At 38.3% G+C, this 72,089-nt stretch overlaps 1 protein-coding gene and 1 long non-coding RNA gene across 2 annotated transcripts in view; one reads left to right on the top strand and one right to left on the bottom strand.

Annotated features, from left to right (window-relative positions):
- The window catches only part of LOC131627590 (uncharacterized), a 788-nt gene extending 592 nt beyond the window's left edge, over positions 1-196 (bottom strand). Inside the window, exon 1 of the long non-coding RNA XR_009291521.1 lies at positions 137-196. This is a non-coding gene — a long non-coding RNA (uncharacterized LOC131627590). The remainder of the gene's footprint in view (positions 1-136) is intronic.
- A 15,374-nt stretch (positions 197-15,570) lies between these two features.
- LOC131627598 (uncharacterized) lies at positions 15,571-34,043 on the top strand. Its single transcript, XM_058898439.1, has 3 exons — positions 15,571-15,720; positions 15,797-16,018; positions 33,975-34,043. Exons 1-3 carry the CDS (start codon positions 15,634-15,636, stop codon positions 34,041-34,043), a joined length of 378 nt encoding a protein of 125 aa, XP_058754422.1. The 5' UTR covers positions 15,571-15,633.
- The last annotated feature ends 38,046 nt before the right edge of the window (positions 34,044-72,089 follow it).

Below are 72,089 nucleotides of genomic sequence, written 5' to 3' on the forward strand. Positions count from 1 at the left end.
TGTCCTAACCGATTCTCATAACTACCCTAACCACTTTGCAAACAGCATAACCGATTCAGTTATTCCCCAACAGAATCCATAACTAAACACTAACAGATAACAGAAATTCAGAAGAGAAATCAGAGATTGAACTAACCTTCAGAATCGATTTTCTCCACCTATATATTCTCTTCTCCACCTTCATTCAAGGAGCTCCCTTCACTTCCATTCATTAACCACTTCTCAGCTCTCTTCACTCCACCATTTTCACACTTCATCTCCCTTCACTTTCACTCTCCCTTCGATTCCCTTCACCATTTCACACACAATTCACCTTCACTTCTCACCTTTAATCACTCTCCGTCAATCTCACTCTCCTCCACCATTTTTCAGATTCAGAGCAAGACAATCTTCACGGCAACTCAATATCAACCTTCACCTTCCATCTTCATCTCCCTCAACACCATTTCACCAAAAGCTTCAGTCTTCACACTCTCTGCAAACAACCAACAACAAGAACCACTCTCATCAACATCATCATCATCATCATTTCTAACCCTTCACCCTATTCCATCAATCTCTCTGCACCTCTTCAGCATTTCTGCAACTTTCGAATACTCTCTCAATCAGAATTCACAAGACAGAGGCATAGAATTAAGAAGAAGAAGAATCAAGAACAAAAAGAGTGAGAAGAACGAAGCTCAATTCAAGAAGGGACGTTACCTGAGGCTGAGGTCCTCTCCTTCTTCGCCGCGTTTACTTCATGAGAGTCATCGTCTTCATCTCACCGCGGGACTTCCTTCTCTTAAACTCTGGTCTTCGCCGCAGGGTGTGTAATCATGTCTAAGGCTGAATCAAGATGGAGAGTTGGATTGGGAGACGGAGAGGTGATGATCGAAGCAAGAAAGTTCACGGCGGCGCTGTAATGTTTTGGATCGGAGAGGAGAGCGGAACTCACCGCGCCTTTGAATTCGTTGAGAGAGGAAGAAGAAACGAGAGAAGTCAAGAACTCACCACAACCTCTATCTCAGATTCAACCTGATTTACATTCTTCTTCATCAATCGTCGTCTTCGTACGTCTTCAATAACAACACCACTGCACATTCAATCTTCAACGTCCTCGTCATCACAAACAACAACGCTCGCTCCAAATCTCGCATGGTAGACACAATCACGACACTGAACTTGAAACGAGAGCTACAAAGAATTTGATTCGGAAAAGTGAGCGAGGAGATTGAGTCGGAGACGAAGAGAGTGAGACGAACTCAGAACGGAGAAAGACGGAGGAGGTTCGTCAGAGAGAACCAAGAGTGAAAACGAGAAAAGAGCTCTGATCGGAGAAGAAAGCTTGCTGCCGCGTTTAAGTCTGAAAGAGAAGCCACCTCCATCGCCGCCGGCTACCGCCGTTCACGTTGAAGAAGAGAGGGAAAGCTCTTCAGAAGCTCGAGAGTCACAAAAACAAGTAACCCTAAATTCCCCTTTCTTCTTTTCTAATTAATTTCAGGATTAATCTCACTTAGTTGATGTTAATTAGTCTCAGTAGAGTTAATCGATATAATTGGATATTAACATAATGTTTAAAGTCTTGATTAAGTGCTAATTAAAACATTATTCAAATTTCTGAAAATAAATGTGGATCATAAAAAACTCCTTGGGCCATTCGCTGCATACGCCCCCATGTGACCCATACCATGTTTTTGGTATTCTGTACAAAAAATAAGATCTTTGGGCCAATCTATTGCTATACCTCCTTCTGGGCCCATTCACCCCTTTTTTCTGAATAATAAAAACAACACTCTGGGCCCAGCGCCTACTATGTGCAACACCATATTCATTTTACACCCCTGCTTCTATTTTCTCAATTATTAGAACTTAGATTTTAATTAGATTTTTACCAGTTTCTCTTGATAATAAAATCACCATTTTTCTACTATCATTTTTAAGACCTTTAACACCATTTTTGACACATAAAAAATAATCATAAAAAAATATTAGTTTTTAGGCTATTTGTTTTAGTCTTTTTGCTTGACTTGTAATTCAATTTCCTTCATAAAAACCATATAAAAATAACAGTATTTTAATTCGATTTTTGTACTATATTTTGCATCTTTTGCTTCCATGCTTTGTACTATATTTCAAGTCATCTTTAAATCATTTTGTACTATTTTGTATCATTTGTTTACATTGATTCTTTTGACTTATAATTTTGTGACTTCACTTTTATGTTTCCTTTAAGATTTAGGACCTATAATCTTCATAATATTAGGCTTAGTCTTTTCCCTTAAAATCCTAACACTTAGGTATAATCATAACATTTAGGCTAGTTATTCATGTTAGGCTAGTTTTCTTTCCCTTTTTCTTTTCAACTTTAAAACATTTAATAAAGGAAGAGGCGAATCACATTTCACTAAAAGTGGGAGAGAAATGAGTGGGATCCATTCCCTAATCTGTTTCTCAATCACTTAGTGGGAGAGAAATGAGTGGGATTCATTCCCTAATCTGTTTCTCGATCACCATATAGAGAAATGAGTGGGATTCATTCCCTAATCTGTTTCTCGATTTCTATGTAGAGAAATGAGTGGGATTCATTCCCTAATCTGTTTCTCGATCATTATGTAGAGAAATGAGTGGGATTCATTCCCTAATCTGTTTCTCTACCATTTTATGTGATTCTACTCGCAGATTAATTCCCCTTAAAAATCACCAATCAAAAACATCTAAAACATCTAATAAAGGCTCAGACCTAAACAAAGTGATGAAGTGGTGCGAAGCCTTGTATTGGGTTTTGTTCATCATGAAGTTACATAAAAAACACAAACCAATCTTCTCTCTTTTCTCTGTTGCCTCCGAGGCATTCTTTCTCTTGCCTTCAGGGCATTCTTTCTCCTAATCGGACACGTTATTTCCGCTCCATTCCCAGCTTAAGACTCAAGAGGTCGAGCAGCGGAGTGCGAATGTAACTGTTCAACTAAAAAACACAAAAACAAACAAAAACTAAAGAGCCGAACTACGGCGCTCTGATTCCTGAAAAGGATACGTAGGCATTGGGTCGCGGGGCCTAAGCGAGCACAACTATTTATAAACCTTATTTTCCCCGTATTTCTTTTTCTTTCATTTGCATGCATTCCCTTAGTAATTAAGCTTTAGATTTATACACCCTTTAGATAGAAACAAACATAGGTGGATACCATCGAGTACGATGGGCGTGAGGGGTGCTAGCACCTTCCCCTCGCGTAACCGACTCCCGTACCTTGATTCTCTGGTCGAAAGACCTTTTCTTATCCTTTCTTTATTCTAGGTTTTCCGATATTCCTTTCCCTCCTTGGGATAAATATATTGGTGGCGACTCTGTTCATCATTTCGCGAGCGTGCGACAGCTGGCGACTCTGCTGGGGACCTAGCTTAGTCGATCCTAGCTTGTGTTTGTTTTCTTTTCTTTGGGTGTTTATTTATTGCTTTATTGCTTTATTGCTTTATTTCTTTATGTATCGCATTTTATTTTCATATACTATGATTATTATGTTGTTCTGTTGGGATGGGATGTTACTGATTTGAGGTAAAAGGCCCAATACCCAGGCCAGAGTGTTACTTAGGCTACCTAGGATAGAGTGGATAGTCATGACGCCAACAGAATGTCAGGTTCTGTTGATTGCGATCATGAGACCCACGACCAGTTGAGGTTCAAATGGGATACCATTGTTGGCATGTATTTGCAACAATGATGGTGTCTCAAGAGAACTGTTAACGCTGGAGACCTTTTAACCTACCTTATACTAGACCATACCTGTGAGAGGGGTTGGGAAATTTTGTTTTGCAGGAAAACATGCCTCCATCCTACCCTATGCCATTCAGACTATCTATCATAATCAACGTCGAACCTCTGAATCTGGAGGGTTCGACCATCTTTGACTTATGCACGAGCTATTTATTCAGAAAGCAACGTCGAACCTCTGAATCTGGAGGGTTCGACCATATCTTATTTGACCATGAGAAGCTGTTATCCAAGAGGCCTTGATCTTTGATCCTGATTTATGATACATTTGCATCTTCATTAACACTTTGCATTCATGCATATGCATCCATGGTTACCAAGACATTTACCTTCTTCTTCTCCATCAGATCATACAAGACGATCCCTCCACACCGATATCTGACAAAAGCTCACAGAACAAAGAATCATGGGGGATTACAAATAAGATCAAGCTACCATCAGAAAACTCCATGCCCCCTAAAAGGGGCACCTTCCACCAAAAGATCCTGGAGATTTTGTGTTTGTCAGGGAACATCTCATTTGCATTAGAATAAGGCCAAGCTTGCCATTGTATAGATTTCTCTAGTATTTTCAATTGTACTATTTTCGTTGTTATCAATTACTTCTCACTGTAAGAAACTCATTCTGTTTGAATAAATAAAAATAATGCAATATACATGTTTTTCTCAAATCATTTCATCTTTGTCATTATGTTCATTGATACTTCACTCATTTGTCTTAAGCAACTAAAAAAGGAGAATGATGAAAATCAAAAACACATGAACTACTAACTGTATGCTTTTGGAACAAAGATCCTGCTGACGATGTACAGGCATTGTTTCAATTCCTAAACACCGGAGTTATAAGGGAGTGAAACCTTCGTAAACCCCTTTGAGCCTAAGGAGTAGTAGTTTCTTTTCAAAAAGTATACAAAACCCTCAATCTTAACCAGGGGCAGGGTAGTCTTCAGTTAGTACGACCGAGCGCTCAACTTTCAGGTATTCCATCAGAGGATCAATCATATCTCATATCTCACAACAAAGTAGAAGAGCACGATCCACAATGGATGTCTCTCACTCACTGAGAATAAGGCAGTCACAACCTTTTCATTAAGTCAATCACAAAAGTCATACAACTTGCTCCCGAACGAGACAAAAAAGAATGAAAAGAAAGTTATGAATCATGATAAAAAAAAAGAAACAATAGCCCGCTAAGTCAAAAGAAAAAAAGAAAAAGCTTTGAAGCAATTGACTTAGGCAAAAATTAGGGCATATCCCGCTGGACAACAAAAACCAAAATCAAAAGAAACTTTCTGTCCAGGCAAAAATTAGGGAAAGCAAAAGACAAAGCAAAAGAAAAATCCTCTAAGGGACAAGTTGTTATGACCATCAACAAAAGCACTAAAGGGTGGTTGCCACCTCCATCAAAGTCGCAAAGGATCCTCATCCATTACAATCCTTCCTGAAAGATGAACACTCGTGTCAAACTAACTGAACGTAGGACTGGAGAACATCACGAAGAGGGGTGGGTTAAGTAGAACTTGAGCCTTTATCCTTTGTTTCTTAAACCGTGAACCCGGCCACGTTACAACCCTCAAAAGTCCTAATTGAAGCAGGGTTCGTTCCGAAAGCATACAAACTGTGAAATCATGTCAAACTGACTCCTAATGTTGCTGTGTCACTTGTGTTAGTATCAGTATAACATTTTGACAAATAAAACTCTTTTCTTTGAGATTAACATGTGCATTGCATTCTCATTATCTTTTTCAAAACAGAATTGTCTCTAATCAGAAAGTAAGTACTTGATACCAAGGAAAGTTCAACATTGAAATCCCATTGAGTAGTCTTACAAAGGCAAAGGTTGGTCATCCACCGAGCAAATATCTCTAACATCCATTTGGTGGAAGAGTTCCTTTCAATCTGGGGCATTCATTCCATGATCTACACTGGGGCAGACCATTACAAATCTCCATGATTCAGGCATCATCAGAATTCTATTTCAAAGAGATCTTACAAGTTGGGATAAGCTAGTAACAATTCATCTCTTCATCTCCAATCAAGTGTCAGATATCGAGACAAATGTTGAGGGGTCAAGCCAAACACCTCACCTTCACCAACAATTTCACAAGCAATGACTTTTCCGCAAGGGCACACTCCATTCACTCCTTGTATCCATATCTTGGAAACAACCATTGCACTCATAATCATACAATCATCATGCATATCATTGCATTCTCATTATCATTTTTCCCACATGATCCAATCATCAATAAAACAAGGGCATCCACCTTCACCTTGAATCAAGCAAAGTCCAGAACTCCACCTGATTTATTCCACATCAAAGCAGAAACCCTGAAAAATCAATCAGTACACCTCATATAGAATCATTGCATTGCATCTCCAGAAGTGCACTAAATAAATCAAACATTGCATATGAAGCATAAGCCAAGTTACTCATCAGATGAGGTCCCTATAAAGCAATCAATTGATATTCCACTGGATCACTCAGAGTTACCATTGTGGTGTCATCTCCTAAAGTCAATCATGTTCTTCTTTCTTCAACCCAGAGTTGATGTTTTTGAGTTCAACCCAGAGTTGATTTTCCCTTCATCTTTTAACTCCGAGTTAATTATCTCTTCCCTCTCACCCAGAGTTGATGGATGTCTTTTTCTTAGTTCCTCTCTCAACCCAGAGTTGAAGATTACCTTTTCTTTCATTCAACCCAGAGTTGATCTTTTTTCTTATTCCCCTCTCAACTCAGAGTTGAAGGTTATCTTTTCTTTTATTCAACCCAGAGTTGATCTTTTTCCTCTTTCCCCTCTCAACCCAGAGTTGATGATTATTCTTTATCTCTTATTTCCCTCTCACCCAGAGTTGATGGATATCTTTTTCTTCTTCTATTCAACCCAGAGTTGATCTTCTTTTCTTCTTCCCACTCAACCCAGAGTTGATGGTTAATTGTTCATCTTTTCCTCTTTCAACCCAGAGTTGAATTACTTTCTCTCAACCCATGGTTGATCTTCTTTCTTTCTCTCAACCCAGAGTTGATCTCCTTTCTTTCTTTCTCGACCCAGAGTTGACTTCCCTTTCTTCTTCAACCCAGAGTTGATTCCCTTGCTCAACCCAGAGTTGATGCCTATATCTCATCCCATTAACATTGATTTCATTTTCCATCCTCAATCCAGAATTGATGTTTACCTCTTATTCAACCCAGAGTTGATATATATCTCTTGTTTTCAACCCAGAGTTGATTTTCTTTCTTTCTTTCTCAACCCAGAGTTGACACTCATATCTTGTCCCATTAATACCGATTTCCCTTTCTACTCTCAATCCAGAATTGACATTTACCTCTTATCCAACCCAGAGTTGACTTCCCTTTATTCCTCAACCCAGAGTTGACCCACTTTCCTTTTTCAACCCAGAGTTGATGTTTATTTCATTTCTAACCCAGAGTTAATTTGTTCAATCTAGAGTTGATCTTCCTTAGTGGAGTTGACACCATATTTTCCACAAGGGGATCCTATCTCTCATCAGGAAAATTTTCAGGTTCACTTGGTATTTAATCTTCTTCTACCTTGATTGCTCGAAAGGCTAACGCCAATCTCACTCTCAGGCTTAAGATGATTAAATAGGGGCAGCTGTTGCACCCCAAAATTTGCCCATCTAATTATTCTTAATTAGCTTACATATCTCATTCATTCGCATCTATTAGGTCATTAACACATCATGCATTCATTAAGAATAATGTTGGTTCATTAAATTAGTAGTGGTGGATCAAAGGCATCGACTGGATCAGTGTTTATTCCCCTATGATTGCATTTGTCAAAGTTTTTATGGAGATCAACTGGATCAAGTTTACTTCACTATCCATTTATTAATTAAAGGGATCTTTCGTATGGAACTTGGGTATAATTGTCTGGTTCACTGTTTGAGTTATAAATCACGGTACAGTATTGAATGAATTCACTGAGATAAAGATGTCGATTTATGACAAGCTTTTTGGATTGAGTTTCTTTTGATGCTTGCTTAAGGAACGATTTATCTTGGGCCATAGTTTGGAAAGGAAGTTATTCAAATTTTATTTGAATGTAAAGAGAAAAGCCCAAATTATATTTCAAGCTCAAAATATCCATAAAATTTATACAAGCAACATTACATAAAGAATCCAAGGATCACCATTCTCAAGTATCTAATTATACAATTATTTGAAGATCCATTTATGAATCACAATCCAACACATTCAAGGAGCATTCAATTACAAAGAACTGGAAATCCATGTGATTGAATGATGTATGGTAGCAAAAGCTAGCATTGGTTCACTGCATGCACATTTTAAAGAAGCAGTTGCATTTTCTACATCTTATTCAAATCACTCTTCTCATTGTGTCACATTCAACATCATATCAGCTCACAAATGCCGGCCTGTCAATCAGAAAGTACTCGTCCCGAGGTTGTTTCAAAGTCATAGCAGACTTTTGGTTCATACCGTACAATTCAGTCTTTCGAGCCAAAACGTGACGAAGCCAGACTCCATTCAATAAACTTTCCTAGCCTGCACCTGTTCCAAACGAAAAGAATTCAGTTCCAATCATAAAACCATACATACATATCCCTTTTTTAAACTTCTAACAACCTAGTATAACCATATCCCTGCATAACTAACTTCAAACAGAATTTTCTAACCATTTACAACAGAAACTTCCTAACTGTCAGCTAACATACCAGTTTGTAACAAACTCATAACTGTCCTAACCGATTCTCATAACTACCCTAACCACTTTGCAAACAGCATAACCGATTCAGTTATTCCCCAACAGAATCCATAACTAAACACTAACAGATAACAGAAATTCAGAAGAGAAATCAGAGATTGAACTAACCTTCAGAATCGATTTTCTCCACCTATATATTCTCTTCTCCACCTTCATTCAAGGAGCTCCCTTCACTTCCATTCATTAACCACTTCTCAGCTCTCTTCACTCCACCATTTTCACACTTCATCTCCCTTCACTTTCACTCTCCCTTCGATTCCCTTCACCATTTCACACACAATTCACCTTCACTTCTCACCTTTAATCACTCTCCGTCAATCTCACTCTCCTCCACCATTTTTCAGATTCAGAGCAAGACAATCTTCACGGCAACTCAATATCAACCTTCACCTTCCATCTTCATCTCCCTCAACACCATTTCACCAAAAGCTTCAGTCTTCACACTCTCTGCAAACAACCAACAACAAGAACCACTCTCATCAACATCATCATCATCATCATTTCTAACCCTTCACCCTATTCCATCAATCTCTCTGCACCTCTTCAGCATTTCTGCAACTTTCGAATACTCTCTCAATCAGAATTCACAAGACAGAGGCATAGAATTAAGAAGAAGAAGAATCAAGAACAAAAAGAGTGAGAAGAACGAAGCTCAATTCAAGAAGGGACGTTACCTGAGGCTGAGGTCCTCTCCTTCTTCGCCGCGTTTACTTCATGAGAGTCATCGTCTTCATCTCACCGCGGGACTTCCTTCTCTTAAACTCTGGTCTTCGCCGCAGGGTGTGTAATCATGTCTAAGGCTGAATCAAGATGGAGAGTTGGATTGGGAGACGGAGAGGTGATGATCGAAGCAAGAAAGTTCACGGCGGCGCTGTAATGTTTTGGATCGGAGAGGAGAGCGGAACTCACCGCGCCTTTGAATTCGTTGAGAGAGGAAGAAGAAACGAGAGAAGTCAAGAACTCACCACAACCTCTATCTCAGATTCAACCTGATTTACATTCTTCTTCATCAATCGTCGTCTTCGTACGTCTTCAATAACAACACCACTGCACATTCAATCTTCAACGTCCTCGTCATCACAAACAACAACGCTCGCTCCAAATCTCGCATGGTAGACACAATCACGACACTGAACTTGAAACGAGAGCTACAAAGAATTTGATTCGGAAAAGTGAGCGAGGAGATTGAGTCGGAGACGAAGAGAGTGAGACGAACTCAGAACGGAGAAAGACGGAGGAGGTTCGTCAGAGAGAACCAAGAGTGAAAACGAGAAAAGAGCTCTGATCGGAGAAGAAAGCTTGCTGCCGCGTTTAAGTCTGAAAGAGAAGCCACCTCCATCGCCGCCGGCTACCGCCGTTCACGTTGAAGAAGAGAGGGAAAGCTCTTCAGAAGCTCGAGAGTCACAAAAACAAGTAACCCTAAATTCCCCTTTCTTCTTTTCTAATTAATTTCAGGATTAATCTCACTTAGTTGATGTTAATTAGTCTCAGTAGAGTTAATCGATATAATTGGATATTAACATAATGTTTAAAGTCTTGATTAAGTGCTAATTAAAACATTATTCAAATTTCTGAAAATAAATGTGGATCATAAAAAACTCCTTGGGCCATTCGCTGCATACGCCCCCATGTGACCCATACCATGTTTTTGGTATTCTGTACAAAAAATAAGATCTTTGGGCCAATCTATTGCTATACCTCCTTCTGGGCCCATTCACCCCTTTTTTCTGAATAATAAAAACAACACTCTGGGCCCAGCGCCTACTATGTGCAACACCATATTCATTTTACACCCCTGCTTCTATTTTCTCAATTATTAGAACTTAGATTTTAATTAGATTTTTACCAGTTTCTCTTGATAATAAAATCACCATTTTTCTACTATCATTTTTAAGACCTTTAACACCATTTTTGACACATAAAAAATAATCATAAAAAAATATTAGTTTTTAGGCTATTTGTTTTAGTCTTTTTGCTTGACTTGTAATTCAATTTCCTTCATAAAAACCATATAAAAATAACAGTATTTTAATTCGATTTTTGTACTATATTTTGCATCTTTTGCTTCCATGCTTTGTACTATATTTCAAGTCATCTTTAAATCATTTTGTACTATTTTGTATCATTTGTTTACATTGATTCTTTTGACTTATAATTTTGTGACTTCACTTTTATGTTTCCTTTAAGATTTAGGACCTATAATCTTCATAATATTAGGCTTAGTCTTTTCCCTTAAAATCCTAACACTTAGGTATAATCATAACATTTAGGCTAGTTATTCATGTTAGGCTAGTTTTCTTTCCCTTTTTCTTTTCAACTTTAAAACATTTAATAAAGGAAGAGGCGAATCACATTTCACTAAAAGTGGGAGAGAAATGAGTGGGATCCATTCCCTAATCTGTTTCTCAATCACTTAGTGGGAGAGAAATGAGTGGGATTCATTCCCTAATCTGTTTCTCGATCACCATATAGAGAAATGAGTGGGATTCATTCCCTAATCTGTTTCTCGATTTCTATGTAGAGAAATGAGTGGGATTCATTCCCTAATCTGTTTCTCGATCATTATGTAGAGAAATGAGTGGGATTCATTCCCTAATCTGTTTCTCTACCATTTTATGTGATTCTACTCGCAGATTAATTCCCCTTAAAAATCACCAATCAAAAACATCTAAAACATCTAATAAAGGCTCAGACCTAAACAAAGTGATGAAGTGGTGCGAAGCCTTGTATTGGGTTTTGTTCATCATGAAGTTACATAAAAAACACAAACCAATCTTCTCTCTTTTCTCTCTTGCCTCCGAGGCATTCTTTCTCTTGCCTTCAGGGCATTCTTTCTCCTAATCGGACACGTTATTTCCGCTCCATTCCCAGCTTAAGACTCCAGAGGTCGAGCAGCGGAGTGCGAATGTAACTGTTCAACTAAAAAACACAAAAACAAACAAAAACTAAAGAGCCGAACTACGGCGCTCTGATTCCTGAAAAGGATACGTAGGCATTGGGTCGCGGGGCCTAAGCGAGCACAACTATTTATAAACCTTATTTTCCCCGTATTTCTTTTTCTTTCATTTGCATGCATTCCCTTAGTAATTAAGCTTTAGATTTATACACCCTTTAGATAGAAACAAACATAGGTGGATACCATCGAGTACGATGGGCGTGAGGGGTGCTAGCACCTTCCCCTCGCGTAACCGACTCCCGTACCTTGATTCTCTGGTCGAAAGACCTTTTCTTATCCTTTCTTTATTCTAGGTTTTCCGATATTCCTTTCCCTCCTTGGGATAAATATATTGGTGGCGACTCTGTTCATCATTTCGCGAGCGTGCGACAGCTGGCGACTCTGCTGGGGACCTAGCTTAGTCGATCCTAGCTTGTGTTTGTTTTCTTTTCTTTGGGTGTTTATTTATTGCTTTATTGCTTTATTGCTTTATTTCTTTATGTATCGCATTTTATTTTCATATACTATGATTATTATGTTGTTCTGTTGGGATGGGATGTTACTGATTTGAGGTAAAAGGCCCAATACCCAGGCCAGAGTGTTACTTAGGCTACCTAGGATAGAGTGGATAGTCATGACGCCAACAGAATGTCAGGTTCTGTTGATTGCGATCATGAGACCCACGACCAGTTGAGGTTCAAATGGGATACCATTGTTGGCATGTATTTGCAACAATGATGGTGTCTCAAGAGAACTGTTAACGCTGGAGACCTTTTAACCTACCTTATACTAGACCATACCTGTGAGAGGGGTTGGGAAATTTTGTTTTGCAGGAAAACATGCCTCCATCCTACCCTATGCCATTCAGACTATCTATCATAATCAACGTCGAACCTCTGAATCTGGAGGGTTCGACCATCTTTGACTTATGCACGAGCTATTTATTCAGAAAGCAACGTCGAACCTCTGAATCTGGAGGGTTCGACCATATCTTATTTGACCATGAGAAGCTGTTATCCAAGAGGCCTTGATCTTTGATCCTGATTTATGATACATTTGCATCTTCATTAACACTTTGCATTCATGCATATGCATCCATGGTTACCAAGACATTTACCTTCTTCTTCTCCATCAGATCATACAAGACGATCCCTCCACACCGATATCTGACAAAAGCTCACAGAACAAAGAATCATGGGGGATTACAAATAAGATCAAGCTACCATCAGAAAACTCCATGCCCCCTAAAAGGGGCACCTTCCACCAAAAGATCCTGGAGATTTTGTGTTTGTCAGGGAACATCTCATTTGCATTAGAATAAGGCCAAGCTTGCCATTGTATAGATTTCTCTAGTATTTTCAATTGTACTATTTTCGTTGTTATCAATTACTTCTCACTGTAAGAAACTCATTCTGTTTGAATAAATAAAAATAATGCAATATACATGTTTTTCTCAAATCATTTCATCTTTGTCATTATGTTCATTGATACTTCACTCATTTGTCTTAAGCAACTAAAAAAGGAGAATGATGAAAATCAAAAACACATGAACTACTAACTGTATGCTTTTGGAACAAAGATCCTGCTGACGATGTACAGGCATTGTTTCAATTCCTAAACACCGGAGTTTCAAGCGCACTTGTATGTTCTGCACAATGAGATTGAGGTTGAGCCGTATGTTGAAATGCACAAGGTTGTTCTCCGAGATTTAAATCCAAATAGAAATGAGAACTGGATAGTACGAGAGCACAATCGAAGTTTCATACCGTGGTTTAGGGATCATATTTATTCAAATTATCGTTCAGATCCTGCTTCAGTGACAAAAAGGTTGAGATGTTTAGCCTATGGTCCAAGTGTAATTGTGCTTTCTTATAGCACATACGCAATTAATGGATACACATTTTATACCAAAGAACAGGATGATAAAAGTACTATGCAAAATAGTGGTGTTACCTTGATAGCTGAAGCAATGCACATATCAAGTGCGAATGACTTAAATCCGAAATTTGCAAATTTGTCATATTTTGGGGTTATCGAGCGCATTTTGGTGTTTGATTACGCGAAGTTTCAGATTCCTGTATTTGGTTGCAAGTGGGTTGAAAATAATAGTGGCATACGAATGGATAAGTCAGGATTTTTGCAAGTGGATCTCAATAGGGTAGGGTACAAAGATGAGCCTTTCATTCTAGCCTCCCAAGCTAAACAAGTGTTCTATGTCAATGATCCGACAAGTACGAAATGGTCTATAGTGCTTTTATCTAACAAAATAGTTGATGAAAACATTGAAGATCAAGGTGATATTGGTGTTGGCATTGAATCTTGTACAAGAAACAATCAAAATGAGAATGAATCTTGTACTAGAAATGATCATAATGAGGGTATTTGGATCAATCCAACCGTCCGCGTTGTTAAGAGACGCGTAGAACACAATCCTACCAAGAAAAGAAAGAGACGTTAGTGATAAAGGTAATAGTATACATATTCCGACTAATTTGCTTTATTCAAATAGTACCGATTGTTTAATTCAATAGTATAGTACTTATTCAATTTTGGTGCATATTCTCGTTTTGTACATAACTTTTGAACCATGTATCCGTTTGTTGACTTCTTTACATGTAACTATACTATTTTGATGATTCCGGAGCTGCTCATGCACTTATCTTTACATTTCGGGACTGTTTTTTATCGGTTTTGCTTCTGCCCGTAATCAAAAGTCGGGCTTAGGGTCTGAATTTCAGAAAACCGACTTTTTTTTTGAGTCCGTGGGGACGTTTTACCATAGCCATGTAAATTTCGTTCAATTCCGACAACTTTCTTTTTTGACGCTTATTTTGATTTGTACCGATTTCGTTTCCGATTTACTTGTATAGATTGTTAGCTTATTAATAGTGTACTAATGTGCTTTAGTTTGTTTGATACAGGTTCAATGGCTCCGGATAGAGATGCTCCACGTGAAAACTCACAAGGAAACTCACAAGAAAGAGATGCTCAAGAAAGAGATGCTCCGGATACAAATGCTCCACCTGATACTGAAGCAAAAGAAGTTGCACGAGGCATCACCATTATGAAGGGAATCATTCGACATAGAGACCAAGGATTAGTATACCGATTGGAATGGAATTCTGAGAATCAAGGAATTGGTCCTAATTCTGCAAAGTTGACAAGTTATATTGGTACACTTGTTCGTATGCATATTCCGGTCTCCGTAGCTAAATGGAATCTGAAAAGTTTAGAGTTGGATGCGAAAAAAAAAGCGATTTGGGACGAGCTTCAGGTATATATCATATATGGGTAATTGTTGTTATTATCTTGACGATAAATTGTTTAAATTACTTATACTAACACACTATGCGTATGTTTTTTTGCAAAGGACTTTTGAGATACCAGATGATCGTAGACGCTACATACTTAGTTTGGCCGGCAAAAGATATAGAGGGTGGAAAGCTTTTTTGACAAACACCTATCTTAAGGATAAAGATGGAAACCTTCTTGAAGAGGCACCGGGACGGCCAAAAAAGTATGAGATCTTCATTGGTGAAAAAGATTGGGCTGAGTTTGTAAAGCAAAGAGATGAAGATTTTCGGAAAAGGAGTGTCACGAAAAGTGCGAGAGCATCCAAACCCGCGTATCCATACAAAAAAGGGCGTTTGGGATATGCACGCTTAGAGGATAAAATTGTAAGTAAATAGAAATGCGTTTTAATTAATTGTCTAAATGTGCATGTTTTATTTGACGATTTTATCATTTGTGTCAATGCATAGTTAGAGGAGACTAAAAGTGAGGAAACTTCACTTCCTGTACATGTGTTGTGGAAGGAAGCTCGTGTGGGCAAGAATCAAGCTGTCGATCCCGATGTTCAGAGAGTTTATACTAAATGTGTAAGTATAATACTGTGTCTTTAATTAAATCAAATGTTTTTTAATATATAAATGATTTTTTATCTCCACTAATAATTATTGAAATGTAAATGAATTACAGGAGACCTTGTCGCAATCGGCATCCACCAGTGAGGGGATCGTACTTAGTAGAGCACTAGATGCTCCTGAGTATCCCGGTCGGGTGAGGGGTAAAGGTCATGGTGTGACTCCAACCTCTTTTTACAAGCATTCTAGGAGAAGAAATCCTACCAATGAAGAAGTGTTGCAAAAGTTGCAGGAATTGCAAGCACAAGTCTCTGAATTGCAAAGAGATAAAGAGATGTATATGAGAGAAAAGTGCAACACTTCATCGGTGAAAGAAACTAGTGATAAGGCTAGTATCAACTGTCAAAGGAAATTTCCCGAGGTAATTATAAAGGTTTTTCCTTACAAATTGTTCTATTTTATTAATGATAATGAATTTATATTTACTATTGGTTTAGGGCATTTCATCTTGCCAACTATACTTATCGGCACCGAATTATCGACTAGTTGGCAAGGGAAAAGTGCACAACACTTTGGGAGATTTACTTCACCATAGACCGCTCCCGGATGGACACCTGAAAGTATCAGTGGATGTTGTAGTAGATCATGATGCGATGCTACCGGTACCTGACATGGTCTCAGAGACGACATTGCTGCGAGATGCAATAGGATCATTTGTTGCATGGCCCTCGGAGCTCATTACCATTAGTGATGAGGTATATTGAAAACGATTATGAATCATTTAGTTTTCGAATGTCAATTCTAAACCGTTTATTAATTATTTTTTACATTTTAATTTTAGACTGCTCCTATAAAACCCGCAATTAAGGGTAAAGGGATTTTACAGGAGGAGGAGTCTGTTGCATCACTAAAAGAGGTACATTTAAAGTGTTAATATATAATCTGAATCTAAATCTGCATGATTTTATATTTTACCTAACTTATATGATTTTTAGGCATCCGCTCGGGAGTCACAACAAGTGACGCAGCAAGTTCGTAGTGTACCACCCACTGGTCCTCCGAAGCCAGCAGCAAAAAAAGGCGGTGCTTTTGTGCCTCGATACCGGTCGACGCTCGCAACAATGGTTGATATGTCCGATTTGAAGGATGGTGCTTTACGTGAAATCAATATGGATGAAAGTGTCTTCGGTATTGAATTCAAGTCACTTATTACAATTGATGACTTGGAAGAGATTTTTAGGCATGATCAACTAGGCGTCAGTAATATGCACTCATACATCCGGTAATATTCACTCATCCGATATATTATTTAATTAGTCCCACAATATAATTTATTTACACATTTCAATGAAAATAATCTAATGTTTATTATGTTTTTATTTAAGGTTGTTGTATGACAGAGTGTTGCGCGGGACTCCATTGTCTAACAGACTCCGTTTCGTGTCTTCCGCCCATTGCAGCGGAATGGTAATTGCTTCGGAACCGGAATCAGTTAGACAGCGCTTAGTCAATAGATTCATGTCCACCGGCAATACAGAAAGTCTGCATCTTTGGGCGTATAATACCCGACCAGTAGGGTTAGTTTCTCATTCTTTGTTCATCTAATCTCTGTTTCTTTTGTGTATAGCAAAATTTTCATATAACCTATTGTTTTAATTTATAGAGCACACTGGTTGCTGCTTGCTATCAACCCTATAAGGGAAGTCGTGTATTATCTGAATTCGGTAAATGGTGAATGGACCAATTATCCGGCTATGAAGGACATCTTTGATTTGTAAGTGGGATCGTTCTAAATATATATTCGTGTATATTTATATATTTACTTATTTGTGGGATTGATCTAAACATATGCTTTTATATATTTGTTAATTAGATCAATACAAGTGTTCCGAAGTCAACAGGACGTACAGGTATCCCGGACTAAATCAAACAACATTACTTGGATCCAAGTGCAGGTACATTATTTTTCACAATTTTGCTTATAATATTTATGCTACTTGATAAAACAAGACAACTATAGAATCTTATTTGTTTTTCTATGTAGTGTCCGCAACAGCGAAACAGTTACGATTGCGGATACTTTGTTTTGAGGTTTATGAAAGAAATCCTTCAGGCGAATCAATTAGAGATTCCGCTCACGGTATGAATTTATAACTTAAGATAATTTCATATAATTTATTACATTTAACTAAATATATCATTCATATTATGTTTTTGTTTTGTAGTATCTTGACGAATTCCGTGCTGCTGGGTACCCGAGACTTAAGTTGGAAGAAATCAAAGAGGATTTGTGTCAATTTTATGTTAAGCAATTTTTCATGTAGGATTTGTGTCGATTTGAACTATAATATTATTGATTTTGTAATGATGTATATATATAATTTTGGATATTATAATGGTATTATATTAGAATATATATTGTCTTACTGATGGCTGAAATAATATCGTCGAAAATAAATTACAGGTCGAAAATATTACAGGTTGAAAACATATTACAGGTCGAAAATATTACAGGTCGACTGGGAGGATTAAATTACAGGCTGCACATTAAAATACCTTATTTAGCAACGACAGCGCTTTTAAAAAGCGCTCTTAAAGGTCCACCTACTAAAGCGCTTCTTAGTAAAAGCGCTGCCAAAGATTAATAAAAAAGCATAAAAAATAAAAAAAAACCCAACATACGAAAGCGCTTTTGGAAAAGCGCTCTTATAGGTGGGGCTATCAGAGCGTTTTTTCCAGAAAAAGCGCTCTCATAGGGGGGGCTATCAGAGCGCTTTGCTGGAAAAAGCGCTCTTAAAAGGGGGTCTACCAGAGCGCTTTTTCCAGGAAAGTGCTCTTATAGGGGGGGCCTACCAGAGCGCTTTTTCCAGAAAAGCGCTCTTATAGGGGGGGTCTACCAGAGCGCTTTCAGAAGCGCTTTTGTTACCTACGCCAGCGCCAGCTTTTACAGCGCTTTTAAGCACTTTAAAAGCCCAAAATAAGCGCTTTTAAAGCCCCAGCATGTTGTAGTGAAGGAAGTGGTCACGCCACAAACTTGTTTCCCAACTGCTATTCCAACTATGATGACAAGGAAGTGGCCTGCACCACAAACTTGTTTCCCAACTGCTATTCCAAAACTGATGACAAGGAAGTGGTCTTTACCACATAACTTGTTTCCCAACTGCTATTCCAAAATTGATGACAAGGAGGTGGTCCATACCACAAACTTGTTTCCCAACTGCTATTCCAAAACTGATGACAAGGAAGTGGTCATTACCACAGAACTTGTTTCCCAACTGCTATTCCGAAATTGATGACAAGGAGGTGGTCCACACCACAAACTCGTTTCTAGACTTCTATTCCAAAATTGATGACAAGGAGGTAGTCCACACCACAAACTTGTTTCCCAACTGCTATTCCCATATTTTGACGACAAGGAGGTGGTCCACACCACAAACTTGTTTCCCAACTACAAACTGCAAACCTTTGCTAATACCATAGCAAGGTAATTCCCATCTAGAAAAATGCAAGTCCTTGCTATGTAAGTCTTTGGCGTTAGCAAGGCAATTCCCTTCTCCAACACGGGGTACGAGGCAAATTCAAGGGGTCTTCCATTATTTAATACTCTTCGATCCGAAAAACGTGATGATTGCGTATCCTCACATCTTTCAAATCCAAGATAATTAAATAGGGGCAGCTGTCATACCCCAAAATTTGCCTTCCACATCTCATCCATAAAAGTACAAGGTTCACAGGTTCCATCGGGGTATGCTCCTAGTCAAGAACCTCCTAAAGCTAGGGTTTGAGGTTCTCTTGAGAAAATCAACAAGACAAGATCCCTAATCAAGTTCTACATGGCCCATGATGATCTAAGATAACTCTATGACAAAAGTCAAGACCCAACTCCAAAGGTTACTTGTTCAAACAGCTCAAAAGATTCACAGTCAACTTGTTTGACCTAAAAGTCAACCATAATCAAAGCATAGTCAAAACCTCTGATTTTTGGTCAATATCAAGTATGGGAGGTTATATTCATCATTTGATCAAAGGTTGATCATGATCCATCAATAGAAACTCAGAAATGAACAAATGCAAAAAGGGTCAAATTAGGGTTTCTTTAGGAGAAAGTCAACTCAACTTTGACTGGCCATAACTTTCACATGGAACATCAAAAATTCCCCATTCAAAGCCTATTTGGAAGGAAATTGGATTCTCTACAACTTTGTCTCTCACAAGCCAAGGCTAGAAATGCTCCATTTGGAAGATATGATACAAAAGATTACAGATCCTTCTCAAACATCATTCAAAAGCAGTTTTTTGTCAAAGAGGATATGATCAAGATAAAAGCTCCAAATGAAAAATATGTTCCAAAGTGGCTTATAGAGGACATCTTGAGGTTTCCAAAAAGTCCTAGAACTCCTTCATAGCTTAAAAATTGAGTGAGATATGCTTGGTCAAAGTTGGGTAATTTTAGAGGACAAAATGTGAAATAAAGGAGGTTCAAATTGGTTTTCTTGCGAATGGGCCTATACTTTTATGACTTAAACTTGGTCCACAAGTCATTTAGGTTATCCAAAGTGATTTTCCACGAATTTAATATTTTATTTGATTTTTATATGATTTTTATTCATTTAAATAATGATTTAAAAATTGTATGAATCAAAGGAAATCAAATATTTGGAAAAAGGTCACATAATAACCAATTCCAATCAGCATTTATATCAGATTATCATATAATTTTCGTGGAGATTTGATTGGAAAGAGTTGATGCAAAATTGGATGAAAATAGAAAGTAAATAAAATCAATTTTCTTAAAATCTCAAGATTGGATTCAAAGGGCTTTTTGAAGATTGTTTATAACCTAAATGAGTCCTCTATAAGTAGAGAGGATAGGCCACACGAATAGGGGTTGATAATTCTGATCAGAGCCAAGAACTCAAGAGTCACAAATTTTGCAAGAAAACTCAAAAATCGGTTTCAAGGATTGGATGCATCCCAGGGGATTTGAGCATTGCTATACGTTCCTTGGATCCTTCTGAATCGATTGGGATACTTACGCTTCATCAACACCCCCAGAACGACCTCCCATAGGCCAAAGTAAGTCACTCTGAAACTTGAATCGATTAGCATGATACGGGCATCTCCATGATGTTTTGATTGCATATTTAGCTTTGCTTGATTACTATGATTGTTTCTGGAACATTAATTTGGTTTCTGTGCGTGCCACATACGATCGGCCCTTGGAGGTCGAGTTAGGGTTCTTGGTGGGAATTTGGGGTTTTTCTGTAGAGGTAAAATTAGGCTAAATTAAGGGCACAATTAGGTTCGTATGGTTAGGACGAGGAGATCTGGGGTGGTGCGAAATATTTATTTGTCTGGATGAGCTAATCGCTATTTTGCAGGTATGATTGCTACGAATGGTTTTGTAGCAAAATCTTAGCAAACTTTTACAGGAAACTCAGGTAAGGTTGGGGACGATGATGATGTGTCGTCATGGTACTGGGTCGTTTAAATTTACGTGCACGTTTTAAGTTGTAAGGGTGAGTTTTTTATATATTTAGTCAAAGGCGTTTCCTTAACGCATATTGGGTTTAGTTGAGTTGGTGGAGATGTTGGTTGAGCCTGGGGGCATGGGTTCAATACCCAGCTCCCACATATATTTTTCTTCTAATTTTCCAAACTTGATCCTGTGCGCTCCTGTCTGTACACCTCACCATGCACTCTTAGATCTGGCCATAGAATTCACCACCCAGCCAGATCTAATGCTCCAGGCCTGATCCCCATATTATGAGCCCTCAAACCAACTATATTCAATCAAAATCCTTAATTAACTAATTTATTTTAATTAATTTTTATATTTTAGCTAATTCTTTTTATTTATTTATAATAACAAACTATTTTCTTAAATAAATTAACCTATATTATAAATATTAAGTTCCTATTTTATTGTTCGTTCCGATTAAATCCATTAATCGTGATGGGCAATAATCGAATTTCTTAAAATATTTATTTACTTAAAATAAATAGTTATGTGGTTAAATGGTTGCAACTATTTTTATTGGTTGCGATGATTAACCTGATATCTTCCGATTTAAATTCATTATTATTTTTAATCGAATCAATCGATTACGAGGGATAATGATACAAACTAAATAATTAAAATTTCTTAAAAAATACTTTTATTCGCTATTAGTGATAATTGAATCTATCAATTAAAATTGGTAACGATACAACTACTAATCTTTTAACTATGGTGATCGAACCTATCGATCATTGCGGTTAATAGTACAAATTAAAACCAGGGTTGTACGCCCAAACCTTAAAACATTTTCCAAAACCTTTTCAAAACTACAAATTATCACAACTACGATAGGCCACTCAAAAGCCTCCAAAACCATATCAAATCAAATTATAACTCTAAGGACGTACAACCCTTCCCCGAACTACGTAGACTCTGATCCTCCCTAAGGAGGTACTTGAAGGATAGAAAAACACTTAGAAAGGGGGGATTGAATAAGTGTGACTTTAAATCTTGGACGATAAAAATAAATTGCACAATTATTTTTATCCTGGTTCGCTGTTAACGAAGCTACTCCAGTCCACCCCCGCAGAGATGATTTACCTCAACCTGAGGATTTAATCCACTAATCGCACGGATTACAATGGTTTTCCACTTAGTCCACGACTAAGTCTTCCAGAGTATACAGATCACAACTTGATCACTCCAGGAACACTGCTTAGACAACTGCTAAGACTTTTCTAGAGTCTACTGATCAACACGATCACTCTAGGCTTAGTTCACTCCTAAGACTTCTCTGCTCAGCCAACTACTAAGACTTCCTAGAGTATACTGATCACACGATCACTCTAGTTCCTTACAATTTAATGTAATCAATTCAAGAGTTTACAAATGCTTCTTAAAAGCTATAATCACAAACTGTGATATTTCTCTTAATCGTTTAAGCTTAATCTCACTAAGATATTACAACAGCAATGTAGTGAGTTGATGAAGATTCTGAGCTTTGATTGAACAGCGTTTCAGCAAGTTAATGTGAGCGTTTTTGGTGTAGAATCGTTAACCTTGCTTCTCATCAGAACTTCATATTTATAGGCGTTGAGAAGATGACCGTTGAGTGCATTTAATGCTTTGCGTGTTCCGTACAGCTTTGCATTTAATGTTATACGCTTTTGTCAACTACCTCGAGCCTTGTTCACGCTGTGTCTACTGACGTTGCCTTTAGTAGCTTTAACGTTCCTTTTGTCAGTCAGCGTAGTCTGCCACGTGTACTTCCTTCTGATCTGATGTTTGTGAATACGACGTTTGAATATCATCAGAGTCAAACAGCTTGGTGCATAGCATCTTCTGATCTTCTGATCTTGAAGTGCTTCTGTTGCGTGATACCATCTTCTGATCTTCAGTGCTTCTGATCTCATGTTTTTCTGATGCTTTCATAGACCCATGTTCTGATTCTGCTTCGACCATCTTCTGATGTCTTGCCAGACCATGTTCTGATGTTGCATGCTGAACCATTTGAGACGCAACTCCTGAGCGCTGAATTATGCGTACTCTTTATATATTTCCTGAAAGGGAAATTGCATTGGATTAGAGTACCATATTATCTTAAGCAAAATTCATATTATTGTTATCATCAAAACTAAGATAATTGATAAGAACAAATCTTGTTCTAACAATCTCCCCCTTTTTGATGATGACAAAAACATATATAAATGATATGAATTTGCGATCAGAAAGAGTAGACGGCAAAAGACAAATTACACAGCTATAGCATAAGCATATGAATATGTCTCCCCCTGAGATTAACAATCTCCCCCTGAGATAAATAATCTCCCCCTGAAATAAATACTCGAAGAACTTTGATAAAAGACTTCCCTGATTATTTCGGTAGAGACGATCATATAAGCTTCTGCCTTCAGAGAATTCATAGCTTCTGACTTCTGCTTCCATTGGACAGCTTCAGAACTTGAATTTCTTTGGATCCTTAGAACACTCACAGCTTCTGATTCCTGCTTCCATCGTGGACAGCTTCAGAACTTGAATTTCTTTGATCTTCAGAACATTCACAGCTTCTGACTTCTGCTTCCATTCAGGACAGCTTCAGAACTTGAGTTTTCTGGATCTTTTAGAACATTCACATCTTCTGATTTCTGCTTCCCTCGGATAGCTTCAGAACTTTGAATGTCTACCAACTTCACTTCATGCTAGATTTGTATCAGAACATTGTTGAATGTACCAGAGCATCATCAGAGCATCTCTACATCCTGAAATGTTACAGAACAAAAACTAAACGACAAAAGTCAGCATGAACGAGTTAGAACATAAAATGTATGTTTGAGCACATTATATGTATCAGAGCCATATAGGCTGAAATAATATATCAGAGCAAATAATGTATCAGAGCCATAACATTATATGTATCAGAGCAAATAGAATTTTGTCAGAACAGGATAGACAATGATATTCAAATTCTATTATCAGTGCTTCTGATTCCCGAAGCTTGACAGCACTCAGCTTGCTTCAGTTTCCAAGAGCTTATTCCTTTTACAGAATAACGCTTCTTATGGTTTTGCTTTTAGTGTTTGCTTCTGAAGATTCACTTCTCTTCTGTGTACCTGCAAAACACTTAAACCATATAGAACTTGCAGTTCTTGTTAGTGAATGTGTGGGAGCCTTTACCCAGCAACTGATAGATTTAATCAAATCATTTATCATTTATCTTCTCCCCCTTTTTGTCATAACATCAAAAAGAATATTTAAAAAGATTCAGATGTATAAAACGACAAAAGAGACATTTACTGGAATGTAAAACACAAAGAAACTTTTCATTAATAATCAAAAGATATTACAAAAGGTTCCTATGTTTAACAAGATGAAAAACATTCCTAGCAAATACAAGGTAGAATTTCCAAAGAGGAAATGACTACAAAAAACAAAAAAAAAAAAAAACAACATTCGGTCAAGAAACTCAACATAGAAGTTGAGTCTATCTTCCCACAACTCAAGAAAGTCTTCTGTCTTTGGATGAAAGTTGATAACAACATCAAAGAAGGATCTGACTTGAGCGGTATTAGAAGAGCCATCCCGAGATGCACAGTGATCTGTCGCCTTTGAGTCATGGAGCTGCAACAGGCTTAGGATGAACGCTAGGTTTTGAGAGAAGAAATGAAAAAACGAGAGAGAGAGAGAGAGAGAAAAAACTTTAAGAGGAAAACAAAGAGATAGGAAACCAAAAAACATTTTGAAGAGTATTTAAAACAAAATAAAGTGAAACGAATGATGACTAGCATTTAATGTTACGTGACGTGAGGAGAGATAATAAAGACAAATGAGGTGACTAGCACAGTTACCTATGGTCGGCGTCCCTTCAACTGCACGCGCGTTTATCCATGAATAGTAACGACAGGTTTACCATCCCGAGACAAAGCGTAACAGCTGTATTGCTTTAAAAGAGGTTCTGAATCAACTTAGACAATGAAACGTTAGTAATAACCGAATCATAATTTCTAAAAGAATTCAATCAGAACTTCTGACAAAAAAAATGTTCCACATTCATTTCAGAAGATACTCATACATGAGAACTTCTCATCTTCTCATTCTGGGCATAAATCCATACTGATGTTCTTCAGAATGAACTTAAACCTATCTTCAGCCAGGGGTTTAGTAAAGATATCAGCCCATTGATGGTCTGTATCAACAAAGTTTAAAGATATAACACCCTTCTGAACATAGTCCCTTATGAAATGATGTTTAATCTCAATATGTTTAGCTTTTGAATGAAGAATAGGATTTTTAGATAAACATATAGCAGAAGTATTATCACAGAATATAGGAATGTTACTCTCAAATATCTGATAATCTTCCAACTGACTCTTCATCCAGAGCATCTGTGTACTACAACCAGCAGCAGCGACATATTCTGCTTCTGTTGTTGATAGAGCAATAGTTGCTTGCTTCTTGCTATACCAAGAGATCAAATGACTTCCAAGAAATTGGCAACTTCCTGAAGTACTTTTTCTTTCAATTCTGTCTCCAGCATAGTCAGCATCGCAGAATCCTACTAAGTTGTATTCTTTAGATTTTCTGTAAACTAAACCAACATTAGTAGTACCTTTCAGATACCTTAGAATTCTCTTAACAGCAGTTAAATGAGATTCTCTAGGATCTGATTGAAATCTAGCACACAAACAAACACTGAATAGAATGTCAGGTCTAGAAGCAGTCAGATATAGAAGAGATCCAATCATACCTCTGTATAACTTCTGATCTACCTTCTTACTTACCTCATCCTTACCTAGGATGCATGTTGGATGCATAGGAGTTTTGGCTTCTTTGCAGTCCAGAAGATTAAACTTCTTCAGAAGTTCCTTCACATACTTGGTTTGGTGAACATATGTTCCTTCTGATGTTTGATTTATTTGTATTCCAAGGAAATACTTGAGTTCTCCCATCATGCTCATTTCAAACTCAGCCTGCATAGACTTAGCAAACTCCTTTCCAAGTGTAGCATTAGATGTTCCAAAAATAATATCATCTACATATATTTGACAGATTAAAATATCCTTTTCAAAGGTTTTACAAAAGAGAGTAGTGTCCACTTTTCCTCTAGTGAAACCATTATCTAGAAGGAAAGAACTTAAGCGTTCATACCAAGCTCTGGGAGCCTGTTTCAATCCATACAATGATTTCTTAAGTTTAAAAACATGATTAGGAGACATAGAGTCTTCAAAACCAGGAGGTTGATGGACATAAACTTCTTCATCTATATAACCATTTAAGAAGGCACTCTTAACATCCATCTGATAGAGAGTGATGTTATGTTGAGTGGCAAAAGAAATTAATAGACGAATAGATTCTAACCTGGCCACTGGTGCAAAGGTTTCTGTATAGTCAATCCCTTCTTGCTGACTATAACCCTGAGCCACCAGTCTGGCTTTGTTCCTTACCACTTCACCTTTCTCACTGAGCTTGTTTCTGAAGACCCATTTTGTACCAATTATATTGAATCCATCTGGTCTAGGAACAAGATCCCAAACATCATTCCTTGTAAACTGATTCAGTTCTTCTTGCATAGCAATTATCCAGTCTGGATCTTCTAGAGCATGATCAACAGAAGTTGGCTCGATCAAAGACACAAGACCTAATTGACAGTCTGCATTGTTCTTAAGGAATGCTCTTGTTCTGATTGGATCATCCTTCTTTCCAAGAATGACATCTTCTGAATGACCGGAGATGAGTCTGGATGATCTTCTGACAGATGGTTCTTCAGAAATGCTTAGATTGTCCAGAGAAGCTGATACTTGATCTTCAGATTCTTTGCTTCTGAGAAGCTCTGCTTCTGATGCATTGCTTCTAGGCTCAACAACTTCTGATATGTCGATATCATAACCTGCAAAATTATCAACCTGCTTTGGTTTTTCAGAACCAAGCTTATCATCAAACCTGATATTGATTGATTCTTCCACAACCAATGTTTCAGTATTGTATACTCTGTAGCCTTTCGAGCGTTCAGAATAACCAAGAAGGAAACATTTTTGAGCTTTGGAATCAAACTTACCAAGATGATCTTTAGTGTTCAGAATAAAGCATACACATCCAAAAGGATGGAAATATGAAATGTTGGGCTTTTTATTCTTCCACAATTCATAGGGAGTCTTATTTAGAATAGGTCTGATAGAGATTCTATTCTGAATATAGCATGCAGTGTTTATTGCTTCTGCCCAGAAATGCTTAGCCATATTGGTTTCATTGATCATGGTTCTGGCCATTTCTTGCAGAGTCCTATTCTTTCGTTCTACAACCCCATTTTGCTGTGGAGTTCTAGGACAAGAGAAATCATGGGCAATACCATTTTCTTTGAAGAACTCTTCAAAGGATCTGTTCTCAAATTCACCACCATGATCACTTCTGACCTTTATGATTTTACACTCTTTTTCAGATTGAATCTGAATGCAGAAATCAAAAAACACTGAATGAGTCTCATCCTTGTGTTTCAAGAATTTTACCCACGTCCAGCGACTATAATCATCTACGATGACTAATCCATATTTCTTTCCTCTGACAGATGCTGTTTTGACTGGTCCAAACAGATCAATGTGCAAGAGTTTTAATGGCCTTGAGGTAGAAACAACATTCTTAGATTTGAATGCAGGTTTGGAGAACTTGCCCTTCTGACATGCTTCACAAAGAGCATCTGATTTGAATTTCAGATTAGGGAGTCCTCTGACAAGATTCAGTTTGTTAATCTGAGAGATCTTTCTCAAACTAGCATGACCTAATCTCCTGTGCCAGACCCACTGCTCTTCAGAAACAGACATAAGACAAGTCACCTTCTGACTCATAAGATCTTGCAGATCTGTCTTATAAATGTTATTCTTCCTCATGCCTGTAAATAGGATTGAGCCATCCTTCTGATTTACAGCCTTGCAAGACTTTTGATTAAAGATTATATCATAACCATTGTCACTTAATTGACTGATAGATAAGAGGTTATGAGTTAATCCTTCTACAAGAAGTACATTAGAAATGGAAGGAGAGTTACCAGACTTTATAGTTCCAGAGCCAATTATCTTGCCCTTCTGATCTCCTCCAAACTTGACTTCTCCTCCAGACTTAAGCACCAGGTCTTGGAACATAGACCTTCTTCCTGTCATGTGTCGCGAGCATCCAGAGTCCAGGTACCATGACATGTTGTGCTTTGTCCTTCTCGCAGCCAAGGATATCTGCAATAGGAATAATCTTATCCTTAGGTACCCACATTTTCTTGGGTCCTTTCTTGTTAGATTTTCTCAAGTTCTGATTGAACTTGGGTTTGACATTATAAGCAATAGGAGGAACAGCATGATAATTTTTGATATGAGTTTCATGATATTTCCTAGGTTGTGTCACATGCTTCTTGGTGTGTGTTATGTGAAAACTTTGTGCATGTGAAGTGTGCCTAATATCATGAGAGTGGCCATACTTGAACTGATCATACAATGGCTTGTATGTGAGTTTCATTTCATCAACAGGTTCAAGTTTGTATGGGGTTTCACCCTCATAACCAATGCCAACTCTTTTGTTTCCAGATACGGCATATATCATAGAAGCTAGCTGACTTCTGCCAATACTTCTAGATAAGAACTTCCTGAAACTTAAATCATATTCTTTCAGAATATGGTTTAGATTAGGAGTGGATTTTTCTGAATTAGAAGGAGATCCAACATTATTGGACAATTTTAAAAGTTTTTCTTTTAGTTCAGAATTCTCCAATTCAAGCCTCTTTGTTTCAAATTCAAATTGCTTTTTCAGCTTTTTGTATTTGAGACTAATCTGAGACTTGAGTTCCAGAAGTTCAGTTAGACCGGAAACTAACTCATCTCTAGTAAGTTCAGAAAATACCTCTTCAGAATCTGATTCTGATGTAGATTCTGATCCGTCATCTTCTGTCGCCATCAACGCACAGTTGGCCTGCTCATCTTCTGAATCATCTTCTGACTCATCCCAGGTTGCCATAAGACCTTTCTTCTTATGAAACTTTTTCTTGGGACTTTCCTTCTGAAGATTTGGACATTCATTCTTGTAGTGTCCAGGCTCATTGCATTCATAGCACATGACCTTCTTCTTGTCAAATCTTCTTTCATCAGAAGATTCTCCACGTTCAAATTTCCTTGAACTTTTGAAGCCTCTGAACTTCCTTTGCTTGGTCTTCCAGAGTTGATTTAGCCTTCTGGAGATCAGGGACAGTTCATCTTCTTCTTCGGATTCTGATTCTTCAGGATCTTCTTCTCTGGCCTGAAAAGCGTTAGTGCATTTCTTGATATTTGATTTTAATGCAATAGACTTACCTTTCTTTTGAGGCTCATTTGCGTCCAGCTCTATTTCATGACTCCTCAAGGCACTGATAAGCTCTTCCAGAGAAACTTCATTCAGATTCTTCGCAATCTTGAATGCAGTCACCATCGGACCCCATCTTCTGGGTAAGCTTCTGATGATCTTCTTTACATGATCAGCCTTGGTGTATCCTTTGTCAAGAACTCTCAATCCAGCAGTCAGAGTTTGAAATCTTGAAAACATCTTTTCAATGTCTTCATCATCCTCCATCTTGAAGGCTTCATACTTCTGGATTAAGGCTAGAGCTTTAGTCTCCTTGACTTGAGCATTTCCTTCATGAGTCATTTTCAAGGACTCATATATATCATAGGCTGTTTCCCTGTTTGATATTTTCTCATATTCAACATGAGAAATAGCATTCAGCAAAACAGTTCTGCATTTATGATGATTCCTGAAATGCTTCTTTTGATCATCATTCATTTCTTGCCTTGTCAGCTTTACGCCTCTGGCATTTACCGGATGTTTGTAACCATCCATCAGAAGATCCCATAGATCACCATCTAGACCAAGAAAGTAACTTTCCAGTTTATCTTTCCAGTATTCAAAGTTTTCACCCTCAAATACCGGCGGTCTTGTATAACCATTGTTACTGTTGTATTGCTCAGCAGAGCCAGATGTAGATGCAGGTGGATTTGTCGGAGTTTCACCAGCCATCTTTTAAATGAAGCGTTTTTCTCTTCCTGAATCTTTTTCTAAACACGGTTAAGTGCTTGCACCTTAGAACCGGCGCTCTGATGCCAATTGAAGGATAGAAAAACACTTAGAAAGGGGGGATTGAATAAGTGTGACTTTAAATCTTGGACGATAAAAATAAATTGCACAATTATTTTTATCCTGGTTCGCTGTTAACGAAGCTACTCCAGTCCACCCCCGCAGAGATGATTTACCTCAACCTGAGGATTTAATCCACTAATCGCACGGATTACAATGGTTTTCCACTTAGTCCACGACTAAGTCTTCCAGAGTATACAGATCACAACTTGATCACTCCAGGAACACTGCTTAGACAACTGCTAAGACTTTTCTAGAGTCTACTGATCAACACGATCACTCTAGGCTTAGTTCACTCCTAAGACTTCTCTGCTCAGCCAACTGCTAAGACTTCCTAGAGTATACTGATCACACGATCACTCTAGTTCCTTACAATTTAATGTAATCAATTCAAGAGTTTACAAATGCTTCTTAAAAGCTATAATCACAAACTGTGATATTTCTCTTAATCGTTTAAGCTTAATCTCACTAAGATATTACAACAGCAATGTAGTGAGTTGATGAAGATTCTGAGCTTTGATTGAACAGCGTTTCAGCAAGTTAATGTGAGCGTTTTTGGTGTAGAATCGTTAACCTTGCTTCTCATCAGAACTTCATATTTATAGGCGTTGAGAAGATGACCGTTGAGTGCATTTAATGCTTTGCGTGTTCCGTACAGCTTTGCATTTAATGTTATACGCTTTTGTCAACTACCTCGAGCCTTGTTCACGCTGTGTCTACTGACGTTGCCTTTAGTAGCTTTAACGTTCCTTTTGTCAGTCAGCGTAGTCTGCCACGTGTACTTCCTTCTGATCTGATGTTTGTGAATACGACGTTTGAATATCATCAGAGTCAAACAGCTTGGTGCATAGCATCTTCTGATCTTCTGATCTTGAAGTGCTTCTGTTGCGTGATACCATCTTCTGATCTTCAGTGCTTCTGATCTCATGTTTTTCTGATGCTTTCATAGACCCATGTTCTGATTCTGCTTCGACCATCTTCTGATGTCTTGCCAGACCATGTTCTGATGTTGCATGCTGAACCATTTGAGACGCAACTCCTGAGCGCTGAATTATGCGTACTCTTTATATATTTCCTGAAAGGGAAATTGCATTGGATTAGAGTACCATATTATCTTAAGCAAAATTCATATTATTGTTATCATCAAAACTAAGATAATTGATAAGAACAAATCTTGTTCTAACAGTACTTAGGTACTTGGCAACAAGGCGAGTCCCCTCCCTCATAAATCTCATTTTGTCCCGATTATGTTCCTTAAACATAAACCTTTAACTTTGATAATTTTTGCCATTTTTACCCTATAGTTTTCTGTCACCTTTCTTTATATTAACCCTATAATGCAAACCATAGGAAAGGGTTGAGGGTGCCTAACACCTTTCCTCGACCTGAATATAGTATCTTACCCTAATCTCTTAACTGCGCGAGGTTTCTTATTCGCCTTGGTAGAATAGGTGGCGACTCTAATCTTTAATTTTTAGGACAGGTTGCTACAACGTTTAAAATATAATATTGGGTTAGCGCAATAAAAAAATGAAGAAAGGAATATTCTAACATTTTTTAAATTATAAATTAGAGTATTTCCAATGTAAAAAGAGCATCACATTTAGCAGAAGCTTACTTTTTCGTGTCTGTTTGTTCATTATTTTCAATTCACTCAAGTGTCAAAATACAAATAGATATTTTTTGTGTAAACTTTGTGATAAGTATCCATATGTCTATTTGTCCTTTTTTTTTAATTTTGCGTTTGTTTATGTTGGTTGGTTGGATCTTGAGTCTGTGTTGATTGTAATTTCTATGTTGGTTAATTGAAAGTATTATTTAATTCTCTAAAAAGAATACAAATTTGATATTACTGTTCACTATTCCAGATGAATGAGTACATACAGCTTTAATTGTTTGCTCACACAAATAAAAACACACTTAAGAAGATAAATATGGAAGTAATAAAAGTCATCCCCATAACCGTAATAAAATAAGAGTATTATACGGGTTGAGAAAACTACATTATAACATAATATTATAGTTACAAAGAATATTTTCTTTCAAAAAATGCAATTAATTAGTGTAAATTTGGAGTGATGAAAGAGTAAGACAATCCTATGTCTATTGGTATAGATTAAGAGAAATAGTAAAAAAAATAGATCACTAAATAAAACAAAAGAAGAAAAGAATGTCTATTTCTCTTGTTTGATCTTTCTCCCTCTAATTTCTTTTACAATGTCTCTCACAATAACAAATATGAAAAATGGAGTGGTAAAAAATCCAAAACTATTGGTAATCAATTTTACCCTCTTCCACCAATTGATTAATTTGAATTCAATAGATTCAACAACACTTTCTGCAATAATCTACAGCACATGTCAACATCATAAGAAAACATTAACAAAAAAATATAAATTCTATCAATTTGAATGAGATAAGTGAGTATTGCAGACAAAACTGAAAAGAACACAGTGCATGTTCCTGTAACCCTTGTCACATGTATTTAGTGTATACCTACTAAGTGAAGAGTTCCGGCCCCATAATTGCCACCACTGATTGCATCGACAACTACTATCAACGCTTATTACAGTCGGTGGCTCGGTGATGTCACTGCTGATTGTACCACTGTTTGGCCGTTACTTCATTGTGATATATGCAGAAAGCAATTATACTACTTCCACTACAAGAAAAAGGTCTCCTGCCACGCCCAAGAAACCGAGGCTATATGCAAAATAACCGAGGCGTAACGCTAAGGCCACGCAAATTAAACTGTGGGATATGCGGCTGTGGCCTAAAGTATAGTCCACGGTTTTTTGGTATATACCACGTTTTTTTGACCACCGTGGCTATTATAGGCCACGGTTTAGATAGTTTGATTAAGGTCGCGGTTTATATTTGTCATGATTACAGAACTGTGGCCATATGGTAAAGCCACGGTTTCAATTTAATGTTTAACACACAGTTTTGGTTCAAGATATAGCCACGGTTTGGTTATGACCACATATTTAAAACTGTTGTTATATGTTATGCATTCTAAACCATTTATCTTGCCACGGTTTATTTCTGTATCATTACATAAATATGTCATTATATATATATATATATATATATATATATATATATATATATATCAATATAAAATTAACAATAATATTGATGATTAGAATCTAATTAATTACAAGCAAATTAACATTAACATCAAAAGTAAGTTTTTTTTGTAGTGCCACTAATAAGTTGGATACTAAGTTTTGATGTCATCCCAAATTCAAAATTCAAAACAACCATGGGATTCAAAACTAGAGCTAAATTAAACACAAGTTTCTCCCAAAGAGTCATCCCAAAATAACAAAAAAAAGTTCTAAGAACTAACTAGCTACTGCACAAACATGATTCAATTCATTCAGAGTATTCAACTCATTCTAAGTCCATTATTAGCATTTCAATACCCTAAGCTATTCATACATGAATCAAATTTCCTTACAAAACCAGCCTAACTGTCATTCGGTCATAACAAGGATTTAGAAAACACAGTCTGAATCCAGCAGAAAACACTTTAGGTGTAATTTGGAATTTCAAGCAGAAAACACAGTCTGAATCCAACAGAAAACACTTGCCGTGAAAAACAACAAAACCAGCAGAAAACAAAGAAACAGGCATATACATTCAGAATTTCAAGCACATTCTGAATTCATAATCATTTCACAATAGATCCAGATCATGGTAGCCATGCACTTGTTCATCCATGACAACCATACAATTTCAGAATAACACACTCGCTCATTTTTTCATATCTGCAATATGATATTAAGCTACATTCTACAGTGCCCTATACCTAGCTGTCCCTTCTTGCTGCCACTTTAACAGTAACAAACAAGAGCACTATACGGATAAGACACTAGGACACTTTTATAATGCAAGTAACTGACAATTCAGTTTGTAGTTTAGATCATTGGTATGTGACATATAGTTTGACAATTCAGTTTCTAATTCTTGATCATTCTAAGGAAACTAAGAGGTATACTACATTTATCATGGTACTAAATTTTGTAGTTTAGAGTATACCTGTTTGCAATGTGGAATATGAGTTGATGCAGACGAATGTGGATCAGCAAGAGCAGCAGTAGTACTAATGCAGTTGCCATCAAATTAGAGATCTCCTAGTCGCTCATATGTGGGTTTTGTTGCTTCATCATGGTCTTAAATAGTGCCTTCATACCATCCATCTCCATCTTCATGCCAGCCACTTCATTATTATGCTGCTTTTTAATAACCAGAATTTCTCCTTTTCTTTTAAGCATGGTAGGTGTTATTGTTCTTCCATAGCAACGAACTCGTCCAAATTTTTCTTTCCCAAACAAGGAGTTAAATGTCTCAGATTTAGTTGAATTCTGAATTGATTCTTGAAACTTAGACTAATTAAAAAATATTCACATTAGAAAAGACATAATTTGCTAATAGCCTAGTTTCTCAATTTCTTTCAAATGTTGATTAAAGGCATAATCAAATAGAAAACTTACAATTACACTTGAATTTTCCTCATCCGGCTGTTTTCCTTTTTGAGTTTGTCGAGTCTCAATGAACATCTCTGCCTGGCTAACTTCCTTTATGTCCTCTTTCTTAGCACGCTACATTGGTTGATAATAAACACAGCAAAAGATGAATCACTCAACCAATACATAATTGTAAATTGAAGGATGTATAAACACCCTACCAGTTTTGCACGAATCCTCGCAAAGTTTGTTGGGCCTATCTGATGCATATACTTTTCTTAGCTTTGTCCACAGCATTGATTTTGCTAATTTTCTACATTCAGAAACAACAAAGTTAGGGACAACAAATGTTAAACTACATAATCAAATATTAGGGACAACATTGATCATAATATACAGTATTGCATGATATTTAATGTAGGATCCTAATCATGCATGATATTTAATGCAGACATTAGATCATTAGCAGATATCATGCAATGGAAAATATGTTCAATTTTGGAACATGAAATGTTAAATTAGCAAATGTTAGAAAATAGGATATCAATTGCTAATTTATCTTACTTGGATGTTATTGTTCTTCCAATAGGATATCAATTGCTTGAAATGAACTTCAGGTACGGTCCGGGGACGATGCTTCAATCTTTCGCTCATAGTAGTGTACTTTAAAAAACAACTCTTTTTGAGATCTTTCTTGTAACGCCTCTAAGCATCATTTATGCGAGAGAAAATCGCTCTACTTCCATTATTAGGGATACTGAATTTATCCTACAACAAAGAAGGAAATTAGTGACAAGTAAATAAGGAACACAAGTAACAAAATGATTCATACAGTGACAAATTCCCACATACAATGACAAATTCCCATATACTATCCTTGTTTGCTTTCTTCAAAGCTTTGAAGTTAGTTTAAACTAAGGGTCACAAGTCTGAATTCCTCGCGACAGTGCCAAGGAACCAACTCAAATCTGTCACGGTTCGATCATTGGGTTCAATAGGTTCTCCATCATCGTCTAAGACCACCTCTTCACGATCCGTACTCTTTCTAGCATGGATTTTCAAACATTGAGTTGGTCCACGTGTCCTTTTCTTACTTGCCCCTGTGTTAGATAAAATATAATTAGAATGGGATATAAATTTGAATGAAACAATAATAAAGAATGATGCATGACATAAAGCTTAGTACGTACCTTCAGTTTGTTCACTTCCAATTTGCTGAGTGTTTTCTTCTTCACCCATTATATTTTCTTCTTCCTCGAGATTTTCACATTCATCTTCTTCACTATTTTCCCCATTTTCTTTGAGGAATTCTTCAACTGAAGTCGATTTACACATTAGGATTCATTTTGTCTTCTTCAAGCCACTTCCTTGCTCTGTCCCAGAATTTCCCTCAACTTCTATCATTGCCCTTTTCATACAATTCTGGTTTGACCTTGAATCAGTAGTGTCAACCACCTGATTTTGGTTATCGATGGGCATCATCCTTTGATTTCACATCAAGATGAAAGGGTTCACCTGCCCCCCTAAAGGACGACCGATAGTTGTAAAGTAATCATCTGGATCAGTTTCAAGTGAATCGGTAACATCATAATTCTAACTCTTCCTATTCAACCTTGTATCTACATTGCTATGCAAATACCTTGAGCAAAATGTTATAGCTTCTTCAGCCAGATACCCCTCGGTAATAGAACCTTCAGGATAAGCTCTATTGCAGACATAGTTCTTAAGTTTACACAAGTATCTTTCGGTGGGATACATCCATCGAAATTGAACAGGACCACCCAATCTAACTTCATTTACCAGGTGAATAGGCAAGTGAACCATTATGTCAAAGAAACTTGGAGGAAATATCATCTCCAACTGACAAAGTATCTCTGCAATCTCATCTTCTAGGTAATCTAAATATTCCACTTGTATAACTTTCTGACATAGAGAGCGGAAAAAGGAACCAAGACGAATTAGTGGGGTTGCCAACTCCTTGGGCATTGTGCTTATTACTGCAATTTGCAACAAATAGTGTAACATGAAATGCGCATCATGGCTCTTGTAACCAGATATTTTTTTGTCAGCAACTTGTACACATTTTGAAATATTTGATGCAGTCCCATCTAGTAACTTGGCAGCCTTTATAACTCCACAAAAAATTGACTTTTCGTGCGGAGTCATTGAGAAACATGCTTTTGCAAACTCTGAACGTCCTCCACCAATCTCCCGTAGATGAAGTCTTTCTCCAATTCCCATTTCTTGCAAATCATAACGGGCTTTAATATTATCTTTTGTCTTCCCCAGGATGTCCAAAAGTGTTCCAATAATGCTATCAAATATGTTTTTTTTCAATGTGCATTACATCTAAATTATGGCGCAATGTATTTTGAGCACAGTAAGGCAACTCAAAAAAAATTGACCCCTTCTTCCACGGGCCATCAACTTTCTTCTTTTTCTTCCCGAATTCATTATTGAAATCTTTTAAGAGTTCAAGAATTTCTGCCCCGTTTAACATGGATGTGTAGCAACCTGCCTAAAAATTTAAACTTTAGAGTCGCCACCTATTCTACCAAGGCGAATAGGAAACCTTACGTAGTTGAGAGATCTGGGTAAGATACTATATTCAGGTCGAGGGAAGGTGTTAGGCACCCTCAACCCTTTCCTAAAGGCTAACATTTCAAAGATGAAGGTTTGTGGCAAAATATAAAGAAAAGTGACAAACAGAATAGGGTTAATAATTTTAATCATTGACATGATTAGGGTTTGAAGGAAGGGGACTCGCCTTGTTGCCAAGTGCCTACGTACCTCCTTATGGAGAATCAGAGTCAACGTTGTTCGGGGGACGGGTTGTACGCCCTTGAAGTTTGAAATTTGATTTGAAAGTTTGAAGGCTTTGAATAGCCTATCGTAGATAAAAATCTGTATTTTGAACTTGAAGTTTGAAAGATGTTTGAAAAAAGCGTTTTGAAATATGGGCGTACAACCCTGATTTAGTATGGCACTATTAACCGCAATGATCAATAGGTTTGATCACCATAGTCAAAAGATTAGGGGTTTTGCACCATTACCAATTCAAATCGATTGATTCGATTATCACTAATAATGAATTATTGTGTTTTATTATTTTTGTGAATTTTGTTTTGTATTGTTACCCCTCATAATCGATTAATACGATTACAAATAATAACAAATTAAATTTAGAACAAGGGCGGATTAATCATCACAATCAATAAGATAATTGCAACCATTTAATCGAATATAATTGAATTGCATTTTAATTAAATAGAATTTTAATTAAAATTATTGTTGACCATAGCGATTAATCGATTTAATCGGCACGAACAACAAATTGGCATTTTAATATAAATATCACATAATAATTTATTTATAAAAATAAAATATTATTATTAATAAATATATTAAAAGAATTTAATTAAAACAATTATGTTAATTAAAATTAAATTAGTTTATTAGGGTTTTGATTAAGTGTGGTTGTAATTAGGGCCTATGTTATAGAGGATCAGATCTGGAGCGTTAGATCTAGAGCTAGTGGAGATTAAGGGTCAGATCTGATGGGTGCATGGTGTTCTACGCTCAAGTGCATGTACTGGATCAGGAAGTAGTTTTTTTCAGAAAAATAATGAAGGAGGGAGGGCTCGAACCTGCGACCCTCCACTCCCAAATGCGCTCACTTATCACTCCAACCATGTTACTTCACTGTTTGCAACACGCGGTTCTTACTATGTATATTAACATCATGGGCACACCCTGGAAAGCGCGCGCGAATTCAAACGCACGAACCAGATGATGACAACACATCATCTTCCCCAAAACACCTGCAAAAACCCTATAACTTTTGCTACGGTTTTGCTACTAAAACCCTCGTAGCGAATAAGACCTGGAAAAACAGCGATTAGCGTACACCTTCACATAAATGAAGCGCGACCTATCATTCCTCTCCGTTTCCCTCACACGAATTCAATCCAACCCTTTTTATGATCTAATTTTACCCCTAAAATAAACCCCTAAATTTGAACCCTAAAACCTTGGTCGGCCGTTAATGGTAACACACAAACAGACCACGCAGACTTCACTTTAATCATCCAAAACATCCACAAGCATCATATGAATCATAACACACCAATAATTTAACATATGAATGCTTTAATCATGCACATCGAGCAAAGATTCAGAACCACGTACCTGGACTGATATGGAGAAGTTCTGGGGTTGTTGATGATGCTTGAGTATCCAGATACGTTTAGAATTCCCCAAGGAAGAGTTTGCAATCTTCAAATCCTTCTGAAACGCCCTAGATTCTTGAAATCGATTTTGAATTCTTGAAGCTTTTTTTCTCTTACACTCTTGCCTCTGGTTCGAATCCTTCCACCCCTAATCCCTTGATCTCACTTCTCTACTTATAGGAGAACTAATTTAGGTCAAAGAGAGAAGCCCAAAGCCCTTGAATCCATGGTTGCCATTTTAGAAGAGATTTGATTTGAAAATATTTCTAAAATGTGCTCAATTCCAATCTAATCTTACCAATCTGATTTAGCACGAAATTGGATGAATATTATGGCATTTAAGTGATTGAATTTGATTAGAAATCAAAATTAAAACAAATCTTGCATATTTCCTTTATTTATTTTGATTTAAAATATGTTTAAAATGAATAAAAATTCACTAAAATTAACTAAAAGACAAAGGGTATTATAAGAATGAAAATAAGCCAACCCAAATTCTTTTATCCTCTTTATATATAGTTATAGATTACTATCGTTCAGACGGGCACGCCCGTCTGACCGCTTCTTTTATTACGCTAACGCGTGTTTATTTTTTATGGTGTTTTTAACATATATCTCTTCCAAAATATTATTATTTGGCTATAATTATTAAAAATAGAATAATGATGATACATTTAAACTTTTAATATGTTTTAGTAATTTACTACGGATGACTGAGTAATCAAAACTAAAAAAGAAATTCTTACGACCAATTTAACAATGCAAAAGGCTCTCTCTCTCAATCCCTCCATCTCTCTCTCACTCGCTCACTATCTCTCTCTCTCTCTCTCTCTCTCTCTCCCTATCTCTCTCTCTCCCCCTCTCCCTCTATTTGTATCTCTTCCTCTCTCCATATCTCTCTCTCCCTCTCCCTCTCCTTCTACATCCCTCTCTCACGAACAATTTAACAATGCAAAGGACATTATATCTCTCTCTCGCTCTCTCTCTCTCTCTCCATCTCCTTCTACCCCTCTCTCTCACAACCAACTTAACAATGCAAAGGTCTTTCTCTCTGAGTCAGTCTTGTCCTGTGAAATGAAAATAGATTAGTGAGAGCAAAATTGTTCTTTATTTGACTCCAAAATATATTATCTTCTATTTTATTTAAAAAAATATGCATAATTCAAACATTATTCATTCATTTGAATTTTAAAAAATAAATATAAAATAAATGATTAACACCAAAGAGAAAAATGAAAGAGAAAGAGGTTTTTCATTAAAAAAAAGTTATTATAATTAGATGTCAACTTTTAGTGAATAATTTAAAATTGTTTATCATTAACAAAACAATAAAGAAGAAAATATTATGCAATTATGATTACCAAACTAATCATTATTAGAAACACTTAAATTAAAAAGAAATTAAAAGATAAATAAAAACTTATAAATAATATATAAGTTTCCCAAAGAATTTTTTTAGGGTGTGTTTGTGTCATACCCTAATTTTTGACCCCCCCCCCCCCCCCTGAGATGACATATCTTCAGGATTTTCATCAAGTCAAAGTAAGTACCCAGAGCAGTCTGACATTCAATCAAGGGTGTTCAAAGACAAGAAAGCTCAGGCAAAGGATCAATCAATAGAAGGATTAATCTCTAAGACTCAAGAGCTTCATTATTTCACCTATGATTGATTAGACACCCAGTCATCTAAGTACAGAGTTACTCAGGTCACCAGACTAGGGTTTTTTGAGCCTATCAAGGACTAAACTCAGGGATCACCTTTGGGAAACCCTAAAAAGCCCTAGGGGACCATTCAAAGACATCAATCATCTTCAAATAACTCATATGACAAGATCCACTGGACATTACACCTCAATTCAAAGTCTACAGTCATCATTGTCCTCTGGTCGACAATTAGGGTTTTTTGACCTAATTCCCCAAGATAGTTGACTTTTTAATCAGGGCATGGATCCAAAACTCAAGACATGATTCAAGAGTCTCTACTACCTCAATATAATCCATTTACATCATTCATCTGAGGAAAAGATTTTGATTCTACACAAAAGTCCAAAATCTCACCTTATCTGGAAAAAGTCAACTGTATGGGATCACCATTGACTTTTGAGATTTTTGGTCAAACCATGGCTTTCAAGGATCAATATATGGATGTTAAAGTCGTTTGACCAAAGAAATTCAAAGAAATTCATCAAGGAGCGAAAAGTCGGGAATTAGGGTTTTTTGAGGCATGGTGAGAACTCAAAATTTCACCTACACAACTCAAAAAACTTCCAACATGAAAGTTGTAGATCTTGCAAAATAAAACAACATCTTACAAAGGAACTTTTTTCAAAAGATCAATCATTTAAGAGTTTTGGAAATTTTGGAGTTTTAGGTCATAAACACTTAGAAATTTTTCTCAGTGTTTTAACCTAGTTTTCTTCCAACTTTGGCCTCATTTTTCACAAATTTGCCAAAGGATTTTGAAGAAACTCCAAACTAATGATTTGAAGTAGATGTTTAGGGCTTTCCAAATTGTGTTCAACCTTCTCCAAATTCATTTTGAGCTAAGAGTTATGCTTGTTCAAAGTTGGCCTCATGAAGTGAAATTATAGGTCATGCATCATTTTGGAACTTTGAAATTTTGTGCACATGACCTCAAATATGGATGATACACGACCCATAACACATCTGAAAACATTCCATGCATTCATTTTCACCATGCCATGATAATTGAAGAAGATTCTAAAAACAAGAACATGTGATTATGTAATGATTACATTTAGGAATTTATGGCAAATTGATGAATCACCCAAGGAATCTTCTCACCAACCAATTAGAGCTCACTTTGCATCTGAAATGTTCCCTAAGATCAGATAGAATCAATGGATAGGGAGCTGGCTCGAAAATGCAATGATCACACTTGGATATTCTTTGAAATTTCTTCATGGCTAAGAAACCAAATTCACTTCACTAAGCAAGCTCACTCTCTCAATCAGTACTGAATCATTTGCCTATAAATAGGAGAGCATACCTCAGTAGAAAAACACACCAAAGCAACCATATTCCTTGCTTTCTCTTTCTCTTCTCATGCTTATTGTTTTTCAAAGTTCTTTGGCAAGAAGAATCGTTTTCTTCAAACCAGAGCTTATCTTTGGAAAGTAAGCATTCTAACATCTCAAGGGAGGTCATTTGAGGTGATCCAAGCACCTGGATCACATCTGTAAGTGGAGGAACACAATTGTTGCTCTCACTTTGGAGCAGTTGCAGTTGGAGGTCCATAGTGCAATTCAGAAGGTTTCCAATCAAGCCAAGCATCCAGGCACGTTCCATAGGAGGTAGTGAAGCTGTTCAGATGGCTGCAGCTCATCTGTAACTCAAGAATCATCACTCTCCATGTTCACTTGAAGCTCAAATCGAGGGAGGTCCATAGAACAATTCAGGAGGATTGAGGTTACAACAAGCATTCAGTTAGCATCACTGAGTCACAAGGAAGCTTTTAGGATCATTCATACAAGCCCAGTTGCTCTCTATCATCCTCACGACCTCCATTTTCAGAGGTAAGTTTCTGAACTCCACCTCTTTAATTTAAGCATTCTTTAAGAAATAGCTCGATTCTATCTTGTTCAGCATCATCAGAGGATTGAAAACCCTCTATCATCATTCATTTATCTTTCAGTATAGTCATTTAATTTGATTTTTAAATTTTAGGGTTCTTCACGATTTCTGGTAAATTAGTTAGATGTAGTTAATATAAATATATATTAGTTACATATTTAGAATCGTGAGTGAATTTAGAGCAAGTTTCATGTTTACACCTGGACCATTGGTTGAGATTTGAGAGAATCAGAATTTCAAAATTGTTGGAGCTTGAGGTTGAAGACGAAGATGGAGGGTGGCGCCATTTTTTAAATCTTTGAACAGAGTTTATTTTATATTTAATGATATGCGTTTCATAAACGAATGAATAACTTGCCCCAGTGGCCACACATGCGCTCTTAGTCTCCTCATGCCCAAAGTCTGGGGTTCGAATCCCCCTCGCCCCAGACTTTTTGATTCTTTTATTTTTCAATGATTTATCACTTGTTTTGAAACATAACCAAATGAGTGAGAGTTGCTATCACCATGCGCGCGTTGGCTCAATGGTGTGGTTTTGGGTGTGTGACCTAAAGGGCGTAAGTTCAAGCCTTGGTGGAGACATTTCTAAATTTTTTATCACTTTTCACACCTATTCTCTTCACAACATCACATGATTATTTAACCTATCAAATTAAATCATTTTTACTTCATTTTTCACACACTTTTTATTTAATATATCTATTTTGTGAATAATCAAAAAAATCATAAAAATATTATTTATTTCATGTATTTTAATTAGGTTTAACATAGTATGTTTTAAAGTGTTTTCTTAAAAACTTTAAATATATATATATTCATTTTGTTTTAACCTAATTATTTTGAAAATAAGTTTATGATAAAACCCTAATTGTTTAGGTCTTAATTAGGCATAGATCTTTATTCTTTACCTTAATTAAGTTGACTTTTGTCAATTTTCAAAACTGTTTTCAATCTCCGTTTAAATCAAATGATTAAGGTTTTCAAACAACAAAACCTTATATCATTTCAAATCATTTTCAAAATTGCTTTTGTAACCAGTACTGCAAAGTACTGGGCCTCTAATAGAGTGTAAGTCCCAAACACCTTCTCTTCTTAGCTTGTTTTCAAAACTGTATTTTCAAAATCTTCTTTCTGTTTTCAAAACATTCTTCTGGTATTTGAAGGGCATTATTCCCGGTGAAAATCTTCAGATACCTATGTGACCTTTGTCCATCTTCACTTCTTCTGTTTTCAAAACCATTAACTGTTTATCATATATGTTCAACTGTTATCCACCAATTACTGTTGAGGCTCTGTACATACTTCTTCAATGGCCTCCACTCCATCCAGGTTAGGCTTTACAAGCTTTCAATTTACAGTCTTTATTTAAATTACTGTCAAATATAAACTGTGCATATATATTAGTTTAGAACTACGTTTGAGTATAAACCCTAGGACAGTTAAACTATATATATATATATTATAGGAATATGGCCTAGGATTGAGAATGTCTTCCCGGTGAAGGCTCTTTCCTAATTAGAGATCTGTAGTTCAAACCCCCAAGATGAATTATTCCCGGTGAAACATCTTGGCAAAAACCTTAGAATCCAAAAAAAATAGGACACATCCACCCAAAGAGGAATTATTCCCGGTGAAACCTCTTACCCATTTGCTTAGAGCCAAAATAAGTTCAAAACTACATAGCTTTCTCTTGTGCTATAACAAGGACCCTCGATTAGCCTCCTCTTGGGCTTTGTACAAGGACCCACAGGCTTCTTAAAAAGCACTTCCAGCTTCCTCTTGAGCTTGTATACAAGGACCCATCAGGTTTCTTATAAACATAGGAACAGGTCTTTAGTCACCTTTTAGCCTACCCTGGTGAGTTTCTTCAAATTAAAATCAGACTTTAAACAAGCTAAGTTTGTCTCAATTTTGCATTGAGCACACCCTTTTGGAATGAGAGACATGGACAGTCTCTGTCACCCTTATCTTCATCAATCTTCCTTAGCAGAGTCTAGGATCTATGTTTATTTCTCCTCAGCATGTGTCAGCCTTCATCTTGGGCTTTAAACAAGAAGTCTCCACTAGATAATCTTTCTGCCATCATTTCAGTCAAAATCCCTGGAAAGGGTTAGCCTCCAAAGTCAATTAAAATCAATCTATCATTTCAATAAAATCCCCTGGAAAGGGTTAGCCTCCAAAGTCAATTAATAAAAAATGTCAAAAAAAAAACCAATTAATTCATTCTCTTAGGAGATAATTTCCCCAAAAGAGTCAAAACCCCTGGAAAGGGTCAGCCTCCAAAAACATGATAAAGTCAGTCTTTTAACAGACAAATTCACCACCTGAGTCAAAACCCCTGGAAAGGGTTAGCTTCCATCAAAAAACAGTCTTTTAATAAATAAAATCTCCTCAATAGAGTCAAAACCAACAAAAACAGTTAGCCTCAACCTTGGGCTTCATACAAGGCACCAAACAATAAAACTCCCATGTCAAGAGTCAGCCTTAACCTTGGGCATTGTACAAGGCAGATAATAGAGTCTCCCCCGGTGAGTTCTTCATCATTCAGTAGCCACAACCTTGGGCTTTGTACAAGGCAGAAAATAATGTTTTCCCTAGCTAGAGTCAGCCATAACCTTGGGCTTTGTACAAGGCACACAAAATAGAGTCATTCACAGTCTCAAAAATTCAGTTATCTTCAGCAGTCAACCACAACCTTGGGCTTTGTACGAGGCACACAAATATAGTCTCCCTAAGTAGAGTCAGCCTCAATTCTGGGCTTTATACAGAACACCAAATAAAAATCCATCAAATAAACACTCTCCAAATAGAGTCAGCCTCAATTCTGGGCTTTGTACAGAACACAAAAATACCCTGTAATTAATCCCCAGTGGAGTCATCTCCCAGAGTCAATATATTAATTAATCAATCAAAAAGCCTCAAGCTTGGGCCTCATACAAGCCAGCTAAAGTCAAATCTTTTATACAGTAGATAGACATAGCTTATCTCTATAGAGAGATATTTTTACTACTCTACCACATTCAAACAAACAAACATTTCAATTTCAATTTTAATCAAGTCTCCCATTTAGGATTTTGAAAGGCATGAGCTGGCAGTAAAACCCAGACATGTGGTAACTTTCCCTAATTTGGATGAGCATCTTTCTTTCATTTAAGAGGCATTTGACTGGTATACTTGCACATACACAAGTAAGGTCCCCTTCTTGAATGAAATGAATTTAGTTATTTTGTCACTCTTTTAAATGTTTGTGGTAGAATAGTACAAATACCACTCTGTAAAGATGATTTCATGCCTCTTTACTGTAAACAGAGATTTAATTCAAAGCTTCAACCTTGAGCTTCAAGCAAGGCACCAAAAATAATTAATTTCCCTAGTTAGTTCCCCGAACTACATTAAGCTCTGACTTCCACTAGGGATATGTAGGCATGAGGTTCACAAGGAATCTCAGCGAGCTAATAAAATACCAAAAATAGTCAGTTTGTCTGTCTGTCTGTCTTTTCAAATCAATTCAATTCCTTCTCCTAACACAAAGGAGAAACTTTCCCAATCATTAGCAATAAACACAATCACAATGACACAGAGAAGGTTCCTGTAGAGTACTACAGATATGTAGGGTGTTTAAACACTTCCCTATGTATAACCGACCCCCCGGACTCCAAAATTTCTAGTCTAGGTGAAATCCCCACACTTAGCAAACTCCTAGGGTTTAGTTGAGATCTTTTTTCCCCTTTCCTACTCGTAGGACAATAAGAAAGTTCGTGTGATATCGTAGGAAGAACTGAAATAAAATTCATCCCACCACGGGCGCATTCTCCTTCCAAATTTCGCGTGAAGGGTCTAGCGTGCCGTCCTCCCAAGTGAAACGGGGAGGTAAAGAAAACGACACCACAGTAAAAATGGCGACTCTGCTGGGGATATAAGTGTTAAAAACCTTGGTTTTTCATCCAAACCAATGGTTGACCTGTTGCTGGTCCAGCCCCAATGAGGAATTAGGGATGCCGAATTCCCCCTCAAACAAGAGAGGTCCTGCCTAACCTCTGTGTCATTTCATGTGATTGTTGCATATATATTTGTTTATTTTGTTTATTCTGTATCGGGAAAGGGCTTGATTCCCCCTTGTGGGGAGAAATCCTATACCCGGATTTGAGTGCAACATAAGATAGGATGGAGGATGTCTTCCCGGTGAAGGCCCTCTAATCTTGGTTTCCAAGTCTACTCTTGGGATTTGCCTGGCTGGTTGTGATTAACTGCGCCACTGCATTCCGAGACTGATTTGTACCAGGAGGACCTAGAAACACATTAACCCCACTTAAAGCCTTTTTTAGGATGTAGAGCGGTGATTACGGAAGTAATTGTCACGCAGATACTACACTCAGAGAAAACTCTCTTATAGATACCAATCAACGTATCTTTAAGGTTGAGCAAAAACTCTGAGACCCTTAGAACCCGTTCTACAGGTACAAAAATCCTTATCCTTAGTTTACCATTGGGGCGAGGTTTGCGTTTTGACTTCATGACCACTATACCCTTCAACGCCATGTTTGTTTAAAACTCTTGTGTGTGCATTCATGCATTCATGCATCATTCATTAATAAACAACCAAAAACAAAAAGAGTCTTTTTCGAGTCGTTTTTCAAGGAAACTAAATAACGAACGTTTTGAACTTCATAGAAAGAGAGAAACGGAGAAAGGACTTAAGGATCTATACCATGGATTATGGAAGAAAGAGAGCTAGGAAATACACCTTCAAGATTCCCCAAGTCGAGGAACTGGGAAAGCTCGGAAAACTGGTGGTCAACCCCCAGGCTTTCAAGGAGAAGTATGGAAAACTTCTGCCTTTGCTCAATACCAACATGGTGGATGGGATCCTTCCCACCTTGGTACAGTTTTACGATCCAACGTATCACTGTTTCACCTTTCTAGATTATCAGCTCATGCCTACGTTAGAGGAGTACTCTCGTCTGATTGGAATACCCGTGTACGCGCAAGATCCGTACTCAGGTTTGGTAAAGAATCCTGACGACATTATCATTGCTGCAACTACTCCTTTGAACGTAGTCGACATCAGAACTCATATGGTGAGTAGAGGAGGAATTCAAGGATTGCCCTCCAAATTCCTGTTTGATCAAGCTCGGTACTTCGTCAGCATCCAAGATATGAGCGCTTTTGAGGAAGTCTTGGCTTTGCTTATCTACGGATTGTTTTTGTTCCCTAACATTAACGATTTCGCCGACATCAACGCAATTAAGATCTTCTTAATTGGAAATCCGGTTCCAACCTTGCTGGCGGATGCTTATCACTCTATGCATTCAAGAAACCTGCAGCGAGGAGGATTAATCACATGCTGCGTACCGTTGTTATACGAATGGTTCGTCTTGCACCTGCCAAAGTCTAGTACTTTCTGGAACATGAGGGATGGCCTTTACTGGTCACAGAAAATCATGTCCCTCACTCATACGAACATTGAATGGTGTAGTCCTGACGACGACGAAACCAAGATCATCTTCAGTTGCGGAAGTTTTCCCAACATACCCCTTATTGGAACTAAGGGAGGAATTAGTTACAATCCAGCTTTAGCCCGTCGCCAATACGGCTATCCCATGAAAAATATACCAAGTAACATTCAATTGGAGGGTCTGTTCTTCAAGAACATCGACGATCATGGCAACATGCTGAAGAAGGAAATTGTCCAAGCCTGGCGTCTTGTTCACAGCAAAGGGAGAAGATTGTTAGGAAAACATCTTTGCATCTCCCTAGATCCTTACCTTCAATGGGTACGGTCATGTACCACCTCACAACTACTTCACATGTGATATTTGTCCAAAGAATAATCAAGGATGTGCCGTAGTTCAAGCTGCATTACAAGAACAAATGGACTTAGGATGGATTCAACATATCCGAGTCAGAACTGAACATGACATCAACATGGTTCAAGGATGTCCAGGAGAATACAAAATCTACAAAGTTGAAGATCTTGAAGGATCGGTAGTCAGGTTCCATAAAACTTTAAATGGACTTGCCTACTTTGGAACAGATTTCCACGCTTACAGTAGATGCGAAATCTGTCGGAGAAATTCACGAGGATGCTTGCGTGTTCGCAACGACATTCAAAAGCTGATGGATGACAATACCATTACTGTTCTTGCCAACAGAGAAGATGATGAAGTCTTTACCGTATCTCCTCAAATTAATCAAGTTGAACCTATGCAAGTCAAGTATGATAACAGGAGGACAGTAGTTGCTCCACTAGTCATCTACTTACCAGGTCCTGTAACGTATGAGTCTAGCAAGGCTATACCATACAAGTACAATGCTACATTCATTGAAAATGGTAAGGAAATACCATTACTGTCTGTTGTCAACATTGCTGATGTTAGTCGAGTCACCAGAAGTGGACGAGTCTTCAACAGAACAACAGAAAGTGTGGAGAAAACTTCGGAGGAAGTACCACATAGGCAAGACAATCATCCGACCAATGCTGTTCAAGCGAAAGAAAATGATGAGATCTTGAAGTTAATCCAGAGGAGTGAATACAACATTGTAGATCAACTACTACATACTCCGTCTAGGATTTCTGTTCTTTCCCTGCTATTGAGTTCTGAAGCTCATAGGGAAGCTCTACAGAAAGTTTTGGAACAAGCTTTCGTAGAACCAAGTGTTACTATAAGCCAATTCAACAACATCGTTGCCAACATCTCCGCCGGAACTAACCTAAGTTTCTGTGACGAAGATCTTCCTGAAGAAGGAGTAGACCACAATCTTCCACTTCACATCTCAGTTAGCTGCATGGGTGATGTACTCACAGGAGTCCTAATAGACAACGAATCCTCTCTCAACGTCATGCCTAAGTCAACATTATCAAGATTATCTTTCGAAGATTACCCTCTAAGAAAAAGTCATGTCATCGTCAAAGCATTTGATGGATCAAGAAAGTCAGTTTTCGGAGAAGTGGATCTTCCTATAACTATTGGACCTCAGACGTTCAAAATCACTTTCCAAGTTATGGATATTCCAGCACAATACAGTTGTTTGCTAGGTCGCCCATGGATTCATGAGGCTGGGGCAATTACTTCAACACTTCATCAGAAACTGAAGTTCATAAGAAATGACAAATTGGTAACCGTATGTGGAGAACGAGCTCTGATCGTCAGCAACCTGTCATCATTCTCCGACATAGAACCAAAAGAAGTTGTTGGAACTAAATTCCAAGCCCTTTCCTTGGACAAAGGAAAGGAGAAAGCAGCGTCTATCTCTTCTTACAGAGATGCAATCCAAGTTGTAAAGGATGGCACTACCAGTGGTTGGGGGCACATTAATATTCCTACCAACAACAAGAACAGAACAGGAGTTGGATTCTTTCCGACATCATCAAAAGCTATCCCAGGGATTGAGGTAGTTCTCCCTATTCAAGAAACTTTCAGTAGTGGAGGTTTTCTTCAACATGTTCAACAAACAGTCAATACCATCGGTACGGAAAACACCGATGAAGAGGAATGGTTATCCTATCTTAACAAAGCAGGATACATATCCCTATCAGAGTCTGATTCACCTTGCTGTTATCCGACTAAAGGATCTGAAAGTAAGACTCAACCAAGCAGTGATGAAGTTACTGACAACTTCACCACCAGAAGTCATGGTTCATCAGAAGAAGTTCCTCCTATCCCCGAAGAAACCTGGGATACATTAGGAGAACCAAGCGGAAAATTCGACTACATGGTGAAATACTCCGCTCCTGAAAGTTCAAGAATCTCTCTTGAAGATATTGTTCCAACTGGATGGAACAGTGATTTTGAGTACCTCTCTCAGCCAAAAGAGATGTATAACCCTTGCTATTCATCATCAGCGACTGGTGAAGTCATCATTGAGGATTATATCCCCGAGTCACCTTCCGAGGCTACGGATTTAGAGTTCACATATCTAGTCAATGCCATCTTGGGAGAAGAGCAAGACCAAAATACAGAAGAGGATGATCTCGAAAGTGTCTCCGACAACGAGTCTCTCCATTCAGAAGATTGGAAGTTTCCTCAAAAGAAAGTTCGACATACTCCACTTGGAAATGGGTATGCTCACACTGCTCAGTCTGCTGAAGTAGAAGAAGATCGTATGAGTGTTGCAAAGACAGTGGTTGGTAAATCAAGACCTACCACAGGCCAACTTAAGCCTAAGGTTCCAGATTACCTAGTGCACAATGGGGTTCGCCACTACTGGACGGCTATTGAAGTTACAACTGTTGTTCGCACTCCTAAGTAGGAACTTTCACCGTTATTTTGTCCTCTCACCATAGCCCAGGGTGAAGAGATGTTTCATAGGGCTTTGCATTTTACTATTTCTTAGGAAAATGTCCCTCTTTGCTTCGCCCAAAGCAATAGAGTTTTTGTTTTATAGGGTCTTTGTTTCAAGAAATGACTGTCCATAAATAAAAATGTCATTCTGTTCCTTCGTTTAGTTTTCCCTTTTCTCTTTTTCGGAAATTGGTAATCCTAAAGAACACCTTAAAAAACATCAAAATATTCCATTAACTGCATACACCGAGTCTTCCCTCGTTGTCTAAATAAAATTCATCACACATATGCAGATTAATCATAAAATACCCCGTTGAAACGTGCGACCGTATGACTTCTCCAAGCTTTGAGTTTCCTGTATTCGAGGCAGAGGAAGAAGAAGACGAAGAAATATCAAAGGAAATTTCACGGTTACTTCAACAAAGGAAGAGGCCATTCAGCCATACAATGAGCCTCTAGAGATCATTAACCTTGGTTCCGATGGAAATAGAAAAGAGGTTAAGATTGGAGCTTCGCTCAGTTCAGAGATCAGAGAGAGTTTGATACAACTGCTCAGAGAATTCTCTGATGTCTTCGCTTGGTCTTATCAAGATATGCCAGGGTTGGATACCAGTATAGTGGAGCATCGCTTGCCATTAAAAGAAGAATGCCCTCCGGTCAAGCAAAAATTAAGAAGAACTCATCCGGAGATGGCCATGAAAATCAAAGAGGAAGTTCAAAAGCAGATCAACGCAGGTTTCCTCGTCACTTCAGAATACCCTCAGTGGTTAGCTAACATTGTTCCCGTTCCTAAGAAAGACGGAAAAGTCCGCATGTGCGTCGACTACAGAGGTTTGAACAAAGCTAGCCCTAAGGATGATTTTCCTTTACCACATATTGATATGTTGGTAGACAGTACAGCAAAATCCAAAGTTTTCTCATTCATGGACGGATTTTCAGGATACAACCAAATCAAAATGGCACCTGAAGACATGGAGAAAACAGCTTTCATCACCCCCTGGGGCACGTTCTGCTATCGTGTTATGCCTTTTGGACTAAAGAACGCAGGGGCAACTTATCAAAGAGCCATGACTACACTTTTCCACGACATGATGCATAAAGAAGTGGAAGTTTATGTGGACGACATGATTGCCAAATCAGAAAATGAAGAAGATCACATACAAAATCTGACAAAGTTATTTCAACGCTTACGGAAGTTTCAGCTTCGCCTGAACCCCAACAAGTGTACCTTTGGTGTCTACTCAGGAAAACTCCTTGGTTTCATTGTCAGCAAACGAGGAATTGAAGTAGATCCAGACAAAGTCAAGGCAATTCAAGAAATGCCTTCACCCAGAACCGAGAAACAAGTTAGAGGATTTCTTGGACGTCTGAATTACATCTCGAGATTCATATATCTCATGACTGCAACTTGCGCTCCTATTTTCAAACTTCTACGGAAAAATCAAAGTTGCGTCTGGACAGACGATTGTCAGAAAGCGTTCGACAACATTAAGGAATATCTGCTCGAACCACCCATCTTGTCTCCTCCAGTGGAAGGAAGACCTTTGATAATGTACTTAACCGTCTTAGAAGATTCCATGGGTTGTGTCCTTGGACAGCAAGACGAGACAAAGAGAAAAGAGCATGCCATTTACTATCTGAGCAAGAAATTCACTGACTGTGAATCCCGCTACTCCATGCTCGAGAAGACGTGTTGTGCTTTGGCCTGGGCTGCCAAGCGTCTCCGCCAGTACATGATTCGACATACTACTTGTTTGATCTCTCATATGGATCCAACAAGTACATCTTTGAGAAGCCTGCTTTAACTGGGAGAATTGCCCGTTGGCAGATGTTGTTATCAGAACATGACATTGAGTATCACGCACAGAAAGCCGTGAAGGGAAGCATTCTAGCTGAGCACCTGGCTCACCACCCACTCAATGGTCATGAATCAACCAGTTTCGACTTTCCGGACGAGGACGTCATGTACCTCAAGATGAAAGATTACGACGAGCCACTACCAGACGAAGGACCTGAGATAGGATCCCAGTGGGGCTTAATCTTTGACGGAGCTAACAATGCTTATGGACGAGGAATTGGGGCAATCATTGTTACACCTCAGGGTACCCATATTCCATTTACTGCCAGATTAACTTTCAAGTGCACAAACAATGAGGCCGAATATGAAGCTTGCATCATGGGTCTCGAAGAAGCCATGGATCTAAGAATCAAACACTTGGATGTATACGGAGATTCTGCTTTGGTCATCAATCAAATCAAAGGAGAATGGGAAACACGTCAACCAGGGCTAATTCCTTACAAAGACTACGCGAGAAGATTATTACCATTCTTCGACAGGGTAGATTTTCATCACATTCCTCGTGAAGAAAACAACTTGGCTGATGCATTAGCCACACTCTCTTCCATGATTAGGATAAATCATTGGAATGACATTCCTCGGATCGATGTTATGCGCCTGGATAGGCCCGCTCATGTGTTCACAGTAGAAGCAATCATCGACGACAAACCGTGGTATCACGACATCAAGAACTTTCTTCAAAAGCAAGAGTACCCTCTTGGAGCATCAAAGAAAGATAGAAAGACTTTGAGAAAGTTAGCTTGTAGATTCTTCCTGAATGAAGATGTTCTGTACAAGAGAAACTTCGACATGGTTCTGCTCAGATGCGTTGACAGAAAAGAAGCAGAAGTACTCATGAGAGAAATACATGAAGGTTCCTTTGGTACTCACACCAATGGACATACCATGACAAGGAAAATACTGAGAGCAGGATATTATTGGCTGACAATGGAGTCAGATTGCTACCAGTACGCAAAGAGGTGTCACAAATGCCAGATCTACGCCGATAGAAATCATGTGCCACCATCTCTTCTCAACATACTCTCTTCCCCTTGGCCTTTCTCCATGTGGGGAATCGACATGATTGGAATGATCGAGCCAAAAGCGTCCAACGGACATCGCTTCATCTTGGTAGCTATAGACTATTTCACCAAATGGGTTGAAGCAGCTTCATATGCAAATGTTACAAGACAAGTTGTCGTCAGGTTTATCAAGAATCACATCATCTGTCGCTACGGCATTCCTAGCAAGATAATCACTGACAATGGGTCAAATTTGAATAACAAAATGATGAAGGAGCTTTGTGAAGAATTCAAGATTGAACATCACAACTCATCTCCTTACAGACCAAAGATGAATGGAGCTGTAGAAGCAGCTAACAAAAACATCAAGAAAATCATTCAGAAGATGGTCATTACTTACAAAGATTGGCATGAAATGCTCCCGTATGCTCTTCATGGTTACCGTACATCAGTGCGTACTTCGACTGGAGCAACTCCTTTCTCCCTTGTATATGGCATGGAGGCAGTCCAACCTATAGAGGTTGAAATCCCATCAATGAGAGTCTTGATGGAAGCAAAATTAACAGAAGCCGAGTGGTGTCAAAGCAGATTCGATGAACTGAACTTAATCGAAGAAAAGCGCATGACAGCTTTATGCCACGGACAGCTATATCAACAAAGAATGAAGAAAGCTTTCGACAAAAAGGTTCGACCTCGCACAATCAAAGAAGGCGACCTTGTACTCAAAAGGATTCAATCTTTTCTCACAGATTCGAGAGGGAAATGGACTCCCAATTATGACGGCCCCTACGTGGTCAAGAGAGCTTTCTCAGGAGGAGCCTTAATACTCACGACTATGGATGGAGAAGGATTCACCCGTCCTGTGAACGTTGACGCAGTCAAGAAATACTTCGCCTAAATAATTAAAAGAACAGCTCGCTAAGTTGAAAACTCGCAAAGAGCGACTTAGGCAAAAAAGAGCGTCTCGGTGAATCGAAAACCCGAAAGGGCGATTCAGGCAAAAATTAGAGACATAAAAAAATATATATTAATCAATCCCGGTAGACTTAAAACCCGAAAGGGGTAGTTTACGCAAAAGTTAGGGATATATGGCAAGTAACTGTGTTCAGGACAAACTTGATCATTCAAAATCCATAGCGGAGTATTCATCAGCAGTAGGTCATTTTCTACGAAGCACGAATACATCGCAACTCGGAGTGGAAGGGAAAGATAACGGTCGTCACGTTTCATCGTAGCCCTTTTCCCGAAAATTACCAATTTCCAACTTTGTAAATACTCCATGGAATCAAGCATTTGGCTGGTTACCATTCCATATATAATAATTTGAGCCTTGTGCTTTTCTTTTGCAATCTAGTCTTTTTCAGTTTCTTGAAATGCATTTTGAATTTAAACAGTCATTTTCTTGAAACAAATGTTTTCATAAAATAAATTGAATTTACTTGCAAAATAAAGGTGAAATTTCTTTCTGAGGTTTACAAACAATAGGAAGAATGCAAACAGTTGCTCCAAGAACGGTTGAGACTCCGGGAACCAATATTTCCCCATGAGGTCGCTTTGCGAACATCACCCGATGACGGATCTTTACTTCAATTCATATTACTCACTTCGGACAGCGGACAACTGATAACCAGATATTCCCAACAGAGTTCGAACTACAAGAAGAGGACATCTTCTGATCAACAAGAATTCGAGTCGTATCATAGGATTTTACATCCGCGACAATTCCATTCACATTCACTTTACATTTTATCATTGTCATAATATTCATGAATACATTACATCATAATTGCATAGTCGAGTCAGGCTTTGATCATGTGAATGCCTAAGTCATTAAGGCATGAACTCAAGTTTCCCCTGCAAGTTCCGGAGAAGCTTTTTTCTTCGAGACGACAGTTCATACACAAGGAATTCCCCAAGCAAGTCAACAAATGGTAGTCTCCCTCAAAGAGATAGTTTGTTCACTTTTGGAATTCCTCAGCCGAGATTCTCCTGCAGAGCGACACTCGACAGTTTTCTTCAGATAAGATAGTTTGTTTCGCATTTTGGAATTCCCTACAGGGTCGATAAGCGGTTCTCTCCTCTAAGAAATATGGATTCCTCGACATAATTGACAAGTGGTAGTTTTTCCTCCTGAAAAACAGTTTGGTATTTCCCCAGCAGGGTCAAGAGATGCCACTTTTTCGTCAAAGAAAATAATTCAGAATCTCCCAGCAGATTGACAAATGATTCCCCAGCGGAATCAGTGAATGGTAGTCTTCGTCCAGAAGATAGTTCATGATCCCCAGCGGAGTCAACAAATGGTAGTCTTTCCCCAAGGAAAGACAGTTTGTCTGTTAAACATTCAAGAGGACAATAAATGTTGGTTTTCACCCCGAAAACAGTTCGTCCGCCTTCAAACAAAGTCATTAGCCCCTCAAAAGAGCGCGGGCCCATATGACAATCTTTCAAAGATGCCAAGTCAAAAGGGAAGATGGTGAAGTTTCTTTATTTACCGTCAAATGGTATCTTACCTCCAAGTGCTGGTAAGAAGTTTGATGAGGAAACAAACCTTTGAAGTTTCTTTATTTACCGTCAAATGGTATCTCATCTCCAAGTGCTGATGAGAAGTTTGATGAGGAAACAGACCTTTTGGAAATTTTCTCTTTATTTGAGATATTGTCCAAAACACAACTGAGACCAGTTTCGAGATATGGACATCCGAAACAAGGGGGAGGTTGTTTACCTTTTTCTAAGTATCAACACTTAGTTAAAGAAGATGGATTGCGCATCCTACACTGCCATCCATTCGCCAGAATCCACATCAAGTGTTTCTACAGGAGTTTGTCTCCTCATTCCCCGCCAAGTGCGACAATGGGATCAAATCATGCAAAGATTTTATCATCTCATGAGCGCCCAAAATTCGGGCATTCTTTGATATTTAAGTCTCTTTTACGCAGGAGAGATCGAGATCTCAATCTCTCTCCCTCCAGATAAAAGAAACTTAAATAGGGGCATCTGTCATACCCTAATTTTTGACCCCCCCCCCCCTGAGATGACATATCTTCAGGATTTTCATCAAGTCAAAGTAAGTACCCAGAGCAGTCTGACATTCAATCAAGGGTGTTCAAAGACAAGAAAGCTCAGGCAAAGGATCAATCAATAGAAGGATTAATCTCTAAGACTCAAGAGCTTCATTATTTCACCTATGATTGATTAGACACCCAGTCATCTAAGTACAGAGTTACTCAGGTCACCAGACTAGGGTTTTTTGAGCCTATCAAGGACTAAACTCAGGGATCACCTTTGGGAAACCCTAAAAAGCCCTAGGGGACCATTCAAAGACATCAATCATCTTCAAATAACTCATATGACAAGATCCACTGGACATTACACCTCAATTCAAAGTCTACAGTCATCATTGTCCTCTGGTCGACAATTAGGGTTTTTTGACCTAATTCCCCAAGATAGTTGACTTTTTAATCAGGGCATGGATCCAAAACTCAAGACATGATTCAAGAGTCTCTACTACCTCAATATAATCCATTTACATCATTCATCTGAGGAAAAGATTTTGATTCTACACAAAAGTCCAAAATCTCACCTTATCTGGAAAAAGTCAACTGTATGGGATCACCATTGACTTTTGAGATTTTTGGTCAAACCATGGCTTTCAAGGATCAATATCATCAATATATGGATGTTAAAGTCATTTGACCAAAGAAATTCAAAGAAATTCATCAAGGAGCGAAAAGTCGGGAATTAGGGTTTTTTGAGGCATGGTGAGAACTCAAAATTTCACCTACACAACTCAAAAAACTTCCAACATGAAAGTTGTAGATCTTGCAAAATAAAACAACATCTTACAAAGGAACTTTTTTCAAAAGATCAATCATTTAAGAGTTTTGGAAATTTTGGAGTTTTAGGTCATAAACACTTAGAAATTTTTCTAAGTGTTTTAACCTAGTTTTCTTCCAACTTTGGCCTCATTTTTCACAAATTTGCCAAAGGATTTTGAAGAAACTCCAAACTAATGATTTGAAGTAGATGTTTAGGGCTTTCCAAATTGTGTTCAACCTTCTCCAAATTCATTTTGAGCTAAGAGTTATGCTTGTTCAAAGTTGGCCTCATGAAGTGAAATTATAGGTCATGCATCATTTTGGAACTTTGAAATTTTGTGCACATGACCTCAAATATGGATGCTACACGACCCATAACACATCTGAAAACATGCCATGCATTCATTTTCACCATGCCATGATAATTGAAGAAGATTCTAAAAACAAGAACATGTGATTATGTAATGATTACATTTAGGAATTTATGGCAAATTGATGAATCACCCAAGGAATCTTCTCACCAACCAATTAGAGCTCACTTTGCATCTGAAATGTTCCCTAAGATCAGATAGAATCAATGGATAGGGAGCTGGCTCGAAAATGCAATGATCACACTTGGATATTCTTTGAAATTTCTTCATGGCTAAGAAACCAAATTCACTTCACTAAGCAAGCTCACTCTCTCAATCAGTACTGAATCATTTGCCTATAAATAGGAGAGCATACCTCAGTAGAAAAACACACCAAAGCAACCATATTCCTTGCTTTCTCTTTCTCTTCTCATGCTTATTGTTTTTCAAAGTTCTTTGGCAAGAAGAATCGTTTTCTTCAAACCAGAGCTTATCTTTGGAAAGTAAGCATTCTAACATCTCAAGGGAGGTCATTTGAGGTGATCCAAGCACCTGGATCACTTCTGTAAGTGGAGGAACACCATTTTGCTCTCACTTTGGAGCAGTTGCAGTTGGAGGTCCATAGTGCAATTCAGAAGGTTTCCAATCAAGCCAAGCATCCAGGCACGTTCCATAGGAGGTAGTGAAGCTGTTCAGATGGCTGCAGCTCATCTGTAACTCAAGAATCATCACTCTCCATGTTCACTTGAAGCTCAAATCGAGGGAGGTCCATAGAACAATTCAGGAGGATTGAGGTTACAACAAGCATTCAGTTAGCATCACTGAGTCACAAGGAAGCTTTTGGGATCATTCATACAAGCCCAGTTGCTCTCTATCATCCTCACGACCTCCATTTTCAGAGGTAAGTTTCTGAACTCCACCTCTTTAATTTAAGCATTCTTTAAGAAATAGCCCGATTCTATCTTGTTCAGCATCATCAGAGGATTGAAAACCCTCTATCATCATTCATTTATCTTTCAGTATAGTCATTTAATTTGATTTTTAAATTTTAGGGTTCTTCACGATTTCTGGTAAATTAGTTAGATGTAGTTAATATAAATATATATTAGTTACATATTTAGAATCGTGAGTGAATTTAGAGCAAGTTTCATGTTTACACCTGGACCATTGGTTGAGATTTGAGAGAATCAGAATTTCAAAATTGTTGGAGCTTGAGGTTGAAGACGAAGATGGAGGGTGGCGCCATTTTTTAAATCTCTGAACAGAGTTTATTTTATATTTAATGATATGCGTTTCATAAACGAATGAATAACTTGCCCCAGTGGCCACACATGCGCTCTTAGTCTCCTCATGCCCAAAGTCTGGGGTTCGAATCCCCCTCGCCCCAGACTTTTTGATTCTTTTATTTTTCAATGATTTATCACTTGTTTTGAAACATAACCAAATGAGTGAGAGTTGCTATCACCATGCGCGCGTTGGCTCAGTGGTGTGGTTTTGGGTGTGTGACCTAAAGGGCGTAAGTTCAAGCCTTGGTGGAGACATTTCTAAATTTTTTATCACTTTTCACACCTATTCTCTTCACAACTTCACATGATTATTTAACCTATCAAATTAAATCATTTTTACTTCATTTTTCACACACTTTTTATTTAATATATCTATTTTGTGAATAATCAAAAAAATCATAAAAATATTATTTATTTCATGTATTTTAATTAGGTTTAACATAGTATGTTTTAAAGTGTTTTCTTAAAAACTTTAAATATATATATTCATTTTGTTTTAACCTAATTATTTTGAAAATAAGTTTATGATAAAACCCTAATTGTTTAGGTCTTAATTAGGCATAGATCTTTATTCTTTACCTTAATTAAGTTGACTTTTGTCAATTTTCAAAACTGTTTTCAATCTCCGTTTAAATCAAATGATTAAGGTTTTCAAACAACAAAACCTTATATCATTTCAAATCATTTTCAAAATTGCTTTTGTAACCAGTACTGCAAAGTACTGGGCCTCTAATAGAGTGTAAGTCCCAAACACCTTCTCTTCTTAGCTTGTTTTCAAAACTGTATTTTCAAAATCTTCTTTCTGTTTTCAAAACATTCTTCTGGTATTTGAAGGGCATTATTCCCGGTGAAAATCTTCAGATACCTATGTGACCTTTGTCCATCTTCACTTCTTCTGTTTTCAAAACCATTAACTGTTTATCATATATGTTCAACTGTTATCCACCAATTACTGTTGAGGCTCTGTACATACTTCTTCAATGGCCTCCACTCCATCCAGGTTAGGCTTTACAAGCTTTCAATTTACAGTCTTTATTTAAATTACTGTCAAATATAAACTGTGCATATATATTAGTTTAGAACTACGTTTGAGTATAAACCCTAGGACAGTTAAACTATATATATATATATATTATAGGAATATGGCCTAGGATTGAGAATGTCTTCCCGGTGAAGGCTCTTTCCTAATTAGAGATCTGTAGTTCAAACCCCCAAGATGAATTATTCCCGGTGAAACATCTTGGCAAAAACCTTAGAATCCAAAAAAAATAGGACACATCCACCCAAAGAGGAATTATTCCCGGTGAAACCTCTTACCCATTTGCTTAGAGCCAAAATAAGTTCAAAACTACATAGCTTTCTCTTGTGCTATAACAAGGACCCTCGATTAGCCTCCTCTTGGGCTTTGTACAAGGACCCACAGGCTTCTTAAAAAGCATTTCCAGCTTCCTCTTGAGCTTGTATACAAGGACCCATCAGGTTTCTTATAAACATAGGAACAGGTCTTTAGTCACCTTTTAGCCTACCCTGGTGAGTTTCTTCCAATTAAAACCAGACTTTAAACAAGCTAAGTTTGTCTCAATTTTGCATTGAGCACACCCTTTTGGAATGAGAGACATGGACAGTCTCTGTCACCCTTATCTTCATCAATCTTCCTTAGCAGAGTCTAGGATCTATGTTTATTTCTCCTCAGCATGTGTCAGCCTTCATCTTGGGCTTTAAACAAGAAGTCTCCACTAGATAATCTTTCTGCCATCATTTCAGTCAAAATCCCTGGAAAGGGTTAGCCTCCAAAGTCAATTAAAATCAATCTATCATTTCAATAAAAACCCCTGGAAAGGGTTAGCCTCCAAAGTCAATTAATAAAAAATGTCAAAAAAAACCAATTAATTCATTCTCTTAGGAGATAATTTCCCCAAAAGAGTCAAAACCCCTGGAAAGGGTCAGCCTCCAAAAACATGATAAAGTCAGTCTTTTAACAGACAAATTCACCACCTGAGTCAAAACCCCTGGAAAGGGTTAGCTTCCATCAAAAAACAGTCTTTTAATAAATAAAATCTCCTCAATAGAGTCAAAACCAACAAAAACAGTTAGCCTCAACCTTGGGCTTCATACAAGGCACCAAACAATAAAACTCCCATGTCAAGAGTCAGCCTCAACCTTGGGCATTGTACAAGGCAGATAATAGAGTCTCCCCCGGTGAGTTCTTCATCATTCAGTAGCCACAACCTTGGGCTTTGTACAAGACAGAAAATAATGTTTTCCCTAGCTAGAGTCAGCCATAACCTTGGGCTTTGTACAAGGCACACAAAATAGAGTCATTCATAGTCTCAAAAATTCAGTTATCTTCAGCAGTCAGCCACAACCTTGGGCTTTGTACGAGGCACACAAATATAGTCTCCCTAAGTAGAGTCAGCCTCAATTCTGGGCTTTATACAGAACACCAAATAAAAATCCATCAAATAAACACTCTCCAAATAGAGTCAGCCTCAATTCTGGGCTTTGTACAGAACACAAAAATACCCTGTAATTAATCCCCAGTGGAGTCATCTCCCAGAGTCAATATATTAATTAATCAATCAAAAAGCCTCAAGCTTGGGCCTCATACAAGCCAGCTAAAGTCAAATCTTTTATACAGTAGATAGACATAGCTTATCTCTATAGAGAGATATTTTTACTACTCTACCACATTCAAACAAACAAACATTTCAATTTCAATTTTAATCAAGTCTCCCATTTAGGATTTTGAAAGGCATGAGCTGGCAGTAAAACCCAGACATGTGGTAACTTTCCCTAATTTGGATGAGCATCTTTCTTTCATTTAAGAGGCATTTGACTGGTATACTTGCACATACACAAGTAAGGTCCCCTTCTTGAATGAAATGAATTTAGTTATTCTGTCACTCTTTTAAATGTTTGTGGTAGAATAGTACAAATACCTCTCTGTAAAGATGATTTCATGCCTCTTTACTGTAAACAGAGATTTAATTCAAAGCTTCAACCTTGAGCTTCAAGCAAGGCACCAAAAATAAATAATTTCCCTAGTTAGTTCCCCGAACTACATTAAGCTCTGACTTCCACTAGGGATATGTAGGCATGAGGTTCACAAGGAATCTCAGCGAGCTAATAAAATACCAAAAATAGTCAGTTTGTCTGTCTGTCTGTCTTTTCAAATCAATTCAATTCCTTCTCCTAACACAAAGGAGAAACTTTCCCAATCATTAGCAATAAACACAATCACAATGACACAGAGAAGGTTCCTGTAGAGTACTACAGATATGTAGGGTGTTTAAACACTTCCCTATGTATAACCGACCCCCCGGACTCCAGAATTTCTAGTCTAGGTGAAATCCCCACACTTAGCAAACTCCTAGGGTTTAGTTGAGATCTTTTTTCCCCTTTCCTACTCGTAGGACAATAAGAAAGTTCGTGTGATATCGTAGGAAGAACTGAAATAAAATTCATCCCACCACGGGCGCATTCTCCTTCCAAATTTCGCGTGAAGGGTCTAGCGTGCCGTCCTCCCAAGTGAAACGGGGAGGTAAAGAAAACGACACCACAGTTTGGTTCAAAGATTCCAAAGAGATTTCCAGGAGTAAGCTATCTGGGAATAAAAATAAGGAAGGGTAATTCCAGGGTATTTTTAAGAAAATATGTTTGGCATATTATTTGATATTCCTAGGAAAATTAGTAGTTATATTTTTTTAATTAAAAAATCATGTGAAATTTCATGGGAATGAAGATTTCCACCTTCTTACATGGGAATAAAATTATTGGAATTATAGAAGTTATTTTACTCCTTGGAACTTTTATGCCTAGGAATAAATTTTCTTCAAACTCTTAACAAACATGGATATAACCAGTTTCTAAAAGTTATTCCTGAGAACTTAATTCTTAAACTTGAAACAAACACCCCCTTAGTGTTAACCTATCAAACAACTGTAGGTATATACTTAAGATTTATTATTTTTTCTGTTTCTTTGATCTCAATGCAAGTATTTTTTTAACTCATATATAGGAACTTCATTTTTTGCGTTTTGTTAAGAAAGAATACACAAATTAGAGATAATCTTTCAATTACTTTTTAATGTGTGAATATTTTGAATAGATTGAGTGGTAATTATGAGAAAAAATAGCTAAACTAAATGAATGATTTTGGTTTTTTCTTTAGCCACCTCCCTATGGGGGTCACCCCCAGCGAAAAATCCAAATTACCCCTGCTTCGGAAATGAACTTCCGAAGCACTTTTTTTTTTAAAAAAATTTCCACAATTCGGAAGTGCATCTCCGAAAACACCTCATGGGGGGTGTTTTCGGAGATGAACTTCCGAAAACACCTTTGTTCAGATTTTGGGGGGTTTCGGAAATGAACTTCCGAATTATGCAGAAACTGGTTTTTTTTTATGTTTTTCACAGTCTCGTATTTTTAATTAAAGGAAACCGGGAAATAAAATAAATGACATATAAACAGAAAAAACTAATATGATAAAAAAGTAATAGATACAAGCCGATCCAAATCCAAATAAAAATAGTGTGCTAAAGATACAATCTGAAAACAAAAAATAAATAAACCCGACCACTACTGGGTGTGCCTAACCCTCTCACTCTGGGCCCTCCTCTGCCGCCTGTATGCCGCCGCACGGCTCGCATCAGTGACGATCATCTCCATCACGGGGACTGCCTCTGGACCACCCTGATGAACGACACCTCGATCCAACGCGTCCCGCCCAAGCATCTTTATCCGCTGGCAGATCGGCAGGAGATCAATGGCATGGTCATCCTCGGCCTGCTGGTTCTCCAGGATCTCCTCGTGTGCAGGCCTAGGAGCGACGGGAGCGTCGGGTGTCAGCAGAGGATGAGACACCCGGTAGAACCATGTGACGTACCCCTCCACACTGTGCCAGTCCTGGGTGACCCGCATGAGACGGTACTCCTCCGGTACCACATGATGCTCCCAATCGGCCCACATGGTAGTGAGCTGCACTCTGGTCACTGTGTCGGGAGCAGCCTCGAAGGGTGACCTGGGTATCATCTGCACGAATCCGAACTGTCGCATGCACCGCTCAGGCAGATACCGGACCATGATGGTAGTCCCGCATGCCAACCAGCCAGAATATAGAGATATGCCGTCAAAGGGGACAATCTGAGTGTAGTCGTTGAACGGCCTCCAGGTGATGTCGCCGTGCATCGTGCGGTCCAGGTACCCACGGTATGGTCCCACCGCATTGTTCCCCCTCTAGAGAACGTATCTGGCCGCCTTGGGCATGGCGTCAACGTACGCAGGATCGATGTGGAAACCGTGGATGCGGGAGAAGTAGGAGATGATCCAGCTCTGAAACATAAATAAATATGAAACATAAGTAAATACGAAACACAAATACGAAACATAAATAAATACGAAACAATTAAAATGAAACGTACCGTGAGTAGTGTGCAGGATCCAACCAACTTCCTCGTCCTCCAGTTGGAGGTCTCATTCAGCTTCTGGTAGAGGTATGCCAGAGTAGCTGCCCCCCCAGTTCCACTGGTGAACGGTATCCAGGTCCATGAAGTAGCGGAGGTAGGTCACGTCGACGTACCTTGCACTCTTGTCCACAAAGCATGCAGCGCCTACCACATGCATGTACCAACACCAGAGAGCGCAGCCGCGGTGATACTGTGTGAATAGATCGACACCCGCGGCTTCGGCATCGGCCGCCGCCACCAGGTGGTGCTCGAAGTAACGGCTCAGTGTGATGAACCGGATATGAGGCCCAGATGTCATGGCGCACTCAAAGTCAGCAACTTCGGGCTCCATGCCCAAATAGAGCGCCATCCACTGACTGGCCTCGACCCTCTGGATCCGGGAGTGGGTCAACAGCGGCCCCCTGATGGGCAGGTGGAGAAGACACTGCACATCATGCAAGGTGATCGTCATCTCCCCAACCGGCAAGTGGAAAGAAGACGTCTCCTTGTGCCAGCGCTCCACAAATGCCCCCTGCATGCCGTGGCTGATGGTGGTGTAACCCGTCATGCAGAGCCCGCTAAGCCCAGAACCTCGCACCGCTTCGTTAAACCACTCGGCGGTCGGTTTAAACAGACTGAAAATCTTTCTGGTATGGTTCACCATTTTCAACGGCGCCCTCTCCTGTTACAAAAAAACAAATAAAAAGTATGTTAAATAGACGGTTAATAAAATATCGAATAAACGTCTAAATTATAAACGGTTAAATTAAAAAAATACATCTCCCTCCCAGATACGCCTAGAGACGTGGTCGCGGTAGGATATCAGCACAGAAGTGTCAATGGGCCCTCCCGGGTAGCTGTCCTCCTGCTCATCCTCCTCCCCAGGTGGAGGGTCAACATCCGGTACCCCCTCCGGCTCAAGGTATGGAACTGCCACCTCCTCCTCCTCCTCCTCTCGCTGGCGGGAAGAAATACCCGAGCCAGCCGACTCCTAGATCCAGATGAAGACGTACCCTGTCCCACGTTCACGGGAACTCGCACACGGCGTCCCCGGCCCTGCCCCCGTCCCTGGGTCGGCGCCAGCTGCGCCGCCTCCCGCTCGCGTCTAGCCGACGCAGTCTGGGTCTCTCTACCCTGTCTGATGTGTGTTGGTTGGTTGCCTGACATGTTCCTGTAAACAATTGAAATCGATTAATATGCGAGACAAATGAAAAAACAAAAAAAATGCACTTCTGATACAGTTCGGAAGTTCATTTCTGAAAACTGGGATGGAGGTGTTTTCGGAAATGAACTTCCGAAACACCCCTGCGCAGAACTCCTCTGCAACCTCCAATGGCAGACCCCAAAATCAAACTTCAAAACTACTTTTATGCCTACTAAACAACCTAATATCAGTACCAACCTATCTTAATGTATATTTTTCAATTTCTAAACACCCTAATAGAGTTTATTCAAATGGATCTAAAAATTGAAATAAAATGCTAAACTTACCAATTAGTGTTTGAGATTACTTACGTTGAGATTGGAAGAAGACTTGGGCAATCTATTTGACTTCACACTTGCTTTTTGCAGAAAATTTGAAGAGAGGTTGTGTTTAGAATAGGATTAGGGTAAAATGAATGGGGAGTGTAACACCCTTCTAAACCCCGTGGCAATTTTAGAAATTAATCAGAGTAAAAACATATGCACAAGGGTGCCACAATTATTTAAAGTAAAGAAATCAACTAAGGTCAAAGTCATGCTTCATTAGGAAACGGTTCACCAAAACATAAATCATGTTGATCACAGCGGAATACTAAACATCTTCAAATACAACCAAATGGAATCATAATTCAACATCAAATAAAATGGATAGTCTCATAAAAACTTCTATAACTATTGTTCCCTAGTGTTACAGATCAGAGCATGACCGACACGACCCAACATAAACGGATAAACTCTATGAGTCATCCTCACCAAGCACTAATGCCGCTACTCCTCAATCTGAAAATGACAACATGTAAGGGTGAGTCTCATTCTCAATTAGTAAATATTATGCAATTCATAAGCAACAAGCATCATAATATACCGTTCACCCAATTATACATATTCAGATTCACATCCATTATTAATACACACAATAATAGATCACATCACATACTACAGAAATCCATACCATCATATTATGACAAAATGCATATGACACAACTGACACTATGCATGTGGTACCAATAAACCGTGGAATCAATCCACCTAACCGATCTACGCCTCATCGAGATACGGCCCACCGACACAATTTCCACACAATGGGAAATATGTCCACCAACGATCCAAACATCACCGGGATCCAACATAAATGCATATGAATGAATGAAACACATATATCATACTTAAAACACACTAAATCACGATGAGCAACTCATCTCAACACCACATCACCGAATAAGTATGTACATGTTTTCAACATCATTCAAATAGCCATGCATCCATCACAATCATAATAACAAGTCACAACCAATTCATCATCACATCAAACACATTGTCACACCTATTTCATATGCACACAATGTTCAATTCTCATCAAGTAATTAAATCGAGTTTTTAAAGAAATAAGGTCGGATAATACCAATATTCATCGTTCATCATATAAAATATTTAATTACTTACACAACGCCCAAAACGGCACTAAGAAATGATACACGAATCAAAAGATACATTATTTTGAAGTTTGGAAAAATTCACACACAGCAAGGTTCGCTCAGCGGAGCAAGGCAGAAGCGAAACCCTTCAGACCCCCGCTCAGCGGACCTCAAGCGACGTCAAATAGAAGCGAACCACGTTGGGACCTCCGCTCAGCGGACCCCCCTCCGCTCAGCGGACCTGCGATTTCAGCAAACCCCAAGTCTGCGACAGACCCTGCGATTTCACTCCCCTTTCACCCAAAATCGATTCCAGACATCACATACAATCATATAATCATCATATATTCAATTACACACCACAAAAACATCATTTAACGCATTATTAACCAAATAGTTCACACAATCATCATCAATTCAATCCAAATTAGAACACCCTAACCTAACAAATCCCAATATCTAATTGAATCAAACCATACATCAATCTACCTATTACCTAAGACCACATAAGAGATACTAAAAGGAAGAGTCCCCCTTTACCTCGATGAATCTCTTGAATGCCCTCCTTTCGGTTTCACGTTCTTGCCTCTTTCTCTTCTCTTGCTCTTTTCACGTGTTCTTCCTTTTCTCCCCAAATGGTTCCCTTTTCTTATTTTATGAAAATAAAATAAAATAGATTAACCACAACTTAGTAAAAGGCCTAACTAGTTAGCACCCCCTTTTTACTATCACCACACCATAAGCCCAATATCTCATATTCCATCATTCTCCAATTAAATCCAATTTAAAATTCCAAAATTCCAATTATTTAATTTAAATCCAATTTAAATTAATAAACTGAAATTATGGGTGTTACAACTCTCCCCCACTAAAAGAGTTTTCGTCCACGAAAACATACCTTAGATGAAAAGTTCCGGGTATGAGTCCTTCATCTGGCTCTCTAACTCCCATGTAACATTTCCACCGGCTGGTCCTCCCCAAACCACCTTCATCGTTGCTATATCTTTACCTCGCAACTGCTTCACTTTACGATCTTCAATCCTCATAGGTAACGTCTCTACAGTCAGATTATCTCGCACCTGTATATCATCTACCGGAATCTCATGAGACGGATCCGCAATGTATTTCCTCAACTGGGATACATGGAACACATCATGTAAATTAGCGAGTGCAGGCGGTAAAGCAATCTGATAAGCAACCTTCCCAATCTTCTTAGTAATCTGAAATGGACCAATGAAACGCGGAGTTAACTTCTTCGACTTCAAGGCTCTCCCAATACCAGTCATCGGAGTAACTCGCATGAATACATGATCTCCTTCCTTAAATTCAATATCCTTCCTTCTCTTGTCATGGTAACTCTTTTGACGACTCTGAGAAGCTCTCATCTTTTCCTGAATCATCTTGATCTTTTCCGTAGTTTGTTGCACAATCTCCGGTCCAACCACCGTATTTTCTCCAGATTCGTACCAACACAAAGGCGTTCTACATCTCCTACCATACAATGCTTCAAACGGAGCCATACCAATACTCGAATGATAACTATTGTTGTAGGTAAACTCAACCAAAGGTAAATAACTATCCCAAGCACCACCTTTCTCTAATACACAAGCTCGTAGCAAATCCTCTAACGATTGAATCGTCCTCTCCGTCTGACCATCTGTCTGCGGGTGATAAGCAGAACTCAACCTCAACTTAGTACCTAAGGCTTCTTGCAATCCTGTCCAGAACTTAGAAGTAAATCTCGGATCTCTATCCGACACAATACTAGCCGGAACACCGTGCAAACTCACTATCTTCTCAACATACAACTGAGCCAACTTCTCCATCGGATAATCCATTCTTATTGGAATAAAGTGAGCAGATTTTGTCAGCCGGTCTACAATAACCCAAATAGAATCACAACTCTTGCTCGTTCTAGGTAAACCAGATACAAAGTCCATAGAAATTCCATCCCACTTCCAATCCGGAACAAACAACGGTTCCATCAATCCAGACGGTTTCTGATGCTCAATTTTCGACTTCTGACAAATTAAGCAAGCATAAACAAACTCAGCAATTTCCTTCTTCATTCCATGCCACCAAAATAATTTCTTCAAATCATGATACATCTTAGTAGCACCAGGATGAATTCTCAATCCACTCCGGTGTCCTTCTTCCAGAATATTCTTTCTGATCTCAGCAACATCGGGTACACACACTCGGTCTCCAAACCTTATGACACCATTCTCGTCAATTCGGAATTCACCTCATCGACCTTGGTTAATCAATGTCAGCTTATCTACCAATCCAACGTCAGATTTCTGTCCGTTTCTAATTTCTTCAAGGATACTATTAGTCAACTTCAACATTCCCAACTTAACACTATTGGAAGTACTTTCGCATACCAAACTCAAATCTCGGAATTGTTCAATTAAATCCAATTCTCGCACCATTAGCATAGACATATGCAATGACTTCCTGCTCAATGCATCGGCAATAACATTTGCTTTACCAGGATGGTAATTCAACCCGAGATCATAATCTTTCAGAAATTCTAACCATCTTCTCTGCCTCATATTGAGTTCTTTCTGATCGAAGAGATACTTCAGACTCTTATGATCGCTGAATACCTCAAATCGAGAACCATAGAGATAATGTCTCCACAGCTTCAGTACAAACACAACAGCCGCCAATTCCAAATCATGAGTTGGATAATTCTTTTCATGAATCTTCAACTGTCTTGAAGCATAGGCCACTACCTGTTTATCTTGCATCAAAACACCACCTAAACCCATCAGTGAAGCATCACAGTACACATTAAAAGACTTCGCTGGATTAGGCAAAATTAAGATCGGAGCACTTGTCAATCTTTTCTTCAATTCTTGAAAACCTTTTTCACATTCTGAATCCCATACAAATACTTGTCCTTTTCTTGTTAACTTAGTCATTGGTAATGCCAACTTCGAAAATCCTTCAATGAACTTTCTATAGTAACCTGCCAGACCAAGAAAACTACGAATCTCTGAAGCATTCTTCGGCGTCTCCCACTGAGATACTGCTTCTACCTTAATAGGATCCACTGCGATACCGTTCCTCGAAATTACATGGCCAAGAAAACTTACTTCCTTCAACTAGAATTCACATTTAGACAATTTCGCATACAACTTCTTCTCTTTCAATAACTCTAATACCACTCTTAGATGCTCTGCATGTTCTTCATCACTCTTCGAGTAAATTAGAATGTCGTCAATGAACACTACCACAAACTTGTCAAGATACGGGTGAAATATCCTGTTCATATACTCCATGAAAACACCAGGTGCATTAGTAACACCAAATGGCATAACAGAATATTCATAATGTCCATCCTCGTTCGGAATGCCGTCTTCTGAATATCTTCCGCCTTCACACGAATTTGATGATATCCAGACCTCAAATCAACCTTGCTAAATACACAAGCTCCAACCAACTGGTCCATCAAATCATCAATCCTCGGCAAAGGATATCGATTCTTGATTGTCACTTTGTTCAGTTGTCTATAATCAACACACAGTCTCATTGAACCTTCTTTCTTCTTAACCAATAGTACCGGCGCACCCCACGGTGACACACTAGGACGAATAAACTTCTTTTCCAACAATTCCTCTAACTGTTTCTTCAATTCAGCCAATTCCGATGCCGGCATGCGATATGGTGCCATCGACACAGGACTAGTTCCAGGAATCAATTCTATAGCAAACTCCACTTCTCTTTCAGGTGGCAACTCACTAACATCTTCGGGAAACACTTCCGGATACTCATTCACCACCCATAGCTCACCAGTGTTATCGTATCGCCCCCTTTTACTTCCATTGAAGAGCACAACATAAATACCACCGCTCTATCATTGACGGCCAAATTCATCTGTTTGACTGACATAGTCAAATCTTCAACACTAGCCTCTTCAGGAAAGATAACCGTCTTCGTAAAACAATTGATATGAACTCGATTAAATTGCAACCAGTTCATTCCCAATATGACGTCAAGTCCTTCAAGAGGAAGGCACACTAAGTCCATTCAAAACTTTCTACCAAATATGTCAATAGGACAGTTCAAACAAGCAGAAGAAGTAGTTACTGAACCCGACGCAGGAGTGTCAATAACCATACTTCCATGAATAACAGATATTTCTAATCCCAATCGTTTAGCACAATCCAATGAAATGAACGAATGAGTCGCTCTAGTATCTATAATAGCAACTAAAGGTGTGTCATGGATGAAACACGTACCTTTAATTAGACGATCTTCTGGAGTAGTCTCTGACCCAGACAAGGCAAATACTTTTCCACCAACCTAATCCTTCTTCGGTTTAGTGCAATGTGGACTGATGTGACCCTCTTCGCCGCAATTGTAGAAAGTCACAATCTTCATCCTACAGTCTGAAGCAATATGACCCACCTTACCACACTTGAAGCATTTCTTCTCTCCACTCTTGCACTCATTCCTTCTATGCCCAGTCTCACCACAGTTGTAGCACCTAATGGGAGCACCAGAATCTCCCCCACTAGGCCTCTTCCAATCTCCAGCTCTAGGATTTCCTCTACCATATGGCTTACCTCTATCCATAGGTTTCTTACCTTTCTTGTCAACCAACTCGCGAGAGTGGGATGACTTCAGCTTAAGGTTATCCTCTTCGAAGATCCTACTACAGTCCACCAAATCGACAAATCGCCGAATTCTCTGGTACCTGATCCCTTGCTTGATCTCATCACGAAGACCATTCTCAAACTTGATGCACTTTGAGAATTCACTAGCCTCGTCATTATTGTAGTGAACGTAGTACTTCGCCAACTCGACAAATTTCGAAGCATACTCTGGTACCGTCATATTACCCTGAGTCAGCTCCAAAAATTCAATCTCTTTCCTGCCTCGAACGTCTTCCGGAAAATACCTCCTCAGAAACTCTCTCTTGAACACAGCCCAGGAAACAGCTACACCATCAGCATCCAATTCAGCCCTGGTAGCCATCCACCAGTCATCCGCCTCTTCGGACAACATATGAGTACCATACCTCACTTTCAGGTTCTCAGCACAATCGATGACTCTGAAAATCCTTTCGATCTCCTTAAGCCATTTCTGAGCACCTTCAGGATCATGTGTGCCCTTGAACAACGGAGGATTGTTCCGTTGAAAACTGTTCAGCTGCCTGTCAGCACCAATACCAGCTCCATTGACATTCCCTCCC

The sequence above is a fragment of the Vicia villosa genome, unplaced genomic scaffold (assembly GCF_029867415.1).
Source record: "Vicia villosa cultivar HV-30 ecotype Madison, WI unplaced genomic scaffold, Vvil1.0 ctg.000370F_1_1, whole genome shotgun sequence".
NCBI lineage: Eukaryota > Viridiplantae > Streptophyta > Magnoliopsida > Fabales > Fabaceae > Vicia > Vicia villosa.

Coding starts and splice junctions, on each gene's coding strand:
- LOC131627598 (XM_058898439.1), top strand. CDS start 15,634: ATGTATATGAGAGAAAAGTGCAACACTTCATCGGTGAAAGAAACTAGT. Junction 15,721..15,796: donor GTCAAAGGAAATTTCCCGAG/GTAATTATAAAG, acceptor CTATTGGTTTAG/GGCATTTCATCTTGCCAACT. Junction 16,019..33,974: donor ATGCAATAGGATCATTTGTT/GCATGGCCCTCG, acceptor TTTGTAGTTTAG/AGTATACCTGTTTGCAATGT.